Raw genomic sequence first — 67132 nt, forward strand, 5'->3', positions numbered from 1 at the left:
AATACATTTTTATTACAAGGAGAACCCTAGATAAAACTAAATGTGGCATGTTTCAAACGAAAATATAAACAAAAAAAATTGAAATTGTGAGAATAAATGAAAGGAATGATCGCAGTGATGTTGTTACCTGAGAGAGAAAAAAAGAAGAGAAGATGATTTTTGAAGAGTAAGATCGAGACTCACTTTGGATTAGGGACAAAAAACAAATATAACAATGTCATTTTATTTTAAACCTTCAAATTTGTACTAAATTCTGAGAAAGATTTTTGTCTAAATATATTTAGTTTAAAATCTGTACACTTTAGTATTAAAACTTTTTATACTATTAGTCTATATAATGATTAATAAATCAATTGTGATAATAATGTTAATAGTATAAAAAATATTTACATTGTATATATTTACTATATAATCAATAAAATTTTCACTAACACATTACAATTTAGTTATAATGATAACATACAAAAATATAAATATAGTTTTTTCTCAAATATAACATTAAATACATTTCCATACAATATTTTTTCTAAAATTGTTATTCAGAGATTTAGATATCCTAAATAGCCTAGAAAAATCAAATGTGGCTTAAATTATTTTTTTAATATTTTTGTTACTAATTTTTGGGACATTCAAGTCTATATTAAAAATTATTTTGATCCATGTTTGTAATATTTAAATATTGATTTGATTTTTATTTGATAAAATTGTTATTATAAGTTGAAATTTATATACACTACCTCTTTTTTTTTAATGAAATTGGTGAGAATTGGTAATTTGAATGGTTGTAGAATTATTACTTTTTACATTTTAATAGAGGGGAAATGCAAGCAAAGAAATTGTGAAAATGGGTTTGGAAGAGGGAAAGGGGTAATTGGTTTTGGATGGGTTAGAATATATTAAAACAAATTATAAAAGATAGATTAAAATTATCTAAATCCTAACCTATATTTTTGGATATTTTAAACTAATAAAAAATATATTAATAATATTCTCTGATATTCAAATATTCTCTACATATAATTTAATATATTCCAAAAAAATCCATATATTCTAATACAATCTATTCGAGATTGTATGGTTATATGGTTATTGTATTTTCATATACTCGGGTTATATTTCTAATTAAGTTTAATATATGTGTAGTGTTAGTATAATTTTTTTACTAATATATCATTTAATTATTCATATGTATTATTTTTAAAAGTGAATTACATTAACACCTTAGGGTTTTAGTTAATTATACAGATTTCATTTTCTACACCTACAAAAAATCATAATTTATGTATACATTACACTGATTACCTCTCTATGAAAAATAAATGTGATTTTTTAAGCAAAAAAGATAATAAAATAATTAAGTTAAATAAAATATGATATATTGTAGAGACAAGTTCATATAGTATACGAGTTAATACATTTTTATTACAAGATGCATCAATAATTCTAAGGATATATTGTTTAAATCACTCTTATATTATATTATAATGAATAAAAAATAATAAAAATATATTTACTCGTATAATATTTGGATTTGTTTTAACAATATACAATATTTTGTTTGACTTAATTACACTTATCATATTTTTTGTTTAAAAATCACAGTCATTACTCATAGAAAGATAGTCGGTGTAATATATGCATAAAAGTTGGAGGGTTTTTTGTAGGTGTAAAAAATATAAGAGTGTCAGTATAATTTACTCTATTTTTAATTAAAAGTAATGATTAACACATAAATGATGGATGATGAATTAATGTCAAGATATTTAATTCATTATGTTTTGGTTGAGGTTCATGAGTTTTTATTGTAAAAAACAAGAAATAAGAAACCCTAAAAGTTATAAATTATATTATAAATAAACAAATTTTGAGATAATATAATAGTTAATAGATGATAATTTTTGGATTCAATTTTGAGATAATAATTAGGAGATATTGTGATATTATTATATCATGGATTAGATATCAGGTATACATTTATTGGCCCATCGGTCCAGCTACACATTTTCACATGTTTATTAAAGGATAAAATTACATATTTTAAAAGAGGCAAAGAAGTGAAAGAATATTTTATCAAAAAAAACCCTAAAAAACAAATACTAGTAATTAAAAAATAAGAGTGGAAAAGAAATTTTTCATTTAAAATTAGGATTTCACTTACCATTAACCCAGAGCGGGTTCTAAAGTGTGAAATGGAGCACAACTTAACTCACGACGGTTAGCCCACACCTCAATAATATGTTTCATTCCGATGAAGGGTCGACAACCTCCATATTACGGAGAAGGGCGACCCAATGCACGAGACTCTCACCTAGTATATTTTGGGGAGGGTAGATGCAAATTTCGAAACTCGACTCGTTATTTAGCTCGATAAACTTGGTACATGAACCAAATGAGCCGAACTTGAGTTGGAAATTGAGCTTGTTAAATAAATGAGCTGAACTTGAGCTGGACACAGTTCGACTCGTTAGGTTCTTGAGCTGACTTGATATATATATATATATATATATATATATATATAAACTAATATTTATAATTCTTGTTATTATACCTTGATTCATGGATTGTTTTTTATGTTTATTATTATTAAAAATCACTCATGAGCTAACTCTATATATATATGAACTATTTTTTTTATGTTTATTGTTATTATACTATGACCCATGTATTATTTTTTATGTTTATTGTTATTAAAAATGAATTAATTATTTGTGTTGTCCAATTGAACCAACACTATGCCAGAGTTGCAGTTCAACAATGCATATTTTAGATGTATAACAACACTTTCGTGAGCTTTCACGAACTTCGAGCTGAACAAATCTTTATCAAGCGGAACCAACTAAGCTGTAATTCGACTCAGTTCGGCTCGTTTCAAGCCCCATCAAAAAATATATATCTCACAAGTATTTAATAATGCACACTAATAAAATCCTTGTATTGGAAGACAAATGATAAAATTGAATGGTTTGAACCATAATTATACATATACATGATAGAATACAGTGAAACATATATTTAAGTAATGAATAATATATGGAGATATTGAAATATGCAATGAAAGGTAAAACATTAAAAACATGAACCAACAACCAAGCCTTGTTCCCACTAGATGGATTGATTGGCCACATAGATAAAACAATGTCATAATATCTGAATAATAAATCATATTCTTTCATAAACCATGTATCTCTAAATCCTTTTTAATAGTTTCACCTAGCTAATGAAAATTTAGATAGTTAAAAGCAAATTTGAGAGTTAGGACCTAGTTCCCTCCCACCAAGTTCCTTCTATGCTTTCCTTACTCTATTCTCTTTTTTTCTTTTAATATTTTCTTGCCACCAATAGACACTTATACTACAAAGTGAGTAGCAACTTATCTGAATAAGAGTGGGTTGTCTCTAATCCTCTATATTTATGCATCAACCAATCAAACTTTTAATGATTTTATCCTTATATAATTACAAATTCTAGTGTTTAGGGTTTTTGTGTGGATGTCTTGGGCTGATGTTTGTAAGTTTAAGGATTTAGTTGGTTTGAGAATGTGTGATCTCTCTTTGTTTAATGAGGTGTTTTTAGGGAATTGGAGATGATGTAGATTTAATTAGTTGGATGCCTTTTGTGTGTTCGTTTAGAATATTTGGAGGGAAATTGAAGATGGTAATAATACCTTGTTTTGGTCGGACATTTGGGTGGGTTAACAAAGGTTTCTCCCATATTATTTTTCGTGACTAGGAATAGAGAGACTACAATGTTTGAGAGTGGAAGATGGATTGTTGATGTTTGGTCTTGGAAGATTCACTAGAAAAGACCTTTATTTGGTACAGAGGAGTCATTGACTAGAAATCTATAAGAGTTAATTCAAAATCACTTTTGCAATAAGGAGAAGAAGGACAGTTGGAGATGGGGTCTAGATGGATCAAGATCATACGTGGTTAAAACCACATACTTGGCTCAAGTAAATCAAAATCAATCTTTGCTTATTGGTGTTAGAAGAAGTGTTAGATTAAGTGCGTGCCTTCGAATATTTGCTATTTTGTTTGGAAACTAATTAGGTGAAGGTTACCAACTAAAGATAATTTTTTCAAGAGGAATATAATTTTGAGGGTTGATGACATGGTTTGCGTTTGCTGCAAGAACCAAGTTGAATCGATTGATCACTTATTCAACTCTTGTGAGTTTGCATCAAATGTTTGGAAGAGATTCTATTCTTGGTTACAAATTCCATTTCAGATTACTTCTTCAATCTTAAAATCCTTTAATTTGCATGAGTCCTACGATTATGCTAATCGAATAAAAATGTAGAGAATGTTGTGGTTTGTTGTGGTGTGGTCTATTTGGATTATGCAGAATGAAGCAATATATAGGGAGAAAAATGTTAGTTTTGTGCAAGTTATAGACCTGATCCAAACTAAATCTTTGGATTTGGTTTTGTTCTCATGTATCTACAACTCCCTTTCTTTTTGCTTATTGGTGCATTAATCCAAAAGCATTTATTAGTCTAGCTTGTTAAAATTCAGCTTAGTATTCTCTATCTTGTATTGGGTGGACAATCTTTATACCCAATTAATACAACTTTTCCTTATAGAAAAAATTTCATGTGCAACAGAATCTTCAAAACTATCATTTAAAAATAAAATTCCCACGATATTGAAATTTCAATTCAGATAAAAGTTAAGCAACTCCCCCATATTTCTCTTACTATCACATTTTTAAAATTAAGATTATAATATTTATGGATGGTCCATCCTATCTGTTAGAAAAACCTGTGGATAAAATAAATATTTTGGACGGATATTTTTGAGATAATAAATATATTTTTACCCATTTAGTACGTTAACCATCGTGTTAATTTGTTGGCCATCATTCACTATTGTTAAAGGAAGATAATAATGCTGAATGATGATAGCTTTATGTAGTCACATAGTAGAAGCTTTAAACTATATAGCCATGTTAAATTCTCTTACCTTAAAGTTAACATTGAGAAACATGTAGATGATAATTAATGATATAGGATTTAATAAGTATACACTGTCAATGGAAGTGATTTTTACACTCAGCAAATCTCCACCATTCATATGTTAGTTGGTATTGACTTTCAAATAAAAATATTAAAAAAAATCAATATAATGTTGGATGATGTGCTGATAGTGTAAAAAACTTTACACTGTTCTAACATAGATTTTAAACTCAATGATATAAAAATAAATGTAAACTTGTAAGTTGTTAGAGGATGAAGCTAAGTTATAATATAACATTACCAATTATTTTATGCAAATAAAACCAAAGTTGGGATCCTGATACTGAAAAAAACTGAACGGATTAAACCCGTCGACCGTCGTCTTCGCCGCCGTGGATCTCATTCTTTGCGGTGAAGTCTCAATCTCATTCTCATTCATTTCACTTTCCTCTTTCTTATTCCAAGTTTTGTATACTGTAATATCGAGATCTCGTGTTTTTAAACGACGTCGTAATGAGACATCAGAAGCAGTTATTATCATCTCTGAGCACTAACCGAAGACCTACGATTCTTTATTTGGTTTTTGCTGTTTCAATTTTCTCCCTTTTCCTTTTCGCAATCCAATCCTCTTTCTTCTCAGGTATTATATTCAAATTCAAATTCATATTCAAATCCAAATTCAATTTCACTGACTTTAGTAACTACTTTCCATTCTCTCATTTTCCATCGTAATTTTATTTTCAGGATCCATCAATTCACATCGCAATGCTGAAACAATTCGTATACTGTTTCAATTTCAGTCCACTCTTCAGCAATGTGTGGTAACCGCTTATTTCTCTCTCTCCATTATACTTTTCTGCCTTTTTTTAAATTCATTTTTCTATATATTCTCTTACGTGTTCATGTGAATTTGAATTTTAATCATATCGGATTTGGATCATATAGCTTCAAAAATTGCTGACTTTACTAACTTCAGCAAATCAGTGTACTTATATGGATCGGATTAGAATTGTGATTTGCTGAAGTTAGTGAATTTTTGAAGTTATATGATCCAAATCCGTGTGTACGCCTAGGGATATATGTTCATTTTCTTAAAATAAATTTAATTGTTCAAGTGTTTAGCTTGTTCACTATAAACAACAACCAATCCTTAATTCCACTAAATTGAGTCGACTATACAGATAGAATAATGACATAATGTTTTATCATAGAAATCATGTTCAGTGAGAAAACATTAATCTCTAAGTCTTTCTTAATCATTTCGCCGATGGTTTTTCTTATTCTACCTCTTCCTCTAGAAATTAGACTAACCTCGATTTGATATGCTCTACTTAGTGGGGCTTCTAACGGTTCCTCTACATATATATAACCTCGATTTGATATGCTCTACTTAGTGGGGCTTCTAACGGTTCCTCTACATATATATAACCTCGATTTGATATGCTCTACTTAGTGGGGCTTCTAACGGTTCCTCTACATATATATAACCTCGATTTGATATGCTCTACTTAGTGGGGCTTCTAACGGTTCCTCTACATATATATAACCTCGATTTGATATGCTCTACTTAGTGGGGCTTCTAACGGTTCCTCTACATATATATAACCTCGATTTGATATGCTCTACTTAGTGGGGCTTCTAACGTGTTCAGTCATCCAATGCAATATTTAGTCGCATATAACATTGCAGTTCTCACAGCTATGCAGTAAAACTTTCCTTAAGTTTCAGTGATATCTTTCTATTGCATTTGACACCTAAAGCACCCTACTTTCATTAGTTGTTTTGGTTTTGTTGTCCATTGGGTAATGGTTAAGGAATAAGGGAAGGTGAGTTTTATCTGGAAGTGATGTGTTCAATATATTAAACAATGTTGTATTTAGTTTTCCAATTAAATGTTTCTTCGTCAGTATTAATAGATTACTGATAGCAACACCAACACACTCTTTTCAAGACTCTATTACTGAGTGATTTTCATTTGAGACTCACTAAATCCTATGACTTCATTGTCTAATTAGTGGTTCTCACATGAAAATAATAAAAAGTGTGTTGCTGGCATTGTTCATTATAATAAAGTTGATTTTTATAATTATTACTTACTGAAAATAAGAGAACAAAACAAACCTAACATCACCTTAGTATTCTGAAAAGCTTCACTGATCTTTGCGCTGAAAACAGGCTAACAGGGGGCTTGGACTCACTGCACATATTGTTGACCACTGCAAATTGATCCTTAAATACCCTGAAGGCACCAACAGCACGTGGGTAAATATTTCTATTCCCTATCCCTTCTTCTTGGACTCAGTTTCAACTAATAGCCAAATGCTGGCTTTTCATTTGTTTGATGATTGCAGTATAATGCACAGTTTAAAAAGTTTGAGCCTTTGGAGTACAACTATAACATGTGTGAGACAATCCTATTGTGGGAACAGGTTGATCACCATTCTTTTTAGCCCGTCTTTGAGTTGTATTTTCAGGATGAATCTGTACTGAATACTGAAATGTTGGGTATGTTGCAGTACCGTAACATGACTACAGTGTTGACCCGAGAATATCTAGAGGCTCGTCCCGATGGCTGGGTACATTATGCACCCCTAAGGATAGCACAACTGTATGTATCTCAAATCCTTACTCTCATGTTTGTTACTGATATTATTGTGTTATTGTTTGACATGAGTGTCTTGTTATGAAAAATGTCTAATTACACTTTATCTTCTTGTAGGGGGACCAAAAAGTGTCATAATAGGACTCTTTGTGAAGAGCACCTCAATATATTATTACCAGCAAAACCCCCCTTTCGTCCACGGCAGTTTCGTACTTGTGCTGTTGTTGGAAATTCTGGAGATCTCCTGAAGACAGAATTTGGGAAAGAAATTGATAGTCACGATGCTGTATTTCGTGATAATGAGGCCCCGGTTAATGAGGTAATTACCTATTGATCATAAATTACAAAAACAGTTTCTCAATGATCAGCTTTACAATATTTTCGTACAAGAGCTTGTCTCTCCACTCATGATATCCAGTTAGTAACTTAAACCCAGCATAGACAAGACTGACCACTTGCTACTGTAATGGTGCAACCATTTTTATTTTTATTTATGTACAAGCCACAAAAGAGTGATTAAGGGCATAAATAAAGTTCATTAATTCTACTGCTTTTAATTGAGGAATTGATCTACTTAAAATATACTTTCAACCACTTACTTTTTTCTCTATGAATTTGTAGAAATATGCAAAGTATGTTGGTCTTAAGAGGGATTTCCGTCTAGTTGTAAGGGGTGCTGCTCGTAACATGGTCCCTATTCTAAATGGGTCTGGTAAGTTATTATTCATGAAAGCATTTCAACAAAATAGCAACCTTCTATTGAAAATTAGCACTTAAAATCTTTGGTTGACATTTGTTAAATGGAGAATCTATTCACAATCACTTACATTTACAAATAGCTAAACTATTAAACATAATTATTGTTTCTCCATGCCCTGAATTGTTTATACTCATTTTTTTTGCTGAAGCATTTAACCTTGCACAGTTTTCTTGCAATATCCTTGATTCCTTTTCATTTTTGTTGACGTTTTTAGCTGTCCTATGTGAATGAAATAAAAGAAGCACTATTACGCAATCTCCATCTATATTCTTTTAAACTGTGTACAGGGTACCAACAAGGTGTTGGTCTAGTGATATAAGGTCCCACTAGATCCCCAGGATCACCAAAATGTCAAGGGTTTCTATTCCTGGGAGCGACACTTGTTGTAAGGAGCAATCACGCACCTTGAAAGGGATTAGGTCCTTACTCAAAATGGCGAGGGGTGCCCTTGGTAGTACCAAAAAAAACTGTGTACAAGGTTGATATTATTGTATATCTTACTTGTTTCTATGAATGATGGAAAATAAAACCAAGTTCATCAAAATGTCAAAGTTGTCACTTAATATGAAAAGATTTAGAGATCAATGGTTGACCAATAGACATGATTTATGATAAGGTATTGTGACGTCATTCGATACATGTAGTTGACCCTAGTAGTGAGACTAAGGCTTGGCCGTTGTTATATGAATAAATTAAAATATTACCACAGTTGCTAGTATAACCGTCCAACTTATATTTATTCGGATTGACTTGTAGCCTGTAGTTAGTTGCTCAAGACCTAGGAATTGGAAATTTATAATTTCACTACACTGGGATTTTAATCCTAATTTCCCCCGTATGTAATTCAAGAAATGTATAAGTTGAGGATTAAAAGTGTTTGTTCTTTTGCAGATAATGAGGTACTCATAATCAAAAGTGTGACACATAGAGAAATCAATGCAGTTATAAAGGTAAAAATCTGTTCTTTGTTAGCCTACTTATTTGATGCATTTTGGAATATAAAGTATAAACTCATTATAGATGGCAGCAAATTGATACTTACTAGGAAATTTTTTTTTACACTCTTTTGAGCTACTTTTTTGCAGACTATTCCAAATCCAGTATATCTCTTCCAAGGTATTGTACTACGTCGAGGGGCCAAAGGAACTGGGATGAAATCTATCGAGTTAGCACTCTCCATGTGTGACATTGTTGATATGTATGGTTTCACAGTTGATCCAGGATACACTGAATGGTGAGTTTTTCTAATTTCTACTTTTGCTTCAAAAAGGACAAAATATAGGTAAAGTTCTTGGATTTGAATCCTCTAAAGGGTCGGGGAGAACTTTAGAGGATAAAGTAGACGTGTAACAATTATTTAAAACTTAACAGTTGAGATTATGATAATTACACGCACATGTATAATAGGTTATGGAGTTTTAAAATCTAACCATAGTTTCCAGGTACGAGGTTCATTTAGGTACGAGTTCATCACTTTTTATGTTATTATCACAAGACTTTATTTAAGAGGAACGAGAGTCCGGTAGCTATGATCTTAACCATCGATTTTTAGATCAATTGTTATAGTTTCTCACTTTATCCTGTAAAGTGCACACCTTACTTTAGAGGAGCTAATACAATGTTCTTTGGGTGCTTGTCATGTTGTTTTCTCCCAATAAAAATATAACGTGTTAGATGTTCTATTTGTGGGACCGTGACATATTGTAGAATTATATTACAGCTTGAAAGTGTCTTACCCTTGGATTATGTATGAATTGCCTAACAATACTAACAACATAGTCTAAATCAGATTTTTGTCTTCCTTTTCATCAGAGTTTTTTTCCTTGTAGGACAAGGTACTTCTCTGATCCTAGGAAGGGACACAACCCACTTCAAGGAAGAGCATACTATCAACTTCTTGAATGCCTTGGGGTATTTACATTGATTTTAAATTTCTACATAAAACGTACTTTGTGTCTCTTAAATGTTTCTGACATTAGGTTTTATTATCAGGTAATCAGGATTCACTCTCCCATGAGATCTGCGAGGAGGCAAGACTGGTCAGATGTGCCAAGTAGAGAAATGATAAGCGAAGCAAATGCAGCCGCTTTGCGCTTGAAGAAGAGTCAGGCTAGTGATATAGGGCAGTTTGGCAATTGTAAGGTGTGGGGCAATGTGAACCCAGAAAAAAGCGGACCTATCTCGGGAACGTCGGACATGAGTGATGTGAGGAAGTTTTCAAATTATAGTAAATGGGAAGTTATGCCTTTTAAGAGTTTGAGGAAAGAAGCACAAGATCACTATATGCAGATGCAAGAGGTCAGTTTATATAAAATGGATGGGAATAAGTTGGATGATCTAGTGTGTGTAAGGCATTCCTTAAAATCTGAGGTGTAAAGGTGTCTTTCTTGTCCTATTGTCACTCTTTCTGAATGGTATCTGTGATGAAGTTTGCTTCTAAGGGTTCCTTTGCTTCAACAAATATTGCAAGCTACCAGAGCATAGCAAAGAATCTCAACTTCATCAAAGGAAAATGAGTCTATGCACAATTTCATTGATCAAAATGATTTATACTTGAAGGTGATTCTTGGTATGGATCAAGAAATCACAAGATTAGGAATTCAGACTACAGAAATTTGCTGTGCCTCATTTGATACCAACCGTGCTTAGTCAATAATATGAAATTGCTCATTTTTGCACATTTGATACCAACCATGCTTAACCAATACCTGGGTTATTTGTTAAATATTCATCAGAGGGAAAGTCCATTTGAAGTGTTGTATTCAAGATTTTAGCAAAGCCGAATGTTATAGTTTTGAAGATATATTTTACATGTTTCGTTTCCTTAATGAGTGCCATAAGCGGTGGCAGATCATTGGGGAGCAGGTGAGTGTATATATATACACATTATTATGCTAGTATTATTCAATATGGTGAAACTAGATGTTCAAGAAGTCTCATATTAGATTTAACCAGTTTAAACATTTAAAATGTTCGATCAACTCGAACGATTTTATATATAATTAACAATTATGTTGAAGAGTTGAAGTAACATTTTTTCATCTTTTTTTAGACCAAATTAAAATAAAATATTAGAGTAGTATTGAACCATTCAATTTACTTTTTGAGTTATTGCGGTTTAACTGAGTTTAACATGCTTGTATCAAAATTTCTCTAGTTCAAAGTGGTTTAACTCCTCATTCGGTTAAGGTCGTAAACTAAAGTCGTTTTCAAGTTCAGACAACAATTAGAGATGTACTAGTACCAATGTTAATAATAACAATCAGACAATTCAGCCTAGATAAATTTGTTATCATAGTCAAATAAATGTAATTTATTATGAAATAATAATAAAGTATATAATATATAATCTTAAAATAATTTAAAAAACTAGAATATATATAAAAATTTAATTAAATTTTTTAGGTCCTATAAGATGCTTTGAATGAGTAAGATCTGGGTTGAGTAAATCCTTGATATATCTCACATATCATGAACATATTCCATAAAAGAGATTTTTCATACATAACATGATTAAAACTTATTTTAGCATGCATAATAAGCAAAGTCTTTTCGAAAACCATTAATTGATTAAGACTTTATCTAATTGATTAAGTCTTTGTAAATGAGAAACACATTTATCGATTAAGGACATGGTTAATCGATTAAGTTAGTTTTTGTTTTGGAATTTTGGACGTTTTAAAGAAATGTTAATCGATTAAGTACCTGATATAATTGATTATTGCCAACATAACAATTTCAAAATAGAATGACATTTGACCATCTTTCCTATATGCAAAGGTATCAAATTTTTAGACCACTTATTCAGATCAATTTTTTACGAAATACTTTCATTGTTTTAAAACTCAGATAAGCAAGAATTTCCAAGAGCGATAGGTTGAGAAAAAAAGAAGAGTTCTTACAATCTTTGAAGATAGCATTTTCATATCTTGAGAAGTTTTTCAAAGATTTCCTTTAATGAGTCTCATACATTCATTTTTATCTATGTATGTGAAAATTATCAAAGGGTGTGTGTAAAATTGTTATTGTATTGTTTAACACATTCAAGGTGCATTGGAAAGTTGTACACAAAAACATTACCGTCGTTATTTGTGGATTTGTCTCTTTGTGGATGTGGGTTATGATCTAGGAGAAAAGATAGAAATAAGGAGAAATCCTTGGCTATGGTCTAGGTGAAAGAGGAGTCTTGTTGGATTACTTTATTAGAAACGATGAGGTGTCATTAGAAGATAGTGTCAATGGAAATCTTGGTGAAGAAGGGCTTGTATCAAACATTCGATTTCTTCTAGTGAAGCAAATATCTCGAGATCAGAAGTGGAGATTTGAGTGTAGTTTTCACATAGACAAGCAAACAAACCTATATAAAATTCGTCTATGTTTTCTTCTCTTTACCCTACTCTTTACTTACTTGTAATTATCACTTTCTTGTATTAGTTTAGATCTTTCTTTAAGTGATCATTGCTTAAGTATGTCAAATTTGGGTTCTCCGATATCTTGTGTATTGAAAGAATCAAGAACCAAAAGATTTTTGAGAAAAATAACTTGATTAATCGATTAAATCTGCTTTGTGTTAATTGATTAACTTTCACTTTAATCGATTAAAATCAGTTCTGTTTTAAAATATCTTCTGCGTTTCGACTCAAGTTCGTTTATAATCTGTACTACCTATTCACCCCCTCTAGATGAAGATAGTGCCCTTGTTAACCAACAAGTGTATCATCTACAATTCATATTTAATTATCATTCTCTTAAATAAATGTAATGTAAATGAATGATGAACAATGTATTAACTATATATCAATTTTTACACTGACAATATATAAATGTTACACTCGTAATTAAATTATTTTTATCTATCACTTACTAAGAATTTTTATCCTATGCACTTATAAAAACATTCATTATAAATCAAAGAATTAAGAGATGTCATATACCAATATAAAAAACTTCATTACAAATTAAGTTAATAGTTTTTTGCAATGTGGTTAATACCGTACCGGTCATCAAACCGGTTATGGTACTGGTATAGTGGTATAGCGGTTCAACCGGTACTAATTAAACCGCATACCGACGAAATTAGATATAAAAAAATAATATATTGTTATTAATGTTGAAAAACCAATAAAAAATCAATATTTTTTCAATTTCATTAAAAAAAATAAAAAATGACTGGTATGACCGGTACGGTTCAATTAAAAACCGGCTAATATGACCGGTTTTGGTCGGTTTTAACCGGTATGATTACATGACCGGTATAATTACTGTACCGTACTGGTATTGAGACCGGTTCACCGGTTTATCGGTTGGACCGGCCGGCATGAACCGGTTTTTATAACACTAGTTTTTTGTGAGTGAATACTCAATTTAGTTCTTAAAAGTTTTGGCATATATCAATTTGATCTTGAAAAAATAAAAATCTAAACTATATAATAAGGTTGCCTACCACTATAAGATGGTTGTTTATACTATCTACCTTTCTTATATAGATTTTTATCTCCATTTAACTTTCATTTTGACTCCATTGTTTATATTTGGTTGGATGCATAGTTTTCAGTTCGAACTTAAACTTCATTTTAGTATAGTTTGCTGAACTCAATTCCGATTTTTGGAATGCTAAACACCTTATGGTATTACTTCACGTTCTATAACAATTCTCCATGGTTTTAATTAAAATGATGTTATGTACTTTTGCTACAATGGAAATAAAAAACAATATCAATTTCGACAATGTGTTCGAAAACAAGATTTTATGTAGTTTTTTGTACAAATACTGCTATATAGCAAATCGTACAAGTGAAACAAACATTTTCATAACAATATTTGGAACTAAAATGTGAAAATCACATCATGATATGATGAATGTTCTATGTATAATGCACCCAACTAAGGCTACAAAGCACATCACTCTTCTTTATATCTTTACTTGCTTGACTATTATATTAGCTTTTTAATAAATAAGAAATATCTTTTCTACACAAGTATAATGCACCCAACTAAGGCCATAAAATTTGGTACAACAAAAAATAGGTTGTTTAACACATTTTGATTAGTAAATGAAATTTGAAGTCTACAATCTTTATATGAATTGAAGGGATGTGATTATTACCAAAATAAGTATTCCCTTTTATTGAAACTTAGATTTAATATGGGCAAATTTGTCATTATATTTTTTTTGTTAAAAAATAAATCAACCAAAAATTGTGTCATATTATTGAAAAGGATACAACACTTTACTTATGTCTTTAGTTATATTACGTATAATTTAGTCATTACATACAAATTGGATAAAATAAAATAATTTCACTCAGAATGTAGATGATACAAATTTTTAAACCAAGTTCTCTACTGTTTCTTTTCTCCATTTGGATACAGTTTTTTGAAAAACTCTCACCCCATCTCTCTCCTAAAACTCTTCTTTCTCAATCTAAGTGATCATTCACAACCTCATCCCAAATTCACTCTTAAAACTAGAAAAAAATGGTAAGAACCAAGAAATAATAACCTTTTCCAATTTTTGGTGTCTAATTTTTAATAGAATTTCAAAATGTTTCGATTTTTATCTTTGGTTTCTTATATTTCAATTTTGTAAAATCTACTATTTTCTATAATTACATGCCATTTTATTTATTTAGTATCATTTCTCACAAAGTCGCCTATGATATTGTAAACTCTATCTGCAACGGAAGAAATGGTAAGCACTAAGCAAATAATCACTTTTGTTTTTGGTGTCCAATATTTAATAGGGATTTCAATAAGTTTCGATTTTATCTATGGTTTCTAATATTACAATTTTTAAGTACTATTATTTTCACTAATTCTATTTCATTTTATTTCTTCAGTGTTCTTCCTTAGAAAGTCTGTTATAGTATTGTAAAATCTTGTTGAAACGGGAAAATGGTAAGCATTGAGCAAATAATAACATGTTATGCTTTTTGGTGTTTAATTTTTAATAGGATTTTAAAAAGTTCTGTTTTTAAGCTATATTATTTCCTCTAGGTCTATTTCATTTTGTTTCTTCAATATCCTTCCTCACAAATCAACCTATGGTATTGTAAACTCTCGGTAACATAAAAAATGATAAGCACTAAGCAAATAATCACATTTTCTAATTTTTTGTGTCTAATTTTTAATAGGATTCCAATTTTTTATTTATTTTTTATCTTTGTTTTCTTATTTTGCAATTTTCTAAGCTCTACTAATTCCAAAAAAATTATTCCCTTTTATTTCTTCAGTGTCCTTCCTCACAAAGCCGCTCATGGTATTATAAACTCCTGAAATGGAATAAAATGGTAAAATACTTAGCAAATAATCACTTTTTCTGATTTTTTGTGTATAATTTTTAATAGGATTTCAAAAAGATTCTTTTCTTATTTTTGGTTTCATATATTGCAACTTTTATCTTTCAATTTTTATTTTTGATGAGGAAAGCCTAACATTTTGAATGGTGATTATTTATGTGTATTTTATTTTGTTAAGGTTCTTGAATCATTTACCAAAGGATAGTGATAGAGATTAGATTCGGGCTCTTACGATCAATAATTTTAGATCCCTTTTTATTTTTGTCATTTCATAAAGAGAAAAAACATGTGACGAATTTATGGGAAGCAATTACATATTATCATTAATAAAATTTTATTATTTTGATACAGTTAAATTTTTTATATCCTCACTTTTATTGTTTGTAAACATTAGTTTAATGACAAAATGTCAAATTCTGAATAACTTTTCTACCTCAGTATATGAATATTAACATTCAATTTGATTATGAATTTAAATGCTATGATTATGTTTCATTTAAACTTTGAAATAATTTTGATTATTTAAGGAGCAACAAATATATTGATTATGAACTTAAATACTATAATTATATTTCAATTAAATTTTGAAATAATTTTGATTTTTTAAGGAGCAACATGTTCTTTAGTTTTTCTGTTTCTTCAATTATTTAGCTTTTCATATCTATGATAATCATTTATACTATATTTTTATATAATAAAATATCAGCTTTGGTAATAGCACAATGTACTTCCATATAGAACCTTGAAAAATACTTACATCCATAATTTGTAGACTTATCCAACACAATTAAAATGAAATTACAAAAGTACCCACATAGCATTTTGTTCTAAACTTCACAAGCTCCCATTCACTCCTATATCTACATTGTAAGCATTTGAAGAAGCTTTACCAAATTCACCTTTATCACCATCTTCTCCATCAAAGAAATCCTCACGAACATTATCAACTAACATAAGTGTTATCAACCAAAATAGAGATGAATCAAGTGATAAAAATGCACCACCTCCAAGAAGACCAGTTTTAGCTGTAGGACATTCATAGTTGATATCACTATGCACATTATGAGACAAGTGAATTTGCTCAGTGATTGTTGGCCACAAAAGCATAGTTGTAGCTAATCCGGTAGTAAACCTAAGAAAATACATTTCAAAGAAGAACAATTCATTCATATTTTTTTTAAAGCAAGGGTGAAACTACAGCCACAGATATATTAACGATGTCGAAGTAAAGAACTATTACAAGCCCCTAAACCTATAGTTCGGGAGAAGCAACATATTTCTATGAAAATCATGCAACAAGAAGGAAGGAGGATAATTCCACCAATAATCCATTCTAGAATTCACACCAAAGTTTGCCAACTTGTCTATACAAGCATTCCCTTCCCTAAATATGTGAGACACTTGAACGAACTTGCATACCAACATAGTGTTCCGGCATTTGTTCATAGTGTTCCGGCATTTGTCGATATGAAAACTAGAACAATGTATATATTTATATATATAAGAAAATAACACCGACAATGCCATTAACTGAAAGTAGCCTTTCATATGCAGACTAATGCATTATAAGTTAGTAACAAGCGTCAACTCTGTCTAATTATGAGACATGGATGAATCATAGATGTGAAAGCAATATAAAAACTAGAAATTTTGATCTAAAACAATTCAACAAGAATCAACTCTAAGATAATCATGACAAATATTACATTTCTATGAACAATAAAAAATGGAAAAATATATTGTACAATAGCTAGAATGGTAATCATATAAGGATAAGGAAAAATGTGAGCACTTACAATGCAACATTAAAGAACACCACAAAAGTAGTGTGTTTAAAGAGAACCCCTTGTGATATTGATTTTCCTTTGTAAGGGTAGAATAGAGAGAGATAACCAACCACAGTGGATCCAATAAGAAACATTGTAGAAAGATATCCTAATGTCACACTTGGATCAGTTGGGTACTTGCATGTTACACCATTCCCATTAGGTATTGGGGTTCCAGCTACAGGCTATAACAACAATAACAACAAATATTTCATGTGTATGAGGAAAATATATATTAGCAATAAAACACGAATATAAGTAATAGAATGAACAAGCCTAAAAAATAAAACATATTAAAACTATTACACAACAATCACCAATTTATATTATGGATACAATAAAATAAATTTGTACTTGTTATGAATTCATTAGCTCATCTCATATACTATATGCACTATTGCCATCAACCGTTGAACCATAGTTTCAGCTATGATATCTATAGTCTCCATAACGATATAGACTAGATTAATTAGGTATGACAATTTTCAAATACATTGAAATTTGACCCTGGGCATAATGATTACATTGGTGTCTTGTCACACAATAATTTATAGATTTAATCTTGAAAACAAATTCTTAGTTGTTGCTTTTGGGATACGATTGTGTGTCAGTCTATACTCCCAAACCTAGAAGTCTCGTGCAATAGTCGAGGATGGGATAAATTGTAATGAATTGATAAAAATAACGATTATAAATTAAAAATAAAGTAAGAGTTGAAATCCAATATGATAGAGGATAAGTAATTAATGACCTTTTTGTTTTCAGCAAGAATACCAAGTATAAAAGAGACAAAACCAAAGAAGGAGATAATGAGAGCCATTTGTTTAATCGTAGGAGCCATAGTGAGTTAAATGATTGAAAAAGATGATAAAGAGAAAGAAGGAATGAATTGAAATGAAGATAGTTCTGAGTATTGATTGTGCTTTATATATATAGTGATATATGTGAAGAATGATTGGTTGGCTTAAGATGTTACATGATTCTAATTTAGAAAAGATACTATAAAACTCAACTACCCTTTGTTATTATGTGATTCATCGAAAAAACTGAATCTCTGTTTGGATCTTATTTTGGTTTGAGTTTCTATCTTTCTATATATCATTATTATTCATTTCTTGTCACTTTTAAAGTTGTTTACAACTGTCATAACGACTTATTTTTTATTATACAAATGTGAGAATTATTAGTTTTTATTACTAACAGAAATTTATCTTAGAAGCTTGTTAATAATATAAATTAAAAAACTACTTAAAGATTCATTACTGATTCATTAGGGTATTTGAAGTTTATGTGTTTCTTGAAGTATAAACCAAATATTGAATAACCTGATTGAAAATTACCCAAAGAGTGTAATATCTATATATTGTTAGTATAAAGATTTATACACAGTCACTATATTATTCAACATTCATTTGAATTATTTTTTTTGAAGAGTCAATGATTATTAAATACGAATGGTGTATGATGCAGTGACAATGTATAAAATCCATACATTGTCAGTACATACATTTTTTCTCATATCCAATTCCTTTATTAGTAGCCTAATTTTAATGACCATGGGTTTAGTTAAGTAGGTTCAATATAGGACATACCATAGAAAATTGCAGAAACCTCAAATATAGGATACAAGAATTGATAGATTCCAAGTGGCTAGACTTCGAACATGCAACAGAGAATGCTAAGAGAAACATTCTACCCAACCGAGAAAGATAACAAAATTGATGGTGTATTTTATTTGCAACCCCTATTGCTTTCCCCAAGGCTTTAGGTTCATAAAATAGTGGGGCACCCATGTTTATCATAAATAAAAGTTTATTTTCTCATGCACATCTTGTTAACAATTACATACTATTGCATTGATCATGCAAATTATCTACTCATACCTCATTCCACAAATCTCATTCCAACAAAAAAAAATCAAATTAATTCATGCATTAATATGAGATATTTGATTAAATAATTTTGAAATGGAGGATGATGCAAATGTAAGACTCAAAATGGTGCGAATCCTAAGGCAAATCTTTCTGATAACACAATGCATCTTTAAAAATCTCAAACACTATGAAGATATTCCTAGTCACCCCATTTGAGCCATAGGCTTTATGAAAGAAGATTTTTTTTCTAAAAACCCACAAAATATCAATAACCTTTGGCAATGTAGTTTTTCAATTGTTTTCCTTAACATTCAACTACTAAATAAACACACTCTTCCTACACCACTTTCCATATCTAACCCGAAGATTGAAGACAAAAAATAAGTCAAATAAAAATGTTCATCGGTCAAAGTGCGAAATAACATAAAAACAAAAAAAAAAATATATACAAAAGGCCCGCTGAGAATCCTCAATAAAAATCTCACACAAAAGTTAGGGCAAATAAAGTGCACTATCAATAATCGCAAAAATGAACAATTCAAATATCTCCTGGGAAGGTTATCGCCTAAATATTAGGCCTTCACCTACTATATCACAAAAATCCAGCAAAATCTTAGTACTTGAATGGCATGTCAAGAAAACTGTTGAAATAGAACAATGGAGAAAGGAGAACGTAGAAAGGGGTTTGGAAACACATTTTTGAGCCTTATCCTTTTTATTGAAAACCCTTAGCCTTTTTCTTGAAAACCCTTAGCCAGGCCACGATACAAGCTCAAAAGACCTTGTCGGAGATATGATTTGCCTAAGAAATGTACTAGGGCAAAGAAATGCTAACTCCAATAAACATCATTAAGTTTTGATAAAAATATGTCATTTTTAATGTATCAGATTAAATTCCAATCTCTCATCATCATCGTCACCACATCAACACTCAAAATAAAAAATCCAAATTTGCATGATCATTGTTTTTAGTATTTCTTTTTTAAGAGTTGTGCACGGAGAATGCACAAGACAATTGAAAATAAAAAAAAGGGTATGAATCCAAACTAGAGCATTTTATGGGGGTTGATCTCATTTCTCGAATGAAAGTACCAAGAAACCTAGACTTGGGGCAAGACTGAAGTTGCTTATCATGGATCAGCCCAAAATCTCTCAACCAAGCAGAGGCAAGATCTTGTATCCTCACCTTCAAACATCAAGGATGACTCATGTTTTCATACACTTATGACTGTCACTTGAGGGTGTTTAAAAATAGCCAAAATAAAAAAACAAGCAAAAAAAACCAAGCTAGAAAAGCAGCAAGAAATTAAACAAAAAATAGAATAAAAAGAGTGCTAGGTTGAAAACTCGCAAGAGCGACCTAAAAAGGAGAGCAATGATAAGTCGAAAACCTTCAACGACAACTTAGTATCATAATAAAAAAAGAGAATTCCTGGCAGGAACCTACACTAGGTATCTTGGGTAAAAATTAGGAAAATAAAATCAACACCCTCAAGTGAAAATTCACTATTGTTCATCCTCAACCATGCAAACTAAGGCAATTTATTAGATGATCATATTCTTCCAATAAACTCTTGACAAGACACCAATGCATTTAATTGATTCACCTACTACAAACTAGGGCACTTCCTTGACGGATCAAAGTCATATCAGAAATGAAGCAAATAATCAACAAATCTGTCAACTAAAGTCATTCATAAAAAGGCTGTGAAACTGAAAAGTTTTAAGAGTACCGAAGAGCAATTTTGAAGACAAGTAAACAAGAAAATTCCAAATCCATAACCAAAGTTCATACATTACTTCATCACGCAAACATAACCAAAGTTCACACATTACTTCAACACGCAAATATAACCAAATTTCATACATTAGTTCAACATGCTAACTTAACCAGAGTTCATACATCACTCGTGACATACATACATATCACCAAATCAAGTCAAGTCATACTCTCATACATACTAAACACGCATCATTCTTGCATAAACATACCATCATGGGTGGTCAATCAAATTACTTTCCACACCAAAACATTGTCGGACTCAGACGCTAAAATGTTATGATGTTGCTAGATCCAGACGCTAGAAAGTTCTTAAATGAAAGGGAAAAAATATTGTCGGACTCAGACGCTGAAATGTTATGACGGTGCTAGACTCATATGCTAGAACGTTCTTAAAATGAAAGAAAAAAAGCATTGTCGGACTCAGACGCCGAAATGTTATAACGTTTCTAGACCTGGACGCTAGAACGTTCTTAAAATGAAAAAAATTGTTGGACTTAGACGCCGAATTGTGATAATGTTGCTAGACTCAGACGCTAGAACGTTCTTAAATGAAAAAAACATTGTCGGACCCAAACGCAGAAATGTTATGACGTTGCTAGACCCAGACGCTAGAACGTTCTTAAAATGAAAAAAATTGTCGGACTCAGACGCCGAATTGTGATAATGTTGCTAGACTCATCGTATGGAGTGTCGGTCGAATATGGGTTGATTGGTATGGAGTGTCGGTCGATATGCTAGTATAGGTAATGTATTAATTGTGTATAAATATTTACTCATGGTACATAAATATATTATAATCATTCTAATTATAATTAGTAATATAATTTTAAATAATATTACATGCATTTATTTAATTTTGGTAAAGTTGTTTTTTATAATTTTATTTATTTTTTACTTGTCCCGTATTTTAAGTTTTAAGTTAGTGATACTTCATATTTATATGAGCATTATATATTAAATGGGGGTATAAAAGTTTAGTTCGGTTTTTGATGTAATTTAGTGACCGAACTAAACACAAAGATATGGTTCGGTTCTATTCGATTAACTGCAAATTTTATTTAGGAACTGAACTGTTCAATAATGGTTCGGTTCCACGGTTTTTCAACTTATTTAAAAAAAATCGTTTAAGAAATAGGAGAACAAAATTTGCAAAGTATAGAGTCAACTAAATAAATACTAAACACAAGTATTTAATATTAATTCAATACTTTTTTTAATAAAACAATAATAATTCAACAACTCAACACACTAAAAACTTGAAATTTTGGTCCACAAAATTTTCAACAATGTCCAACAAAATATAAGAATGAAAAAACTTGGTACTAATTCTTTAGCCCAACAGTAACACTTACTAGTCCATATCATCAATAATGTCTTCAAGTTTTTTCTTTATTTTCTTTTATTTCTTTAATTTCATCCCTGGATAATGACATAATGTACACTTGATTTTTAGCTTTCTTTCTATCTTCTCAATGAATAGCAGAGATAATAAACATTTGGATTTGTTAACTAATTTTTTTTCCTCTTATTTATAGCTTATATATATTAATAATTATAAATTCTTAATCATATTTTACCTCCTGATTTTAAATCCTAAACATCCAAATGAAAATATTATTTTTGAATATGCAGTTTGGTTCAAACGATTTGAAATTTTCCAAAACCATGAACTAAACTGAACTTAAATGGTTCCAAATAAAAAACACTGAACCTAACCACAGAACCGAACCGAACTGCATTTTGTGGTTTGGTTCCATCGGTTTAAACCGAAATCGCTTACGCCTCCAATATTAAATATATTTTTTATTATGTGGTGATAAAAAAAAATGTTTTACGCCGGCTAAGAAATAAGTTTATATTCGAACTTCATCCCAGATTTCCCCTTCATTCATACTCCTATTTCTGTCACCATGTATGCATCTATTTTATTATTTTAACCTATTTTTTAATATTTGTTTATGTTTTTTTTATAGTTTATGCACAAAAAAAAGAATAGTGTTTTTACTTTATAGAGGTTTATTGATTCATGTGAACAGTTTGTACCATTATTTTATAAAAACAAAATACTTTTTAAAAAAACCATATTACTGATAATAATAATTAATAATATTTGACTCATTTCTTACTTAGCTATATCTCCACAGTGAGAGGAATATTTTTATTGGTCCCAACTGGGACAGCATGCCATGCTCCCTTTTGCAATAAAGACTTGCATAGAAGACGAATGCATGCTTAAATAACCAATAAAATGTTGATAATATATTAAAAATAAAATTTAGCATAATAATATAGTATCAAAAGGTATAAATATATTTGTCTTTAAATATGATATATTGTATATGTCTTGATACGAATAATAATTATATATTCTAAAAAAATTATATCCTCATTTTTTCAAACTAATAACATTTCATTAAGTAATATAAAAAAATATTTTATGTTTTTCTAATTTTTATTTTAAGTAAGTGATACTCTTTAATTGAATTGTGACACTATTAAGACACACAAAAAACATGAGATTTTTATTCCTCTCTACCTAAATTTTTCTCCCTCTCGAGGTTGAAGTTAACCCTTTTATGCCTACAACCTCGTAAATTTATGAGTCAACCACATGCAACCTATCTTTCTTTATATGCAGTCAATTACATAAAATTTTATTTTTAACTTTTTTCTTCTTGTTCAATTACTTTAAATAGTATTAATAATATCAGCATTAACTTTATTAGCTTTTTATGTACTAATAAATAATATTATTTTAAATATTACTTAATTAGTAATAGTAATAATATAATAAACGTATGTTTTGTTGATGAAAAGTAATTAGTAAATGATTATCATGTTTAGGAAATATTTTTTTAATTATAACATTTTTTTAGTATAAACTTGTTACATTTCCCATTCCATTCATAACATTTGATGTTTTTTATAAGACAAATGGACAAAATTGGAATATATGAATGGTTTGTATGTTTATCACTATTATATAAATGTGTGTCCATCATTCATGTATCAATGGATAAAATTATTTAATAATGTATTTTATTTATTTTACTTTAGTTAGTATTTTTCTCATATGTTCATGCATGTCAATGGTTTTTGGATAGAGATCATATGTCTCAAATAGTGTTGCATCGCTTTACATTCCAAGCCAAATAGAGTGTTCCATTTTATTTTTTTTTGCGTTTAAAATTTTTCTTTTATCCACATATCAATATATGATTGGTTTGAGACACCGAATGAGATACCGTTAAAAACAAGTGATCCTAAACTCTAATTTTTGGGTTAAAGAAATCTTATATGTAGTGAAATATCTATGATAAATGAATGAAACATCTCCATTTAAAGACTATCTATCATAATTACATTACACTGTAATATTTATGCAATATTAGTCTAACGATTTATACATAATCAACATATTATTTATCATTTATTTGTATTACTTTTTGAATAGTCAATATTAATTAAAAATAAATATTGAATAATAAATTAATAGTGTATAAAACCTTTACATTCTCAATATATACATTTTTTCTATATACATTCAATGAATACAATTTCTTCATCTATTTCATATCTTTTTATATTTGACATTATATATAAAGTTTAAAATGTAAGCATCGTCAGTGTAAAGTTTTTATACTACTAGTACATCATTCATCATTAATTTGTATTATTTTTATTTGAGAATCAATAGTAGTTAACATATGAATGATGAATGATTTGCTGACTATGCAAAAAAAACACTTCCATTACCATTGCATACATGTTAAATCCAATGATAAATCTATAACCCAAAGGTAGGGTGTGCGTCATATGTTAAAATTAAAATAATAAATATCATCAATTATAAAAAATGAAAATATTGTTGTAAAAATTACAAAATTTAAATATATTTAATCAAATAAAATATATACTTCATAACTAATCTCTACGTGATTTCACATTTTGAAATGATTAAAAGATATTTACTTTGTTGTCAATATTGTTGAACATTTCTCACTAAATATAAGTCATTAGATAGTTACTCATTCATGCATCTTCCATTTAATTAAACAATCTATTTTTTACAATTTTCATAGTTGAAAAAACTCTTTTTTAAAATTATATTGTTAACTTCAAAAAAGATAAATTAATGGGGAAACAATGCGTCTTCCACCTCTAACCAACTTATCTTAAGATTATTTATTCATTTCAAAGAAGCAAATTTGAACGGTGTTATGCCTATCAATAATGTAAGTCTCAAGTTGATTATCAAACGTCATAAAATTAATTGAACAAAAAATCATGTTGATAAAACTTTACAAATTCAATTACTTTGTCATATCAAAACTAGATAATAAGTCAGCTAGACTCAAACAAGACATACAAAGAAACACTTGAATATTTGTCTTGGATATCCGATTATGTAGTTTCTCAAGTTGCATATCTATAATATTATAAAATATTTCAATACAATAATGATTATTTATTTTTTATGAAGCATGTCATGTTATTTACAAAAGAATAAATTTTGGGTTTGTAGAGTTATAAGTAAAAGTGTAATATATATAAAATGCTTAAATATTTATATACGGTCACTAAATAACCCACCTTTTATTTTGGATTGCTTTTATTTTAAGAATGAATAATGATTAAATTTAGATGATAGATAATACAGTAACAATGCATATAACTCATAAACTTTTAATGCACATATTTTTTCTCTATAAATAATATAGATTTTTTCAAAAAGTTTCATGGTGTGCATTTGTGCACCCTCACGACCACATAGCATCGTCACCGATTAAATCCTTATATATATATATGTGTGGGGTTTAAAGTCATGATATAAAAATTGATACAAATTTGACAAATAACATCATTTATATACATTTAACACTAAATTAAAAAAATTGAGAAATTAGAGCTAATAAGAGGAGTAATAAATAAGTATATACTAAGAATAATTTAGTATGGAAATAAAAATGAAAGTACAAAAATTGAGAAGAATTTATACTTTATTCATAAACATGTATTGAAAACAAATTTATGAGATTTTTTATCCCTGACCAAATTCCACCCCAACTCATATTTTCTTCTAATTGGACTTCTATTTAAGAGTCATGGGATTTCAACGGAGAAGCAACAAAAAATGGCTAAGATTTATGAAACAATATTACTAGTAGCATTCATACATATCATTATTCCAAGCACTTCCTTTGCAGCAGATCATACCATCCCAAATGGAGAGCAATCATCACAACCAAATCCTCTAACTTCATCTGGTCCTAAATCTTTTGGATCCTTTTATTCCAGCCCATATCATGGCTCACCATGTTATGAGATTCCATCTCCACTGCCATCATTCAAGAGTTCATCTTTCGGGTCATTTCGTTCAGGACCTTATCAAGGTCCTCCACATTATGAGATTCCACCACCACCACCATCTTCTAAGAGTTCATTTTTCGGGTCATTTCGTTCAGGACCTTATCAAGGTCCTCCGCATTACGAGATTCCACCACTGCCACCATCTTCCAAGAGTTCATCTTTCGGGTCATTTCGTTCAGGACCTTATCAAGGTCCTCCGCATTATGAGATTCCACCACCACCGCCATCTTTGAAGAGTTCATTTTTTAGGTCATTTCGTTCAGGACCTTATCAAGGTCCTCCGCATTATGAGATTCCACCACCACCGCCATCTTTGAAGAGTTCATTTTTTAGGTCATTTCGTTCAGGACCTTATCAAGGTCCTCCGCATTATGAGATTCCACCACCACCACCACCATCTTCCAAGAGTTCATTTTTCGGGTCATTTCGTTCAGGACCTTATCAAGGTCCTCCGCATTATGAGATTCCACCACCACCACCACCATCTTCCAAGAGTTCATTTTTTGGGTCATTTCGTTCAGGGCCTTATTAAGGTCCTCCACATTATGAGATTCCACCGCCGCTGCCATCTTCCAAGAGTTCATCTTTCGGGTCATTTTGTTCAGGACCTTATCAAAGTCCTCCACATTATGAGATTCCACCTCCACCACATGCTTGAGGAATCACATTGATGTGATTTGTGATCCTCAACATACTCTATGTTGTACAACTTCTATAAGTATGTAATAAAATACAACTCTATCAAAAAACAATTGTCTTTTTATTGGAGAATAAAGCTATCATGATATATTTTACACATTTTACATATATTATACACTTTACACATTTAACACATGTTGAATTGTTTTTCAACATGTGTTTATTAATTTGTTAGCTAGTTAGTTTACACTATAAATAAGGTTTTTCTTGTCTTGATCAATTCAATGAGAAAATTTCATAATATTCCGCATTATTCACAAGATCGACAACAACAAGATCAAGTGATTGAGAAAATTCAATCACGTTAGGATCGAGATTCTAATCCATTATATTGTTATGATAGACATTTATCATTCAGCTTGAGGATTGCCTCCAGTGCAAAGATACATGTGAGAAACAAAAAAAACTAGACTTGTTCAAGAAAGAATCTAAAAAATTTCAATCCCAACTACAAGCTGGTCCACATACCGATTACCATTCCTAACTATTATCCTCTTTTATTGATACCTGAGGAGCATTACAACTTATTTAACTCACTTTTTAATAAAAGTGGAAATATTATAAACAAGTAATAGGAATTTACTAGTTATTATCTATTTTAATGATTCTTTAGAAATTGAAGAAATATTCATATTAAAATATATATAATTTGTTAGAATTTAAGAAAATAATATTTGATTTCCCGTTTTACTCTTTAAACCTTATTCTCATTTCTCATAGTTATTATTCTCGTAAGGGTACTATTGAAAATGATCATTTAGTACTTTAGAAATTATAATATGACATATATTTTGAAACAAATGGAGTGAATAATAATTTAGTGATCAATTAAAATTATCACTTATGTTGGCATGGAAAATAATAATGATCACTTATGTAGAGATATTCTTAAAATTTAAAGAAAAAATTCTACAATATCTTTTGATGCAACCATTCATCTATTTAGTTTTATAATATCTTCCCTTTCACTCCAAAAACTAATATTGTGAGAATCAGATCAAGCAGTCCTACCCGTTCGATCTTTGTTAAACTTAAAGACGGCTCTAGTTTGAAATCTTAATTGAATGAAGGGTTATACCATTTTAAACTGGGAAAATTTTGGTCCAAATAAGTTATTTCAACAAAATCAAACTACTATATAATTAAATTCATTTTTGATATTTTTATTAAATCATATTAAATTATTTTCAAAAAGTAAAATTTTTAATTAATTAATTTTTTAAACTCAATTTTTATGAAAACATTTAAAGAATTAAAACTGTTTATGTGAAGGGTATTTGTTTTAAATTCTTTGTCTCTTAGGTGTTTGTTTTAAATACTTTGTCTTTTGGGTCTTTGTTTAAATACTTTGACTTTTCCACAATTAAAATGTTTTGAACTTGAAAATTAATTTTTAATTTAAATTATTATTATTTTAATGAAAAGTAATTTTTCAGTCAATTAATTAAAATTAAGATAATATTATTGTTAAAGGAAATTTTTATAAAAGGAAATTGTATACCAACAAGTTGTTAATCCATTTCAAAGTAATCAGGATCTCTTGGCATTCATTCCCGTTGTAATAACCTTAAATCCTTGAACAATTGTCCTATAGGAACACATCTGTTGTCCCATACTTTATGTCACTCTATGTATCATGTACTTATGATTGGTCAGAAAAATATTTAATAATTAAATTTTAACTTAAATATTTTTTTTGATCAATCACAAACTCATGACACATGAAGTAACGCAAAGTGTGTGATAGCAAATGTATACCCTTGTTATAGCCACCATCCCCATAGAAGGAGAGATACCTTTGTTTTTGTTTTTATTTTTACAAAGGAGAGATTAAATATCTTTGGTAAACACAACAACAAGGGAAATTATTGAAGTTGAATAATTTCCTCCCTTAATTATTTGGTTTTTTTTTGGAATCTAGCAAAAGTTACATTACTAGATTAATGTATTATTGCTTAAAGCATATTAATTGTTTTGCTGCCAAGCTACCCTTATATCAAATGTTTTGCTACCATACCCTTATATTAATTTTTTTTTGGTTTCCCACAGGTATCCTCGCACTGGAGGCAATCCTGTCCGAGCTGAGAACATCTACAGATAAGTGGGGCTAACTCTCCCAACGAGCATTTTTTCCATCCAAAAGACTCGAACCCGGGTTCTTGTTTAGGGGAATCAAGCATGTACCACTTGAACCAACGCTAGTGGGTTACCCTTATATCAATTGAATGAAAAGAAAAAATATTAATTAATTGAATAGAAAGAGAAAATGATTGAATCTTATTATTGAGGACAATTTTGAAAAGTATAAATAATTGTTTTGACAAATTTTATGACATCGTTGCATTCCTTAATTCACATGAAACTATTCAAAAAAAATCTCTATGCAAAATCTCTTACAACAACAACAATCAAACTTTAGTAGCACATGGTAAAAGAACAAGAGGTAGTAAATAAAAGAACATTTTTTAAAATTAATAAAAAAATAATGTACTTTTGATTGTTTCTAATTTACTAATGGACGATCTCCTAACCCTGAAAAAATATTTAAAAAGAATCAAAATGCCAAAATTACCTTTAACTCAAGCAAGTAATCTATGTATAGAAATTAAAAGATTCAAAGTAATATATTAAAACTCTTATCTTCATGTTACAAATCCAACCAAGGAAACCAATTGCAAAGTGAGTCTCCTTATAATTGGGTCAGTGTCCTAAAACAAAGGACTAGACATGTATTCCCAAATAAGGTTGTTTGTCTTCTAACTAGCTTTGTCCACCAAATTATCCTTTTCAGATACTTCCTCAATCTCAGGGTTAACATTTATGGGATTATTGCTTTTGATTATGCTCTCAACTACAGAAGCAGTAGCATTTTTAACTACCTCATCAATATCTGTTTTTGGGGAATTAAGAGCAGAGATGCTATGTTCACCAAATTGCTTTGGTTTGTTTAAGGCATGACAATGTGGGCAGTAGTAACTGATAAATGTGAAATCCTCCTTCCGAGCAAGACCTGAAGACAAGAAATAACTACATAAAAAAAGCACACTCATATACATGTATATATAGATGTATATATGAAAGGGTGGATTGGTGCTGGAGGTTCTCACTTAGTGGGATATGGGAACCGCGAAGAATAGAGATAGCTAGTTTTACCCTTGTTGGTGGAGAGACTGTTTCTAGGATTTGAAATTGTAACATCTTGATCACTAAGCAGCAACGTTACGATTGCGTTGAGATTCACCTCTTTTAATCTTGATCACTCAAATAAGATCTAATGATCTATCTTAACTGTTCTTATTTCTCAAAATAACAATTATTCTCACTTGAGTCACTTTATATATATATAGAAGAGTCCAATGACACTGATGAACTCTCTCTTGATGAACTTCAAAGTTCCTTACTAGTTCATGAACAAAAGATGCATAGAAGTTCAACAACAGAGGAACAAGCATTGAAGACTTCTACCAATACTCATTCTAAAAACTTTAGAGGAAGGGGTAGGGGTAGAGGTAGAGGACATGGAGGTCGAGGAAATAGAGATTCTAGCAGGAACTTTAAAGGCAATCCTCACCAGCAACAAGTAAGAGATAGAATTTATGAAAAGCCTAAGGTAGAGTGCTATAGATGCCATAAGTTTGGTCATTATGCCTCTGAGTGCTACACAAAATTGCCTAACTACAAAGGAAAAGGAGAAATGTCTAACTTTGTAGAGAATGAAGAAGAAACATTGCTGATGACATTTCATGATAAATTTCAGTTTGATGTGTGGTATGTCGATACTGGTTGTAGCAACCACATGTGTGGAAGTAAGTCATATTTCTGTTATTTAGATGAAAACTTTCAATTTAAAGTGAGTTTTGGTGATTACTCTACTTGAAAACTGATAGGGTGTAACCCTAGCAGAGGCAATTTAGGGAGTTTGTTAGAAGAAAGAGAATAGTAAATAACAGAAATTGTGAATAAACTTTAGATTTTTCATATCATTTACTAGGGAGTTCCACTCCTTAACTACTAAAATTCAGGAAAGTATTAGTGGGTCTGAAACTTCAGCCCATTTGATTACAATAGTAATATGGAAATTAAAAGAAACTGACTTAATTAACTTATTTCCTTTTCATGCATAATTATTGAGCCTTTTAGGTGGTTGAGTAATCCGTTTGGGTCTCTGGTGACCAGACATCCCATCATTGCCCCATTCATGACAAACAACCTTGTCCTCAAGGTTGCGGGCTTGGATATTCGGTCCAGGAGGGGTAGGCGGGTCGCAGAAAACTGCTTCAGCAAGGAACCTGTTTTGAGCAGTGGAGATTAATGGAGCCGACCCTAATTCCCCATGGTTTTGGAAAACCGCAGCAGCCCCTTGTATTGGAAAACCACTTGTCAGATCCGAATTAATAGCCTTAGTAAATGCCAACGGTTGGTTTGACTGGCTTGGAGAGAGTGGATGACAGTTGTCATCATCCAATCGTGCATACGAACCCTCCTGGAAGGTACGATCTGTTCTCTTGCTATCAATATAGGACTTCATACGCTGTTTGGATAGAAAAAGATTATTTTTTAGTGTTGTCAATATTGTCTTCCTCTCTCGCAGGAACTCGTCCAAACTGAATGCGGTAGCTCGACCAGGAAGATAGTCCCGGACAGTCAGTGGTGGTCGGCTGTATAAGGCCAAGAAGGGTGACATTACTGTGGCACTATGTTTATTGGTATTGTACCAATATTCAGCTAAATGTAAGATCTTGGCGGTCGGCTGTATAAGGCCAAGAAGGGTGACAACTTCCGTCCGCCCATCGAATTCTGGGTGATACGCCGAGCTGAAACACAGACGAGTGCTATGGAGTTTAAAAAACTCCTTCCAGAACTTGCTGAGAAATAGTGGATCTTGATCCGACACAATCGAACGAGGGGTGCCATGCAATCTGTAAATATCCGTAGCGAAACGTCCAGCCAACTAAGCAGCGATGAAGTGAGTGGACAGTCCCACAAAATGAGCAAATTTGGTGAGCCTGTCTACCACAACCCAAATGATAGTATGACTACATGAAATGGGCAAGTGTGTGATGAAGTCCATGGTGATATCCTCCCATACTTGTCGTGGAATTGTCAACGGTTGCAGTAACCCCTGTTTAGGTATGGTTAAGTATTTATTTTGTTGTCAGATTAGACAATGTTGAATAAATTTAATGTGCCCTTGTACATGTCAGACCAGTAAAAGGACGCAGCTACACGGACCAACGTCGGCTTCACCCTAGAATGTCCAACTGAGGGTGTGAGATGGAACTCTGCCAACAATGTAGAGCGGAGATCCGGAATCTCTGGAACAAACAAGCGGTCCAGGTAATACAGCAACGAGTTCGCAAAATTAAATATCTCTTGATGTTTGTTTGTTGTGAGTAATTTGTCAACTAGTGTCTTGCCCTCTGTCGTAGAGTAAAAATCTGTCAACTGTCTTATTAATGTAGGCACAGGCGAGGACAAACTGAAGAGCAGATTGGTGTCCTGAGTGTGGCACCGGGAAAGAGCGTCAGCCGCTCGATTCTCCGTTCTTGGCCGGTACAGTATTTCAAACTTGAACCCTTGTAATTTCGTAACCCATTGCTGTTGTTCAGTGGTTTGAAAGGTTTGTGTCAGAAAATGTTTCAAACTTTTCTGATCTGTAAAAATCCGGAATGAGTGGCCCAGTAAATATTGTCTCCATTTCTTGACTGCTTCAGTAATTGCATACATCTCTCTAACATAGGTGGAAGCCGTCTGCATGCGACCAGACATCTTTCGGCCGAAGTGAGCAATGGGGTGGCCAGCTTGGGACAAGACAGCACCAATGGCAATGGCGGATGCATCAGTCTCAACATCGAAAGATTTAGTGAAATCTGGTAGTGTTAGAACAAGAGCAGTAGTCATAATTTGTTTCATTGATGTAAAGGCCAATTGAGCCTCTGTAGACCATAGAAATTTTCCTTGTTTAAGTAAATCGGTGAGCGGAGCAGCGTGTGTGGCGTAGTGTTTAATAAATCTGCGATAGAAGCCGGTGAGACCAAGAAATCTCCGGAGTGTCGTGAGTGAACGTGGGGAGGGCCAATCCATAATGGCCTGAATTTTTGTTGGATCGGGTCGGACCCTTTACTTGGACAAAGTGTGACCCAAATAATCCACACGTGCAACCCCAAAAGTGCACTTAGATAACTTGACATAAAACTAGTGTTGCTCCAACAAAGCTAAAATCAATTGTAAATGCTGCGAATGATCTATTAATGACTTGCTAAAAATCATAATATCATCAAAGAAAACCAGAAAAAATTTGTGTAAAAATGGTCGTAATAAATCATTCATGGCTGCCTGGAATGTCGAAGGCCCATTAGTGAGGCCGAATGGCAATACCAAAAACTCATAATGAGTGTCATCCGACGCCAGCCGGATTTGATGGTAACCCGATCTCAAATCAATTTTGGAAAAAAATTTCAGCACTAGCCAACTCATCTAACAATTCATCGTTTGTTGGAATCGGAAAACGATTCTTAACTGTGAGAGCATTCAAATTACGGTAATCCACACAAAAACGCCAAGTACCATCTTTTTTACAAACAAGTAACACAGGGGAATGACAATGTCGTCAGCAAGCATTTCAGCCAATAGAGTGGCCATTGCCTCTTTTTGTGAATGAGGATACCTATAGGTTTCACATTGACAGGTGGGGAATTAGGTAATAAGGTTATATGGTGATCATGTGGTCGAGGAGGGGGCAGTCCTTTAGAGTGTGGAAAACTGTCTGGAATTTATCTAGGAACGTGGTAATAGCAGGATCGGTTTGTGGTATGTCCTCCGTGAGGGAAAAACATAAAGGCTTAATGTTTGAGGTGTGAGAGTGGGTGTAGTCAAAGAGACACAAAAAATATTAGCAATAGCATCCACCTGGGATAGACGTCTCAATTGATGGAAGGTAGCCAAGGTATGAGTGTTGGAGGTTTGGCCAGTCAGTGTGAGAGGTTTATTGTCATGGGTAAAAGTCATAGATGGAATGGCAAAGTCCAATATCACTGGACCTAAAGTACTTAACCATTCAATACCAAGGATCACATCAGCTCCTTGAGTAGGTAAAAGGTAAAATGGAATATGAAAGATCTCTTGTTGCAAACTGATAGGGGTATCCTTACATAACCCCGTGTATTAAATCTGTTCTCCATTGCTAGCCATCACCGGAAACATGAGCGATGGAGAAATGGGCAATACGTGGTTGCATCATGTTGTGAGAGTTGCCCATATCTACCAAAACCCTCACTTGTCGACCATAAATGGAACCCTTAAACTTAAGAGTTTTCGGTGATGGATTGCCTTGTAAGGCTTGATCCGACAGGTGAAAATGAATCAAGTCCTCTTGTACCGACTCAACTGTGTCCATAGGCAGATCAGGTATAGGCAAGTCATATGGAATCACACCATCACCATAATCATCAATTAATAACAACAAAAACTGCTTAGGCTTGAAACGATGACCAAAAATGTACTTCTCATCACAGTTATAACACAACCCATGTGTCTGACGCTCTTGCATCTGAGCGGCGGTCAAGCGCTTAATGGGCAGAGTCTGCTGAACCGTCTGGACTAGGGCTGTGGGGGCATTCACAGGATGAACAAAACGCTCAGGTGTGGCTTTGGCAGCAACTATCTTGCTCTCAACCAATTTCGCTAACCCAATAGCATATGTGACAGAGAAAGGTTGTTGAACAGCTAACTCACGTCCGATTTCCGGGTTTAGACCCGACAAAAAACAATTCAAAATCATTTTGGGTGTAAGCCCAACAACCTGATTTGATAGGCGCTCGAAACGAGTCTGATAATCTGTTACATGACTGGTTTGCCGCAGTTTAAACAATTCAGCTTGCGGATTTGTAAAAGAAGAAGGCCCAAAACGAATGGCAAGGGCCTTTGTAAATCCTCCCCAACTCGTAAGTTGTATTGTGGAACATCCATTTGTACCAACTCAAGGCATTTCCTTTCATGGAAAACGCGACCAACTCTAAACGCTGGAGTGGAGCAACTTGATATAAATTGAAATATTGCTCTGCTTGAAACAACCAGTCCAGCGGATTTGACCCATCAAAGGCGGGCATATTCAGTTTAGACAATTTAATGGTACCTGGAGGTGGAAACAGAGAAGTACCATAGGTAGGAGATGGTGGTGGACATGGGTGAGGCCCCGGAGGTGGCTATTGAGGCCCTGGAGACGTGTTGGTGGAGATCCGGGCCAATCTGTCCACTAATCCAGTCAAAACATTCTCCAAACGTGCGTCCATGGCAGATTGCATAAGATCTTTACGATCTGCAATCTGTTGCTGCAACAACGTTAATTTCTCCAAAACCGCCATAGGAGAAACTTCATCAACAGTAACATGAGTGGAAGAAGAAGGAAAGAGAGGTTTAGGAGGCATGATGAACAACAATGAAAACACCAAAGATAGGGTGTAACCCTAGCAGAGGCAATTTAGGAAGTTTGTTAAAAGAAAGAGAATAGCAAATAACAGAAATTGTGAATAAACTTCAAATTTTTCATATCATTTACTTGAGAGTTCCACTCCTTAACTACTAAAATTCAGAAAAGTACTAGTGGGTCTGAAACATCAGCTCATTTGATTATAATAGTAATATGGAAATTAAAAGAAACTGACTTAATTCACTTATTTCCTTTCCATGCATAATCATTGAGCCTTTTAAGTAGTTGAGTAATCCGTTTGGGCCTTGGTGACCAGACAGTCCATCAAAAATCATCTCTAATGTATTTTATGTTCTTGACTTGAAAAGCAATTTGTTGAGTGCTGGTCAATTGCAGGAAAAAGGTTATATAATAACCATACAAAAAGATGCTGTGAGATATATGATCCTATCAGATGAGTCATTGCAGTTGTTGAAATAAGTTCTAACAGGTTGTTTCCATTAAAGATTCCAAGTGCATAAACATGCTTAATGAGTGAAGTGAAGGATCCCTCCTGGCTTTGGCATTTCCGCTATGGCCACTTAAATTTCAAAGATTGAACACTCTTCAGCAAAAAAATATGGTGGTAGATCTTCCACAAATAGTCAACCTATCTTAGATTTGTGAAGAATGTGTTGTTGACAAACAACCACGTTCATCATTCCCACAAGGAAAATCATGGAGAGCAAAGCAAGTTTTGGAGTTGATTCATTCTGATATTTGTGGGCCGATTAATCCTACCTCAAATGGTGGTAAACACTACTTCATTACATTCATTGATGATTATAGTCGAAAAACTTGGGTTTATTTTCTGCAGGAAAAATCTGAGGTTCTATTTGTTTTCAAGCACTACAAAGCACTTGTTGAAAAAGGGAGTGAACATGCAATCAAGAGACAACTTACAACAGCTTACACACCACAACAGAATGGCATTGCAGAAAGGAAGAATCGAACAATCTTAAACATGGTTCGAACCATTTCGAAGATGAGTGGAGTGCCAAGAAATTTTTGGCCAAAAGCTGTAAATTGGAGCATCATTTGCTGGACAGAAGCCCCACATTTGCTGTGAAGAATATGACACCTGCAGAAGCATGGAATGGACACAAGCCAAGTGTTGAGCATTTCAGAATTTTTGGTTGCATAGCTTATGCCCATGTTCTAGACCAGAAAAGGAAAAAGCTTGATGATAAGGATGAAAAGTGTATTTTCCTTGGTGTTAGTGAAACCTCCAAAGCATATAAGTTATACAACCCTCTCACTAAAAAGATTGTGACAAGCAGAGATGTCATCTTTGATGAAGAAAGAACTTGGGAGTGGAATGGGCAGCAACCTACTTTAAATACTTCAGAATTTGGATATGAAGGAGAAGAACAAGAAAATGGGCAACAGCCTTGTACAAATAATTCACAAGTTGAATATGGAGGAGAAGAAAATATTGCAACACCAACAAGAGCTGAAACAGGTGCATATGTTGAACCTCCTAGAAGTCGCATTCAAAAAAGACCATCTTGGATGGAAGATTTTGAGGTAACTAGAATTAATCAAATTGATGATCATGTTACTCATTTTGCATTATTTTCAGATTGTGACCCCACAACATTTGAGAATGCCGCCAAGGAAGCAAAATGGCAAAAGGCAATGGATGAAGAAATTAGAGCCATAGAAAGAAATCATACATGGGAGCTTGTTGATCTTCCAGATGAGCAGAAAACTGTTGGTGTAAAATGGCTTTTCAAAACTAAAAGAAAAAAAAATGGTGAAGTTGACAAGTATAAGGAAAGATTGGTGGACAAAAGGATATAAGCAAGAATAGGGTGTGGAATATAAAGAGGTGTACGCTCCAGTTGTAAGACATGATACTATCAGATTGGTGATTGTCATGGCAGCTCAAAACTCATGGCCTACCTATCAAATGGATGTTAAATCAGCATCCCATCATAGAATCTTGGATGAACAGGTATTTGTTGATTAACCCCCTGGCTATATTAAAGTTGGAAATGAACATAAAGTGTATAGATTGAAGAAAACACTTTATGGATTAAAATAAGCTCCAAGAAAGATTTAATAAATTCCCACATGAGCACACACTCTTTGTTAAAGTTAGATCTGAAGGAAAAATATTTATTGTTTGCTTATATGTTGATGACCTTATATTTACTGGAAATGATTTCGGAATGTTTAAAAAGTTCAAAAAGTCTATGATGATGAGTTTGAAATGACTGATCTTGGTTTGATGCATTATTTTCTTGGTATAGAAGTAGTGTAATCAACTAATGGATACTTTATTTCTCAAAAGAAGTATGTCCAAGAACTCTTCAACAAGTTTCAGATGCAAGATTGTAATCCTGTAAGTACTCCATTTGAGTATGGCTTGAAGTTAAACAAAGATTCTGAAGGGAAAAAGGTGGATAACACACTATTTAAGCAAATTGTGGGTAGTTTGATGTATTTAACTGCTACTAGGCCTGACATAATGCATTTTGTCAGCCTAATTAGTAGATACATGGAAAGTCCAACTGAAATGCACATCTTAGCTGCCAAATGAATCTTTCGTTATCTTCAAGGAACAAAACAACTTGGACTATTTTTCAAGAAGGGTGAAAAATCAGAATTGATTGGATTCACTGATAGTGACTTTGCAGGGGATCAAGATGATAGGAGAAGTACTTCAGGCTATGTCTTTATGCTTGACACAGGGGCTGTCTCATGGTTATCTAAAAGCAACCTATAGTTACTTTATCAACTATTGAAGCTGAGTTTGTTGCTGCTTCAACTTGTGCTTGTCAAGCCATTTGGTTGAGGAAAATACTTGAAGAACTACATTTCAAGCACGAGGAGGTTACTACAATATATTGTGATAATACCTCAGCCATCAAACTCTCCATAAATCCTGTACTACATGGAAGAAGTAAACATATTGATGTTAAGTACTATTTTTTGAGAGACCTCAACAATGATGGAACAATTTTCTTGAAGTACTGCAGAAGTGAAGATCAATTGGTAGGCATTTTTACCAAACCTCTCAAAACACCTTTATTCCAAAATTTGAGAAATTTGTCGGGTGTTTGCAAGCTGCAGTAGCAAAGTTAGTAAACTGAAAATAGAATTTTCAGTTTAAGAGAGGGAATGTTATATATTTTATTATATTCAGTTTATGTATTGTGTTAGTGGTTGGGTGTGTAGTTTAGCAAGTTACCTCCACTTTAGGGGAGTTATTATGTTTAACTTTGAAACTGATTATAACCTATTTTCCTTTGCCTATTTTAAGGCTTACATCTAGTGCATAATGAACACATTAGTTTGCAATTTTTATCTTCCTAATAGTCACAAGTTTGAATCCTGGAAACAGTCTCTCTGCGTACGGGGTAAGGCTGCGTATCCTCCCCAGACCCCACTAAGTGGGAGCCTCATACACTAGACCGCCCTTTGTATGTATATATAAAGTACTAAAACATATGCAAGAGGACAAGATCCTAAAACATCAAACCCAATCTACTTACCATTATGCATATGGCAGTTACCACATATGAGTGCATATGACTGCGATGGATCCTCGCCAACAAGCAATGCAGCAAGTCGAGCTATCCATCCTCCACCATTTGTTGTTGTACTCTGAGACTGGCGACGGTCAACAACTACAGGTTGATTGTGCTCAGAAGTCTGAGTTTGATCAATTCCCCCAGAACCAACTAATTGTTGATCAGAATGATTTCGGGTAGTCATTCCCGGACGAGGGGATCTAGACTGCACCTGTTTGCGATTTCGAAGTTCAGCATCATTGCTCTTCCCTGTTGGAGCACCAGGCTTTGACTCGTCATCAACATACACTTTTAAACCTGAGTCAGCACCCAACTTGGATGCCAGAACAGATGCAGCAGCTGCCTTTGCTGCTGGGTCTGTGTCATATCTCTGTGTAGATCACAAGCTAAGTATTATGATACACAATAATATGAAAACAGTTGCAAACAAATAACATAAGTTTTGTTTCAATAATCCACTTCAAAGGACAGATCTATAGTAGGGAAATAAAGAAATAAAGAAACTTGCATTCTAATTCTAGAAAAGGTCATCTTACTTGATCCGTATACTCTCGGAACAAAAAAGCATAACAAATTTAATTGAATTCCGGTATGAGTCTGAATGTAAATAATGCAATGCCTTGCATCTTAGGCCTAATTAGAGTGCCTGATAGTATAAGGCTAGATTAACAGGCAAATAAGCTGTTATACAATGAGAACATATGTCAGGCAAAATAGAATTTGACAGTGTAAAAAATATTTATTCAGAAAATAAATATATGCTGAAAGATAACCTTCACTAACCCAACTGTAGAAAGAAAATAAATAAGAGGAAATTGGGCAGGACAAAAACTAAACAGAGTATAAGTCATATTCAACAGAAAATCAGAAAGAATGAAAATTGGACAAGTGAGTTGAAGAATGAGACTTGGATCGCAAGAAAAAAATATCAAAAAGGGCAATTACAGAGAAAGTGGATGGTGTTTGTTATTCTAAGTGATAATTTTTATTATTGTGAGCTTATGGATTTATCTCATTTCAATGATTTAATTTTAGATAATCATGTTTGATTACTCTTAAGGTATTAAGTAACCCTTCAGGTGTTTGTTTTCTTGAACGCTCCTGACTAATATTTTGAATCTAGTACTTGCAGTAGTGGTGCCATTTGCACATTAGTTGCAGAGCCGCAGAAGTCATGGTGGCTGCCATTGAAGGCTTCACATTGGAGCGAGGAAGGAATTCAATTTTTTTCCTTATCAGGTATTTTCTAGTGTTGGGGAAGCGATTATGATGGGATCAAATGTTTGACTGGATTTGACATACTATAGGATTACACAGATACACTAAGCATCTACAATAACCTAATAGTATTTTCTTATACCATATGATCTTCCTTAAACAAGACATATAATACAGCCTTGAGATTTTGGTACTAAGGAATATGAACAGACCAATGCAACCTCAAATATAATTTGACAGCACCAAACAACATGGATCAAAGGTTATATAGAAAGCCACATTACAAGCCTTGCTTCAAAAAATCACCTGAATGAGTTGTTGAGTAGTGTAATAATTTGTCTTCTCTTTGAGCTCATCTATTTTTGCCTTCCTTTCAGCTCTCAGTCTTTCAAGAATTTTCTGGTCCCTGCTATCACCTATAAAAGCACACATAATATTTAAACCTCAAATTTGCCCTATCAAATTCTAAACACAAGCTTCCAGCCCAAAAGCTGCATTGTTAAATTGGATTCCAATTTTTAAAAACATCAGAGTTGTGAAGCATATCTTTTATAACTTATGATTGATGGTGCCAAATTTCTTTAACTGGACTGAATCTCATATGCTGCTCCTTCAAGCATAATTTTGTCTATACAGAAGTTTCATTCATTGTATTTGTGCAAGTTTGAATGAACTTCAGAGACTTCTAATAAATGTAAAGACATTAAGATCAAGCATTTTATCAGCAGTTACTGCAAGGATACAGTTATGCTATAATTTGATGCAACAATAACCAAGCCTTATCACATTAGGTTGGGTCGGCTACGTGGGCCGAACATAGCCATAATACTCCTCTATCGTAGATCATGACCATTGACAAATCATTGATCTCTAATTTTTTCCCAATCATTTCACCGATGGTTTTTTGGTCTCCCTTGACCTCTAGAAATTGAATTTCATTTGATCTACTCTTCTTAATGGGCTTCTACCGACCTCCTCTACACATGCCAAAACCACCTAAGACAAAATTCTACCATCTTTTCTGCAATAAGATCTACACCAAATTTCTACCTAATGCATTCATTCCTAATTTTATCTTTTCCAGTGTATCCACTCATCCAACACGATATTCTCATTTCTGCTACATTGAGTTTATTCTCTTGTTGACATTTCAGGTAATTGAAGGCATTTATTTTTTCTGAGAAGTTTGGTTGAAATTATTGGCAACAAAACCCACATTTGAAGTCTCCCATGCTAATTCATTATTTATTTTTGGGGTGGGGGATCACGAATGATGCAGAAATTCTACTGAAAGGGGTGAAATCAGAACTCTTTCCAGTAGTAAATGTATCATGAACAAGAAAACTAAAACTATCAGCAACATCAAATTTAGGAACGCAAATAAAATATAAGGGTCTTGCGTTCTAGCAGCCTAGAACTGCAAATTCAGCAAAACTTAAACAAGGTCAATCAGAGTAGAACAGAGAGAACAAATACATGCAGTGATTTAAATTGTGGACCGCATCACCTCCCGATGCGGCCACAGTGACCACCGCAACCGCATCACACCATAATTACGATGTGACTCCGAATCAAAATGATGCGGCCGCATCGGTCCACTACGCAGCCGCATTTGGACCGCATCAGAACACATCAAATTCAAAATTATTTTTTTAATCACAAAATAATTCACACTGCAACGGCCTAATCTGCATCGCAACAACCACAATGATCACAATTATAGTAACTACAATCGCAACCGCAATTTAAAACACTGAATACATGATATATGTTAGCCGTAAAGCTTTTGAATTTTGAGACCTACACATCCTTTTGAAGCTGAGAAATGCTGAATAAGTAGCAGTTGATAAAGCAGGCAAAAGAAACATTGGCAAAACCCTAATTGCCTTCATTTTCCAATTCATATCCATTCTTCTACTTGACATTATAGCATAACCTACAGCAATTACCTGAAAATTTGAAACCATTTTAAGCACACAAAAAAACTCACAGTAGGATACTAAGAATTTATGAGTGAAGAATTTTAAAAGTTAATTCTTCTGAATATTCAGTGGCAAATGAACACTGAAAAGCTAAGAAGCCCATAAATTCAGAACCACAAGGATTCAAACACTTTTTTTTGAAATTGAAGATAGGATACAATTTAAATAGGTTATACAAATTTTTATAGTTTATATAGATATGCAAGAGGAAGAGCTTCAGCATAATAGTAAAATTGTTTAGCTTTGACGTAAAGGTCATGGTTCAGATCTCGAAAACAGTCTCTTCAGTACAATTTTCAAATCTCCTAACTAGTAGTCTCGTGCCCTGAGTCATCAGGATTTCAAATAACAGTTTTAGAAACTTCGAAAACCACACCGGACAATTATGTTCAACCTTAACATATCGGCATATGTAGTGATCGGAATTTTAGAATGAAGAATGTACCTGAAATAAGAGAGAAATTAGAATAAGTTGGCGAGAGGTTTTCCTTGTAGAAAGAGACCTTAGTTTGATTGTATCGATAATAAGAGCTTCTTGTTTAGAAATATAATGTAATCTCTTTTCAAAATCATCACTGTTTGGTTTAAATATTCGCTTCCAAATTCTTGAAACAATCCACATCTTCTTCTTCTTCTTCTTGTTCTGAACTACTTTGTTATTATACCAATTCTTACTCGTTCAGAGTTCAGATCTATAGAAATCACAAATGCTAGTTATTATTATTACTACATGTGAATGTGATTGTGAAAGAAGAAAGGAAGGTTACTGAAAATGAAATGAAATGAAAGTTCATAACTCACTTCCCTCTCATTAATCACTCTTAACTATCATGTAAGTGGAAAAGGATCACATGTTTCATAATTTCTCTTTCCTTATGTCCTTAATCAATCAAAGTTCATAAAATAATACTAGAATGTTAATTTCTGTTTTTATAAATAAAAAAATTAAATGAATGGAGATTTTCCATTGGCTTGATACAGCAAATGAGACATGAATAGAACATGTGATCCTCATCTATCCGAACATTACCCTCACTACACCTTTTATATCAACTAATTAATCAAGGTAATAAATATTCATAATAAATATTTATACACAATTATTAAACCATTCACAGATATTACTTTATTTCATTAGATAATTAAATATAATAATCAATAATACAATAATAATAAATATATATTCTCTTAATTAATGTACTTGAGGCATGAGAATAGTAGAAACCCTCCCAACTTAGTCCTAAAGATGAAATCTCACTATTAAGTCAACTAAATAGTCCGGTTATAATGTTCTCAATTTGTAAATGATGATGATAAAAATTTTAAATTTTGTAATAATCTTCACATAATTTGATTTCATTACATTAAAGAATGAAAAATATATATTTTTTACACTATATATTATCCACTATTCATTTTAAAACTCTTAAATAAAATTATTACAAATAAATTATAAATAATATACTAACTATATATTAATTTATTCACTGACAATGCATAGATATTAAGTTCTTAAATGATATCTTCTTACATACCCATGATGATGGTTATTTTTATTAGCCCAAAGTCATTGCTGTACGACTTTTGAGTTGGCCGACATGAATTTTATTTCTTATATTCAGCTTAAAACCAAACAACCTTACCTTTTTTAATTTCTTCCTTTCACTTTGTAATTTAAAACTCATGTTTTCACCATGTCATTTTTTATTTTTAATGTGGAATAAATATCTATTTTAATTCTTATAATTTTTTTGATGTATTATCTGATCACTAACAGTGAAAATCAAAAGTATATAAAAAGGAAATATCCTTTGTCATTGTTCCAAATATTTATAAGTTTACACTACTATGACTATTTAAACTTATTCCACCAAATTATAAATAGTAGACTAAAAGTTTGATAGGGATGAAAATGCATAAGAATATGGTCAAATTATGCACTATTAAATAGTCATATTTCACCATCCAAGGTAATCTAACAACACAAAATGTCACTATTAAAAGCACTTAAAAGGTGTAAGACCACTATATAATATTTTACTTTTTTTATTTATTAATTTTATTATATTTCACAAAAAATATAAAAGTACAAGATGTAGTAAGTTGAGAGAATTACAAGTTGGAAGATGATTAAAGAAGCACATTCAAAACAATTATAAAAGACATTTTGTAAATTTTGCAACCCAATTAAAATAGGTTATTATAATTTGGTTCTTATTTAAATTGATCCAAAACCATGAACTTCTATTTATATCTTTTTTGGTGATGGCTAATGAGAATGGTATTTTATGAGAACACTGTTATTTGTATCTCTACATTTAATAACTTGAAGTATAAGTTACCTTACTACATTGGATTATAAAAATCAAAGTTGTGAAGCATAGAAATTCATCAAACATTTTCCTTTCTTCACTTTGATTAGAATCTGGTAAGTGGGAAAACTTTATAAACTTGTCACCATGAAGATTCAGAGGAAGAAGAGTCAACATTAATAACCAAGTCTCACAAATATAAGGTTCAAGTATTCAATTAATAAGCATTATTATGATATTCCTCAACAATTAAGGAATTCGATGATTACGATCTAAATGAGCATTATAATATCCTCAAGATTTAAGGAATTCAACTAAGAGAAAAAGATATATACATTAATAGTGTAATATTTTTGGTAATGTTTAAGATGTGTAAATGTCTCTTTCAATAAATGTTGTTTCTAATAATCGAATCATTGACATTTTGATAATGTTTATATTTTTTATAAATTGCAAGAAATAACAAAACAAAGTTTTTCTCCTTCAGGTATGGAAATCAAATGACATCTTCAGTTTCTATCATAAACCAATATTCAAAAAGTCATTTATGTTGTTATTTATAAATATAGTTTGAATGTAATAGGTATACATTGTCATTATAAAGATTTATATACCATTAACATATTATCCATCATTCATTTGTATTAATTATATTTAAAAGTCAATGATGATTAATTTTAACCGTAAAAGATATAACAACAGGGTAAAAAACTCTTACACTAATGTAAGCATGTTTTCCAATTTTATCTATAACGTTTTCTACATATCTTTCTATAGCCTTATATAATTAAACAACCTAAAGTAATAATATATCATTTTTACCATACAGTTAGTCTCATATTGTAAGATTGGACAACATTTATTGAGAGTAATATTAATACACTCCGAAAGGAATTAATTCTTTACTTATAGAATATCGGGATATCATTAGTACTATCAAAAAACAAATATCATTTTCCAGAAATACTTGCAGGTAAAGTTGAACTTTACGTCATATGCATTAAACTCTCCGCATATGAGAAATGTATTTTTCAAAATATTCCAAATATATAAAAAAAAGTGTTTAAAACTTTGAATATTTCCATATCCTTTCATCACTATCAAAGAAATGAGATAATGAAAGGAGTTTAAAATCTGCACTGACACTGTCAGCACATCATCCACCATTGATTTGTATTAGTTTTATTTGAAAGTCAATGATGATTAATAATGTTGGATGATTGATTGACGGTGTAAAAAACATTTACACTGTGAACATATTAAATCCTAATCAAATATCACTTATTGCAACCAAAATAAGTTTGTTTCCATAGAAAAAAGTCAGACATGACAAGTGAATTTACACTATATTGCATATTTTAACAACCAAGTAACTCTGCATCATTCCACAGATTTTTACTGAATGGAAATTTGATTGAATTTCAATTTCATTTTCTTTGAAACACAAATAGGGAACCTCTAGAACCCAATCCTAACCTGATTTTTTCATCTACATAAGTGATTTTGAGTTTAACTTCACTCTGACCTCCATATTGAACCTCCCAAGTTCCTAGCTTCAATTCAGGTGCTTCAAATATAACTTCAATCCATTCACTATCTAGAGCCTTCAATTTTCCTGTTTCATGATTGTACAAATCAAATCACCACAGTTTAATAGTTAATCAAATTGAATCACATACTAAACACCACACAACAAACCACCCAGGTGTTGGTCTAATGGTGTAAGGTTTCATTACATTTTCGGAATGATCAAAAGGTCAAGAGTTTGATTCCTGAGAGCGACACTTGTTGGGAAGGGCAGTCACCACACAACAAATTTAGGGGCTCGTTTGTTTAGGAATCTCAAAAAGCTTATTCTCCAAAAAAATGTTTGATAGGAACATTTTTGTTTCAACTTATCCGGAAAAGATGGATTTCAGTTTTTTTCCTAAAGCCTAACCAAACAAATATATACTAAAAGAGAATAAAATATCTCCTAATATAAGGAGATAAATTATCTCCTTCAGCCACTAAAACCATGACATATGTCCTATTTAATCATTTTCTACAAAAATATTTCCAAAACTAAACAAAATAGTACTCATGTCATACTTTTACTGACTGAAGGAGATAAGTTATCTTCTGATATGAGGAAATACTTTATTGAGTTTATTCTCATATTAAAATGACTAGACCTATCTTAACTCAAAAGCTAGCTCAAATGTGAGGATTGTCGAAGACTTATAAACAATGACTTGATCATATGTAGGAGACGACATTTGCAGGTGGGGCATCAGAAGGGTTAGGCTCAGATGCATATTAAAAAATGGCTAAACCTAACTCAACTCTAAAGGCTAGCTTAAGGGTGAAGTTGTCTAAGCCTTATAAGCAATGACTCAGTCACATTCCCAGACAATACAATATGAGATTTATCTGAATTAAATTACATACCCTTGAGAGACACTTCTCCATCCAAAAAACCAAAAGCAGTGAATGCAACCTTGTTTCTCACAATATCAGGAGCTTCAACAACCTGAATCATTTGCTTTGTTTTAAAGAAAAGGCGGCCGATTGCACTCCTATAGCCACCTCCAGGTGATGTTGGCTGTGAACAGTACACCACATCCCACTCTGGAAACCATTTTTGTCAGGGCAATGAACAGGTTAGAATATGTAAAGCAAGAACTAAATGACTCTCATATCACATAAGAGGGAAGCCTGCGGAGAAAACGTTTCTCGCCTTCGAACTCGTGATCTCATGATCACGAAGTAGCAACCTTACGGTTGCGCTGAAACCCACCATCTCATATACATATTAAATATAATTACAAAAATGTGTATATATGGTGAATAGGGGTTAAAAGTGGACTCTATTTTTCCTAATGCACTTAAATTAGATATGGATAAATGATTTTAGTGGGCTTTTAACACATAATATAAAGGTTAAGCAGAACAATATGATTCACCTCCAAATATTAGAGGGCATTTCACAGGCTCATCCACGCAATACTTTTGCAATTCCTGAGCCACTTCAGCCACCTCTTTATGTTCTTCCTTTTTCAGTAAAACTCCTCCATCTGTTTGCAACACCTGATTAAAAATTCAGTATTCAATTTTTTTAGTGCACAAATAATAAGTAAACATCATGTGAATTGAACACCAAGAGAAACAGTTATACCAAAACAGTAATAAAATCACAACTCATAAGCCTTAATCTAAAATCTAATATACAAAAATTATTAACTTTACAGTTACTTCTTATGGTCTTACTGAAATAATGTCGATCGATGCACAAGAAACTTAAATTATCAACTCATAAGCAGTAATGTCTTTCTTTATCATGAGCAAATTAATTATCGATCGATGCACAAGAAACTTGATTTCCAGAGATCAATAGCATGTCTATAACCATATTTCCATTTACCGGAGATACATTTACAAGAGATATTGTGTCAGGACACACTTCCAAGTTTCAACATGAGTCTTCTATTTGAACCAAACCATGTCACACTACAGCATATGTAACAGTACAAGGACCAAATTTCGACTCTTAGAACAACTAGTATCTTTTAGCAAAGAAACACCACTAAAAAGCCACTAAAGGGAAAGAAAAAAAGATGAGAAAACTCTATCTCATATGAAGTCTGGGGTTGGAAAAGAGTCATTGAATATTCTACAGTTCCTTGTCATGCAAATACAACAAAGAACAGTATGAACATAGCATTGCCACATAATTTTTGCTTCTCTGGGACAGTCAAAACCTCTAAATTTCAGTAGGGAGAAATTGGTGCAAATAGATAAGGCAAATCCAAGACTCTGCAAAGATCCTAAGCAACCTTATCCAAAGAAAAGCAATGCCAAAAATGATGAGATCCAAATTCCAAATGTGAGCCACACATTATACACATAGTACGAGACAAAGCATAAGCGTTGATCTTGTTAAGCATAAGAGTTCAAACAAAAGTTTTAACCTTAAGGACTTACAAATGAGATATACATAGCTTTATTTTAAAAAATAGGATATGATAACCATCAAGTTAAAAAATCAAAGCTTTTACAGTTTCAGCAAAAGCATGTGGAGTCAAATCCAAGCATTATTGGGAGTAAGCACCTACTCGACCAAAGAAGCCAATACCATAAGGCCTCATGTTTGAACTTTGAAGCAAAGACTGAGATTATTGAGAGACTCAAGCATATGATAACCATCAAGTTAGAGTCAAACTGCACATACCCTGCAGTATTTTTCTCATTTAAATTCTCTGAGATGCAATGTAATAACTTGATGCATATTGATCCGAAGTATTTGAAGTCACATTAAACTCTGATTAATCCAAGTCGAGTCGGGAAGATCCATTTAAAGAGTGATGCTAGTTTTTTGGATTTGGATACTCATGTTTTCTCTCATGTTACCTATAGAAATAATAATGCCTCAACTATAGTATCTATCTTGATAAGTTTCTATTTTTATAACATTGGAGAAAAAACATGATTGCTCATATATTCTAGACTGGAACACGAGATATTTATAAGCACGATTGGGTGGTGGAAACACTTCAAGAGAGTGTTTATAAGCATTTATCGCACTCTTGTGATGTGCCGCAAGAGGTACAAGGTTTTGTGGTGGGCAAAGACACACAACCAAAACCCCTCCACATGCGTGCGCACAACCTCGGCTGCCATTTTAGATGAGAACGTTTTGTGGACCAACAGATCATAGTGGCTGTTAAATAAAGGCATTCCCCCATTCAGAAAAAAACACGTAAGTTGAGACACATTTCCTCAACTTTTCTTTTCTCCCTCTGCCGAAGTATTTCCGGCTACCTTCTTCATCTCTCTTTCCTTGGTACAGGAATCGACACTGATAGCTATATTGTGGGAAATTCAAAACATCTTGAAATTTCAAGAGCAACCTGATTGTGATCCATTAAATAATCTCCATAATTAATTGTTGCAAGTCTTCCAACAAAACCATGCCTGAGAAAATGAGTAATAACTTCCGAACAATAAAACATTGGACATGATTGCTCATATACTATTGTTGTTGAAATTTCAAACTATTACTAATTGGATCAACAAGTATTAGTTAATAACTTAGTACCTTAGAAAGAATGGATAATACAAGAGCATCTGGAGCGGTTCGCGAGGTTGGATTAGAGACAGAAAGAGAAGCAGAAGCGGAAATAGTGAAGTTCTTGTGACTTGGATTTGAGAATGAGATGAATTTCGAATGATTACGATTATGAAAGGAAGAAGAAGAAGAAGGTTTTAAGAAGAGGAGAGAAGTTGAAGTTACTGCTGAAGCCATGGCGATGAATGAAGATGATCATAGACCACTCACACACTTAACCTTATCTTTCATCACTAATCCATATTTTCTTTATCAATACATCACATTTCCATTTGATTATTTTGATATTACTCTAATATCGATGCAAATTAACCACGGAAACAAACGGACCATGGTTAAAGTAGTACATACTTGATTTCCCTGTATCGGAGTTTGAGTCTTGCGGATGGAAAAAATGTTCGCTGGGAGAGTTAGTCTCACGTTCCCAGCTCGGACAAAATTGCCTCCGGTGTGCTAGGAAACCAAAAAAATTAGTTACTCCATCATCGGATAAGGAATTGATATCCATTTCGGATGTGTGTTGTCTCTACTTATAAATATGGTTTACATCAATCAATCGAATATTCGCATTTTAGATTATTTAAAGGTATAATAGAATCTTACACTATTGTATCAATATCGTGTTAATAGAGATTACATTATCTAATATTTCATGCGTATAATTTTTAATATAAGAGTAAGTCATCATTAGATATGGATTATAAATACATTTTTTTCCATTTAATATTTCTTAATATATGTTTTTATTATATTGTTCATTTAATTTATAATATTTTTATTAAAGAATTAAGGTTTAGTAATCCATGAATGTGGATGATACTAAGAATATATATATCTAAAGATTCATTCTTATTAAAATAAGAATATTTATATGGGAGATTCATATTTATTAAAATACTTTTTCCACTAGGAATAGTAATGGGGTAGATTAGGGTCATGTTTTTCACTTGAACCCAATGAGAAACTACCTAAAACATGTATTTATATATATATATGTCAAATTTTTATATATAGGTTTTATATAGGCTTATATGTAAATTTTACCTATATTAAACAGATTTAGAACTGTTATGGGTAGGGTATCAAGAGTACCAAACCCAAATCCGAAAGTTGAACTCGGTAGAACACGAACCTGAACCCAATTACATTAGGTTTTCCTCATTAAATTCGGATTAAATTCGAACGGGTACCCACAAGTTTGATTTTTATCGACATCCCTACTTTCCGCAACAATATTTTTATGAGATAGGTTGTAAGACATAAATAAAAATAAAAGTGATATTTATCATTATGAATTTCTAAAAAGTATTACCACTGCACAAATTATTTCCTAAAAAATATTATCACTGTAAAATTTAAATATTCAATATAAAAAAAATGAGCATTGCATGAGTCAAAATGTTCTTTTCAAACACATTAGTACGTATAAAATTATTTCAACAACTTAAATTTGGCAACCTTCGTTATAAGATATTAACAATCAAGTCACTTTTGGTAGAAGAATCATTTATATGGATCTAATCATACCATGTTTTATTATAGATCGCATTCATCAATAAATATCCATATTAAAATTTTCATAATGTTTTCGCATATGCTTTGTCATGACTTATTTCTCCTTTATAAATTAGATTAACATACCATCATTTGGTCTGATATATTAATATACTCTTCTTATTAAGGTCTCATTCATACATGTCCAATTCATAGTAACATCTTCAAATTTTTGCCCAATATATTCATTTTTTTATATATTTCTTTAGCTTTTTAATATTTACACAAATCTCGAAAAATAGTTATTTAAAATTTAAAGCAGAAAGCGAAGCTAAAATGAGGAGTATTTTAACATTGGGTGTGAGACATGAGAACATGGGCAAAAGCGACAAGGTATGTATGTATAGTTTTGGGTAGATGTAGAGGAGAATACACTGTAACTGTATTGTGTCGTGAGTGACGTGGCAACAAAACCAAGATCTACGGTCACCCTGACCAATCACCTCTTTTATTTAAAGAAGATTCTCTTCAAAGAAACACTATAGATAACAAATGTTGATTCAGGTTGTACATACTTAATTCCCCTCTTAAGTAAAATTTCGGAAGCAACTAACAAGATATTAGTCTTGTAATGTAAGACACAATAAATCATTAAAAAACTAAAAAATTAATGATTCAATTCATATGAATCAAACTATTGGGAGAAACAATTATGTATTTCGAAAAAAAATTAATTAATTAATCATATAGTTCTTAATAAAAAAAGAAAGAAAGAAACATTATATTAAATTATTAACATTAATGTTTCTATGTTCATTTTGGCATTATATTATTCTAACTCTCTCACTCTATTGAATTTGAATCATATACACTCTTTCTTTCTTTCTTTTTCAGTCGTCATTGCATTTTCATTTTCCGATTATTTCGGGGTTTTATTAGATTAGATCCTCTTACTGAACTGAATCACAGGTATTCAATTCAATTCATACTATTATGAATTATTATTATTTGATTTACACTTTTCCCTTTTTCATTCATAAATTAGGACCCCACATTATTTTATGCAACTCTTCATTATCAACATTTCATAGATCCAAATCACTAATTTTTAATAACTTGTTCTCTTAATGGATCTTGCCTTTTCAAATTTTGAAGTTAGGTTAGGTTAGGATAAGAGGTAGAGGATTGAATCTGAATCATGTTATTAAGGGTTTGTTTGTTTTGGATTTTCAAAAAATTGTGTTTTTTTGTTCTGAGAAGCTGAATTTGATTTCTCGTAATACCTGAAAAAATTCAGCTTCTGGTAAAAGTTGAAGTTTGTATTTTCTTGTTCAGATAAAGGTTTTTAGAGGGTGTTTTGGTTCAGATTATTTTTTTAGGAAAAAACAACTTTTGCTGCTTCAAAACAATAATCTGCAGAGGCTTGATAGTGTTTGCCGAAAATGTAAAAAAAAAAGCACTGAATTTTTTAAGATGGATTTTTGGACAGTAAGATTAACTTAACAAAAGAAGCATATAATTGTCACAAGTGATTTTTTAAATGAAAAAACCCTAAACAAATGAGCACTAAATATACCAATGAGGCACTGGTTAGTCTAGTGGTGTAAAACTCCACTGGATCCCCAAATATTGTACTAGGCCAAAGGTCAAAAGTTCGATTCCCAGAAGCGACACTTGTTGGTAAGGGTAGTCATTTACCCTGAAAGGGATTAGTTCCTTACCCATTGGCTGAAGAGATACCCTTCATTATACCCAAAAAAAATGGGCACTAAATATGTTTTTGTCCTGAAGCTTTTATTTATGCTTGTGTTTTCATCTTGTTTTTGTTTTGAATTTACTTATTTTGGCTTTGTTTATTTTCCATGTACAATGACAGTGAAACATTATTTGAATATAATTGATGATAGATGATAGATGCATGGGGAAGTTTCTGATGTATCTTGAACTTAAATGAAGAAAGAACTTGCATGGCCACAATTCATTCGAAATCTTCTGATCATGGTGGTTGGGTCAAGAAACCGATCAAAGTTAAGGAGGCCAACTTGGATTATTGTCTTACTTTTTATAGTGTGCATTTTCCTGATTGCTGCCTACATGTATCCGCCAGAAAGCACTTCAACATGTTCTCGCTTTTCCCCTCACGGTTGCGGTACTAGTACTAGTACAAAATATGATCTGCCTACACCTGAGTTTTCCCGGGCATTAAATGAAGACGAGATTCAATCTCGGATTGTTATCAATGAAATTCTGAAGTTCCATCCTGTTCAGACCAAGATCCCTAAAATTGCTTTTTTGTTTTTGACTCCGGGTTCATTGCCTTTTGAGAAGCTCTGGCACATGTTCTTTCAGGTATGGCATTCTCATAGAATAAGAGTATTGTCTAAGTAGTAATCAATTACCTTGCCTCCTTAAACGTTGTTTTTGTATCTTCTTTCATAAGTATGTATTCTATCTTTTGTTTTTCTTTTTTTATAATTTTTTTTTTCTACAACTTGTTTGCTTGGGTTCTCACTTTGGCCTTCTTCAGATATGGCTAAAACATTTTTCTCGCATACACTAGTTTGAGTCATTTCATCCTGTTTCAGTCTTAGACTTATAGTTATTAGTTTGTTACTTTCGGAATGGGATGACTTATGATCTATGAGACTGCAGAATATATTATAGATCTGCTTCATTCTTTCTATAGTTATCTACAAAGCTATGAATATATATATATGTATATATATATATGTATATATATATGTGTATATATATATATGTATATATATATGAAGACAAGAACCTTCAGCATATTAGATGATGTGTTAGTGGGCAAGACTGATTTCCCTGATGTAAACTAGAAGCTTTGAGATCCCTATTACGTGACTGGTAACTTGAGCAGATAATCTCCTGCCAATTTGTATCCAAGTTTTGGAAATTGCTGATAGATTGAATCTGATTTTACTTCCAATCATCCATGGATGGATATTCATTTGGATTCTAATTGATAAGACAATGTCAGGGAATGAACAATTTCTATGATGAATAAGTGGTGAAAGTTGGGAGACAACTATCAAACCATTTATGTATTAGCATTTGGAAAAGTATGCAACATTTCATAATTAGGGAACTAAAAATTTGTGACTTTTTATTGTACTCCTATCTACGACTGTGTGGATCAATGGTTTCTCATTTTAGCCATGCTCGTAATGCTTTGTGAAATTTTCAGTTTTAGATTGGACTATGACATAATGTGGCCTAAGCAAATCTTGTTTTATTTTATCAATTTTAGATTTTAGAGCATATTTTTAAAGCCACTGCTTATATTGGGTACTGAGTTATTCATCAAGGAAGGTTGGTGAGTCAAGTTTACACTATTCTCACTAGAGTTACTGCCTTGCAGTGTTTATCCTCCTGAACCATTGTGCTGTATTTGGTTTTAAGAGTGCCAGAAGTGTAAAGATATATGGAATGATATGTCATGTTGCAATTATATTTGATGAAAATAGAAGTGGTGATATGACAATTGTGATGAATATACTGGTTTAGTTGAACTTTAATAGAAAGTGAAGATTCATCTCTAATTTCAGTCTCTTTTAATTTCGTGAAATATAGAAGTCTAAATTTTGAACAGAGATAAAATAGCGTATATTATTGCTCTTCATTTTTATTATAATCATGGTAGCATGAACTAAAGTTTATTTTTTAAGATATGCGTCTGAGAACTTAGTTCCGACCTCTGAAAAACTAGCTAATGGAATATAACTCAGTTTTGCCGACCCTACGTAGTGGGATAAAGACTTGATTGTTGTTGTTTTTTGTAGCAAATGTGTAGGTATTTTTGCCTAAAAGGAAGTATAAACATGAACATTTTTGAAGGACATCATCTGAATTTGAGTACACCAAAAATTTTATTTTCAAAACTTTTGTTTTGGACCACTCTCTCTCTAATTTCATCATATCAGCCTTGTACATTCAGAGATGGCAAAAAATACCAAGCAAGTTAATATGTACACATCAAAAGATCAAACAATGAAATTTGTGTAGAAATACTATTTTATAAGTAAGTGGATTTCATTTAAGCAATGTATTTGTGGAACTTATGTTTACATTCACTACTTGTTATGATGTATTTATTGAGTAGATGTTAATATATGTGACACAATATCTGGTTTTTATTAAATTGTCAATCAGTATTTGACACGGGGCATATAATTCTGTTAGTTGCAATTCCTTTTTCTTTGAATGTGATAGCGATATGATTACTTCCTACTTATTTGTACTCTATTTATAACAAAATGCAGGGCCATGAGGGGAAATTCTCTGTTTATGTACATGCATCGAAGGAAAAACCGGTACATGTCAGCCACTATTTTGCTGGCCGAGACATTCACAGTGAACCGGTATGTGGTATACAGCACATGATTTGAATATATTTAAGTTCTTTTTATGGCAGTTTTAAGTTCCAACATAATGTTTTAAAAAAATATGGTCACTATAACATGAATCAATGTTTAATTTGAATGTTGAATTTGACCATTGGTTGAAATTTGAGGATATTATTATGTAAATGTCTCATTATTTTATCTTGTGATTTTATATGATCAAACTTACTGTCAAAGCACTCTCAAGGGTTAACAGGTAGCTCTTAATTTTTGAGGTTGTATAGGGGCTCATGTTTTGTGAAAGTATTGCTATTGAAGTAACTTTAAGGAGGATAACATGTGCACATTTTACTTAAGTCTGAGGGTAAAATATTTTTTTGGTATGCTATAAAGTTCCCTGTTTTAAAAAGATTGGGATTTACTAATAGCATAGTGTTGTAACTTATAAGGTTCATATTACAAATATTAATGTTGTAGGATTGCACATTTCTTAGAAAAAAATATATTTTATCTTGATTTTTAGCTCTTCTTTAGAGAAGATAATATGTAAAACCTTTCCACAAATCATACTCTCATGTTTGTCAATCTTCTTAAGTTGGTATCAGAGTGGGCTCGTACCTGCTTTTGTGATGTCCCTCGGGGAGTTTCTTGCTCTCTGCCATCAGGTTCCTTCACCTGGCTTTCCTGAACAGCCATGTGCAGCCTTCTGTTTTTTTAGTAATAACTATGTTTCAATTTCTTTCAGGTAGAATGGGGGAGAATTTCTATGGTTGAGGCAGAAAGGAGACTTATGGCAAGTGCACTTTTAGACCCTGATAATGAGCATTTCGTCTTGCTGTCTGAAAGGTATTTTTATTGCCCCCTTCTTGTTTTTTTGTTAAGTCTAGCTTGGTTTATGGGATTTAATCTAGTAAATTATATCTTCAATTCTGTTTCAGTTGTATACCTGTTCGCCGCTTCGATTTTGTGTACAACTACTTGTTATTAACAAATGTCAGCTTTATTGACAGGTAAGAAATTACAAAATAACCTTCTAGAAATTAATTGATAAAATTCTAGATACATTTTCCTTCTGAAGATCCTTTGCTGCAGATTTTTTGTATGGAACTTTGGACTAATCTGTCTCTAACTTTTCATCTCACCTTAATTTTTTTTTTATAAAAAACAGCTATGTGGACCCTGGTCCTCATGGAAATGGCAGGTATATAGAGCATATGTTGCCTGAAGTAGAAAAGAAGGATTTCCGAAAGGGTTCACAGGTATAAATTCTAGGGATGCTGATATCTACCTATACCATAAAATTTGAGCATCCACTCAATTGCGTGTTTCACCATCTTAACTACTCTTGATTTTTCGAATTTCTTTCACTTAGAGTTGCTTGGCAAATTTGGTTTTTAAAGAAACTGTTCGGACTGGCTACTTCAATGACGTCTTTCTCCTTGCAGTGCTCATTACATATCCTGCTTTGTATTCTAGCTGCTTTGAAAACATCATCAATTTCATTTATAAAGAGGGTCTTTTTGTCTTTATATCATCAAAAAATGTCCCTAAGAAATCTAATTACATCCCAATCATCCAATTATTTTCTCATTTCTATTATGAGGCAATGCAGCGCATAAAACTTTATTTGTGATACTTTCAGCTGGCGGATTTTTTCATTTCATGGCTGACTTTCAGAGTGTTCCTTTTTATGTGCATTCATCTCCCTTCTAGAATGCACAACCATCATTTTACAGTCAAGATTTGGATTAGATATGGCTTTTATACAGTACACGCAGCTGATATGAATCTTGTTTGTAATGCAGTGGTTCACATTGAAGCGACAGCATGCTGTTATAATCTTGGCAGACAGTCTATATTTTAGAAAATTCAAGTATTATTGCAGGGTACTCTCAACTTCTGTTTTCTATTTTCTAACTGGATAGATTGTTTGATCCATTCCGGAAGTTTCCTACCATGCCATCTATGTTTGGAATGTTAGCGTCCTTATGGACTACACTAATCCATTATTTTAATTTGTTTTTGTCACCTTTTCCTTTAGAAACTATATTTCTAATTATTAAATAACTCTTCATTTAACATGTTAGAGCATGATATAACAAGTTTGTAAACAGCCTACGCAAATAAGTTTACTAAAAGATTATAAAGATGAATTTTGACAGTTTTCCTATCCTCAATTCTCCATAGCTTGCACTATCTCATATTTAGCAATAGCATATAGAATCCAGGCCATTTATTTTTCTGATTTTATTTTCCTTATCTTTGATTGTTAATTCTCATATCTGTAGTTCCCTTCTTTGGCTATGAAGAAATGAATATGTTAAAATATTATAGATAGTAATTATTTTTTTATTCTGGTTCAGTAACAGTGATGTACTTGCTTCAGCTTGTATGAGCTCAATAAATTTCTAATGGTAAATGAGCATTTCGGGTTTGTTTGATTCAGATTCAGAAATAAACTAATCACCAGATTATAAGATAATCTTAATGTCCAAAAGTTCTGCTTACAAAATTCAGTGTTTTTTCACTCAAAAACGGCTGTAGTAAAAAACTTATGTTGTTGCCAAACACCTTCCTCGTCTGGTGATTATCATTTTGCAATAGCAGAAATTACTTTTCCTAAAAAATATTCTGAACCAAACACCCTAGTTCCTGATAATTGATTTTATTTTTATTCTCCTGACCAAGTCATAAAAGCATTACTTGATAATTGTTTCCTTCTTTCATTCGTTCCAAATTTGGTATATGTACTGTCCGCTATTTTTATTTGTTGAGAAGAATGGAATATGTAAAGATAGCTTCACTGACAACATTCTACTGGTCATGCTTTAAACTTCCCAGCCAAATATGGAGGGCAATCGGAACTGCTATGCCGATGAGCATTACTTGCCAACCATTTTTACTGTCAGTACACCAATCTGATCTACTTTAAATTGCAATGACAGCCATGCTCTTGCTTTCTCGTTTATTAACTCAGTTGATATTTGTTTAGATGCTCGATCCACGTGGAATCGCAAACTGGTCAGTAACGTATGTTGACTGGTCTGAGAGAAAATGGCATCCGAAGTCATTCAGGGCTCGTGATATTACTTACAAACTCATGAAAAACATAGCAGTAAGTGGCAAATTTTATTCTTTCCCTTAAGTTCTGTGTTGTTTATGTTGAATTATCAAAGGATTTTTTTCCTTATTGCCCTCGAAGGGCATGGTGTTCATTGAATTGAACTCTCTACCTAAAGCCATTAGAACTTGCTCCTTATGAAGTTTTAAGTTCTTTTGGCATACCAAGCCATTTAAACTAGTGATTGCTGATTATCAAGAAGCACTATTCTTGGTCACTTTTTTTGCCTCTTGGTTTTCTATATACTTTTATATTTAGCATTATCAATTTATATTAATGTTTACTGAAGAATCATTTACCCAGGAACCTTAATAACTTTGAATAGTTGATAATAGAAAGTTTACTTAAGAAATGAGGATTTACAAAAGCACTTGTATAATATATCATACATGTATGATAATGTGCATGTATGTGAAAATGATTATAGAGGGTACAATGCAGATGTTGTTTGACTTTACCTTGTTACTTAGCAAGGTTCTGAAACAGCATTTATCTTCAATTTTACTTATAAATGACATGCTTTCATTCACTGCAGTACATTGATGAGAGCCCACATTTTATCAGTGATGCAAAGGTATAAAACCTCATCCATCTAATTTAGCTTCAAAGTTACTCCATATTGTGTGACATTGAAAGAATCCATTTTCACATGACTTGCAGAGATCGGTGGTGATTACGCCTTGCGTGTTGAATGGTTTTAAACGATCTTGTTATCTATTTGCCCGGAAGTTTTACCCAGACACCCAGGATAAGTTGATGAAACTTTTCTCTAATTCAACAATATTCTGAAGTATTTTGTTCCATTATCATCATTCTTTGGTGAATCAACAACACCATTTGATCCCCAATCTCTCTGTCTTGCACTTACTGTTTTGTTTAGAGAAGTGCCCTAAGGAAACTAGACACAATTCCTAGGAAGACAAAGAAGCTGAAACAATCAAAAACTATATTGTTGGCCAGGGGTTTCACCAAACTGCTGAGCTTGTCTGGTTGGATAATTTGATGTTCCTACTTTACTTCTTTGTCTTATTTTTTGTTTTAATATTTGAAGATCATAGATTGTCCTGAAAGATGAATAGTGAATGTATCCTTGATAGAGAGTAGAGACTAGAGAAGGAGGGATAAGGTTTGGCTTTGATTTTGACTCTGAAAGTTAACCTGTTGCTTATGACTGGCATTGCATTGAAATTGTCATGCATTAAATTAATCTGGTGAATGGTTCTGTAGTTATGCAATGAATTTTGTAAGAAGTATGTTTCAATTTTATGTTAAACATGGGTATCCCCTTACCTTAAGATAAGAAACTAATATGTATTTGACATGTGGTTATCTTTTTTAGCAAGTGTTCCTCTCAAAAATCAAACCTTTAGTCGAAAATTCAAAGTTTTGACATTTCATTTGATTTTTCTTATAATGTATTTTGAGCCTATGATAAATGTAAAGCAGTTTGCATGAGAGTCTTATTTAAGGGTTAGAATAAGTCAGATCGTTTATTTGGGATTTACCTAGCCTATAACAAGTCAGATTAGACCTTTTTTTAGTAAACAGGCTAGGCAGCTTGGACTTCTCGAAGCCTATTTAACTTAAATATGCTAGGTTCATGCATTTTAAAAAGCATATTGAGTTTATCAAACTAACCCATGTAATTTTATTATATTTATATTATATATTTTTTATAATATGTATAAAAAAATTAAATAGTAAAAAAATTATGTAAATCTACTAACACTTGGAGGTTTGAGATTTGGGCTTAAGTACATAATTCTTAGCCATGTAAGTACATAATGTTTAAGCGACTAAGTGTATAACCTGAATTGTAAGTGAGTGATTAACCCTAAAAAGCAAGAATAATCATAATCTATGTTGCTTTCTCTCCCACTGGCCTCTCACATTTTAGAGATATCTTGCTGGCATATGTTTGTGAATTGTTGTCATCTTCTAATTGACAATTACTAGGATGTAAATATTCACTTTGATTTTTGGTATAATTCATTGATCGAGTTGAATACAAAAACATGGTTTGGTTAATTTCAATTAACTGTAAATTTTATTGTAAGAACCAAATAAGACTGAACTATTCATTGTACCCTTAAGCTAGATGTGATTATTAGAAGAAATAAAATTATATGTTTGCCATTAACTATAACTTTCGATCTTTCATATCTTGCATTGATCTTCATGATTTTGCTATGATTAAGTGAAGTTTAATGTGATTTCTAGGATTAATTGGAGTTTAATGTGATTTCTAGACCATAGAACTACAACTTTGTAGATGTGTATGTTACTTTCTTAGAAACATCATGAGAAATAAATTAATACCCTTGTCATAATGTCATGATCTTTAACTTTAATTAGCATGGTGATTAATTTTTGATCAAATAAGTATTGCTTGGACCCTCTCTCAAAATGAAGGGAGGGATTGTTGGATTTGTTTCACTAGTGTGACTTACCCTAATAACAATTGATAGGGTCTATTAATTATTAAAATAATAATAATAATAGTTTATGAGGCATGGCTTCAAAAAATGGTGCAAAATTTAACGTTCAATATATCACTTATAGCATTTGACTTCTCAATTTGTCATTAATTAAGCATAAATATATCACCCAAATCCTATCACACACACAAATGAAAACATATAATGTCAATAAAAAATTTAATTTTTTTTCCTATTCTGGTTAACTATCGGATTGTTAGTTACATAAGGAAGTTTTGTGATTTAGGTAGGTGAAGAAAGATAAAGAGTATAAAGTAATTGAAGGACTAGTCACAATTATAAAAAATGAGATAGTAATTAAAAGTGTAATGAAGTCTTAAAAATTTCTATTCAATGCCAAAATTACCAAAAAATCATTTTTGTATGATGCAAAGTTTTAGAGTTGAATATGATCTTCCAAGGCTAAAATTGCACCATTTTTATTATTAGATTAGAGCATAATTCGCATCACCACAATAGTATACGATGGTGATGAATTGTGTGGCACAAAAGAGTAACGTAAGTATAGCAAAACTCCATAGACACAAACCACAAATCACCACTATCTTTATTTTCTTAAGCAAAAAAACATGCTTAACCATTCATAATTTCTTTCAAAAACTACCCCAATTAAGAAATTCCACCATGCAAGTAATATATATAAACCCCCTCAATCATTCCATTTTCTTCAGGCTTGATTCGGTCATAAAATCCAAAAGCTAAAAACAATAAATAAATCGTAGAGAAGAGAAGAAGAAAAACAAAACAAAACTTGTGAAAAAAATGAGTTTAAAAAGTTCTTCTCTTCTCTACTTGTCACTTTTTCTTACACTTTCTTGTGCCATTCATGCCTTAGACATTACAAAACTTCTAAACAAATACCCAGAATTTTCCACATTCAACAATTATCTCACACAAACAAACCTTGCTGACCAAATCAACAAACGTAACACCATCACCATCCTCGCCGTTGACAACGGCGCCGCCTCTTCCATCTCCGGGAAATCACAAGCAACCATCAAGGCCATCATTAGTACACATGTTGTCCTAGATTACTTTGATGAGAAGAAGCTCACTGAAGCTATAGGTAGTGGTGATGAGTTAACCACTCTCTACCAATCTTCAGGCCTTGCTATTAACCGGCAAGGGTTTATCAAGGTTGCACTCGTCGGCGAGGGTAACATCGGCTTCGGCTCTGCCGTGAAAGGTGCACAGATTGATGCTGAGCTTGAGCGGACAATCACAACACAACCCTACAATATTTCCATTATTAAAATCTCTAAGTTAATTGTTTTTCCCGGGGCTGATAACGCACAGACTGCGAAGGCAACTGCTCCAGTTTCTTCGCAGTCTGTAGAGGCACCAGCTCCTTCCAGGAAGGTAAAAGCGCCTTCACCTGCACGTGATGAGAGTGTGGCAGACTCCCCAGAAGGAGCTGGTGTCCCAGATGCAGAGGCCTCGGGACAAATCTCCGAGGCTCCGGGTCCTTCAGGTGCTGATGATGCTGCAGATGCTGCTAGTAGCTCATCCTCAAACATTCAGATTGGTTTGGTTGGGATAGTGATGAGCTTTGCTTCTCTCTTGGTTGTTTTGTAAAATGACCAAGAAAGCAAAAAAATAATAATTGAATATCTAAGATATGCATGTACATTTTAGTACACTTGTAGAAGATGGATCGTTTGAAGAAAGGAAACAATATAGGAAGAGATTTTGAATTAGGGTTTGTTGTTATTAGAAATATTTGCAAATGACATCAAACTCTTGTGTTTGATTGTTTGTGGAATATAAATATAAATATAAAAAAAGTACTTTGATATTTTCATATTCTGATTGAGGTGTGAGGCTTTAATCATTTTCTTTTCATTTATTATGTTTTACACATTTTTCCAACCAATTATGCAATATGAATTTACACAACAAATTTCAACCTTCTTGTCTATATATTTTTTCCTTATGCCCATCATTTATATTTTGTTACATTCAGAATAAAAACTCCTTTGAGCTGCTCAAAAATGTGTTTTCTATGCAAATCTGACGTAGAGTGAACTTGACATATCCCTTCAAGTAATAAGTAGTATATTTTTATAAGTAAATAAGTACAACTACAATGAAAAATATGAAACAAACACATGTTAAAAATTGTGATAACTTATTTAATAGATGTTATAATGAGGTGATTGTTTCTGATTAGTGAGAAAGAAAATGATCAATATAAAAGATTTTTATTCATCTAAAAATACCAAGAATTAAAAATAATATTTACCTACATCCATTATATATAAAGTGATTATACCTCTTCACTAGAGATTGAGAAAATGGAACAAGTGCTCCAAATCTAAATCTACCTTCAAATCATGGTTCAGACCGTCTAAACAAAAGACAAGTTATGAACTAATGCACATAGAAGTAGACATAATCAACCACCACACCTTGCCCTATGAAGTTGCATTTAGTGGGTATTCTATCTAGAACCATATGCCATGAAAAATGCTAGAATCTTTGTATATGCTGAGTTTTTTGTTTTTTGTTTTTTTTAATGATGATGAGTGCAAATCTCAAGTTTGAATACAGACTCATTCTTAAGGTATTGCGATTCTATCAATGGAACTAACTCTTGGAGACTTTCAACACAAACTCATAAGTGCCGACATGTATCCACAAACAATTGTTGTCTATAATATTTGTCTCGGTCTAACCTTGAGTTTTGATCAACAAATGGTTCAAGTGAAAGAATATGGATCAACTGTATTTATGTTTCATTCTTTCTCAGTCTAATGGAAAGTTGACACCTACTTAAAAATAAAAATAAGAAAAACACAAAATAATATTTGTATGTTATTTGGTGAGATATAATTGGTTAGAGACATGACGATAGAAAATTTTAGGGACAAACCTCATTCCAAGTGAAGAACCATATAAGAGCATATCGAGCAACAAACAAAATTCACATTCTTATTTGGATTTTACACATTATTATATAATTTATTACAACTCCCTATAAAATAAGAATAACATCTATTTTTCTCTATGATAACAAACATACATCATTCTTATTTTTTGGGTCCGATAACTTACCCCATACTTTTATATTTTACAATAAATATAACAAAATATTAAGAATAATTAATTATTTATTTATTAATAAATTAAAAATTGCTGTAATTATTATAAATAATTTATAACTAAAAATATAACTTTTTATTATAAATTATAAAAATAAATTATATGGATACGAATAAATAAAACAAAAATAGTGCATTAATTAAAATACATTAAAGATAATTTCAAAATATAACAGAAATTACAACATAATAAATTAAAAGATATATAAAATAGATAAAGTACACCAATACACGTAAAGATCATTTCTCCTCACCAAGAAACTGTTCTTATTTACCAAGAATTATTCTTATTTAAGAATAAAACTCAAGAAATAAGAATGTCATAGTGGAGAATATAGTAGGAATATTTTTATTGTGTTATGAAAAACCTTAAGAATAACCATTGTGGATGCTCTAAGTGTGCTTTGACCCAAAAAATATAAGGCATCTATGAGTTTTGTCGTTTATCAACTTATCTATTCATTTCCAATGTAGATTTCTGTTGGACCAGACTGCGACCAGGGAGCCTCCAACCACTAGGGAAGAGTGAAGAGCTACAAGTGAGACACTATGTATTGAACCAAAACCTTAAGACATTAGTTCCATGAGCATTTTCTATTTAGAAACATTTTCACTCCTCCCTTCACATCCAATGTGGGACTTCAACTTGAATAAACCCAACAATCTCCCCCTCAAGTGTGGATACCACATACTTTCCGGTCTGCTCCCCCTTTATGATGACAACCTCTAGGTGAATTGCCTTAATTGAATGATAGTTTATTGTGAAAGTTCCACTTTTATTGATAATTGATTGCAAGTTACTTTCCTTTGTATTTGATTGAACAATTTGTATTGTTTTGGCTTAGAGTGTCTTGATTAGGATTATGTAATTTGGGGTTTTTAGGATTGATCACGATTTGATGAAGAAGAAGTAGTAAGGCCACAGTTGCTTGGACAGGTTGAACGAAGTTACTATGTAAGTTGTTAAGAAGATGGTTGGGGGATATGAGGTGGAATGACGCCACAAAGAAAGAGACATGTTTGATAAGCCTTGTGAAGTTCGCCACAAGAGAAAAGAACTCTTGATAATAACAGATATCTTGGCTCAGCCAAGAAGTTAGGAGAAAACTCACTAACAAGGAAATAATTCCAAAATAAAATTCAACGTACTTTATTCATGAAATGTGCACGGTCATATAAAGAGTGTTAACTTAGGCTAATCAACCATAAAAAAAGATGAAAAGATAAAATCTAATCTTATCTAATTTCTATTCTAATATTTGACTTGGTCAATTCGATTGTGATAAGGTTATTGGCCGAACTTGATTTTATTCCTTGCTGACCGAAATCTTCTAAGCAAATTTGATGGTCAGCTTGGTCTTGGATTGATGCATTTGAATTTGAAGATAAGATGGAAATGATCTTCACAGCCAGATTGAGATCTTTGTATCATGATGGTCCATTGTGAATTGTTGCACTTAAATCTTCATATTATCTCTAAGTTTTCCAAGCTTTGGCTGTGTGTTTCTCCTTGCTCTCTTTTTATCTTGTCCTAGATTATAGTCGTGTGGCTTTGTTAAGGTATTGAGCTCTTTATCCTCTTCTCCTTGTTTCTAGTCGTGTGTATTTTGGTAGGTTTATTGACCTCCTTGATCTGTGCCAACTCCTTGCTTCACGCCCTTGATCTATCTATTCCTCCCTTTGATGTGTAATTGTGCTTCCTTCATTTAAAACATAAAAAATAGTTAAATAAATGTATCTAATGAAATAAAATAAAACAAGGTAAACGAGATGATTAAAATTCCTAAACTAATGTGGGTTAAGACAACTTCTCACTTATTTAGGGTCCTAACTACTTGTGGGTTTAAGACAACTTCCCACTTATTTAGTTGCAATACCTAATTAGGTCAAGGTGGTTCCTCCACCAAGCCATGGGCTCCCTCAAGATCTTCAACTTGGCTTATGCAATTTAAAGCCTTCTCATCTTGTTTGGTCCAATGTGCATTTGTCTCCGTGATGCTAATTATGAGTTGCCGAAGTGCTTCTTGGGTCTTATTGGCCTTGGCTCTAATCATGGGTCCTCCCAAGCCATGTAAAGAGTCCTCCCAAGCCATGTAAAGCCTTCGACAGAATTCGACATCGAATGAGCATTTTTATCACCTATATTAAAAAAAGTCAAGTCAGCTACATTGAAAGTAGCAATAATATTACCATACTCACTAGGCAGATCCATCTTGTAGGCATTGTTGTTGATCTTCTCCAATACTTGGAATGGGTCGTTTCCTCTAGGTTAGAGCTTTTATTTCCTTTGAGATGAAAACCTTTCTTTCCCCATGTGAATCTAGACCCAGTCTCCTGGTTCAAATATGATTTCCTTTCTGGCCTTGTTGGTTGATCTTGTATAACTTTTGGTCCTCTTTTTAATTTGCTCTTTCACTTTCTCATGTAGTTTCTTCGTATACTCTGCTTTGGCCTTGCCATCCTTATGTTTCAGCAATGATGTACCTGGAAAAGGCAAATAAATCAAGTGGGGTTAGTGGATTGAAACCATAAACAATTTCAAAAGGTGAATACTTTGTGGCACTATGAGTTGCCCTGTTATAGACAAACTCCATATAGGTATAACACCCCATTTTTGCAACTTAGAAATTAGGACTCATTATAAAAATATGATGAAAATTTAAATAAAATTAAAGGCAACCTATTAGAAAATCAGAGTGAATTCAAAATTTCTTTTCATTAACATGTTCAAGATGCGGAAATATTCAATATTATCATTACCCA

At 32.1% G+C, this 67132-nt stretch overlaps 7 protein-coding genes across 11 annotated transcripts in view; 4 read left to right on the plus strand and 3 right to left on the minus strand.

Moving 5' to 3' along the window:
• LOC109358170 (ubiquitin carboxyl-terminal hydrolase 26-like) overlaps positions 1–193 on the minus strand; it is a 12550-nt gene extending 12357 nt beyond the window's left edge. The window contains exon 1 of the mRNA XM_019602246.1: positions 128–193. The gene's annotated coding sequence lies outside the window, so the exon portion shown is untranslated. The remainder of the gene's footprint in view (positions 1–127) is intronic.
• LOC109357689 (sialyltransferase-like protein 1) lies at positions 5275–11144 on the plus strand. Its single transcript, XM_019601697.1, has 11 exons — positions 5275–5594; positions 5699–5775; positions 7130–7216; positions 7306–7383; positions 7471–7562; positions 7674–7875; positions 8178–8268; positions 9208–9266; positions 9402–9550; positions 10146–10227; positions 10309–11144. Exons 1-11 carry the CDS (start codon positions 5468–5470, stop codon positions 10690–10692), a joined length of 1428 nt encoding a protein of 475 aa, XP_019457242.1. The 5' UTR covers positions 5275–5467; the 3' UTR covers positions 10693–11144.
• LOC109357887 (formin-like protein 20) lies at positions 26229–27223 on the plus strand. The gene is made up of 2 exons (XM_019601943.1): positions 26229–26394; positions 26479–27223. The coding sequence occupies exons 1-2, from the start codon at positions 26232–26234 to the stop codon at positions 26997–26999; spliced, it is 684 nt and encodes a 227-aa protein (XP_019457488.1). The 5' UTR covers positions 26229–26231; the 3' UTR covers positions 27000–27223.
• LOC109357771 (uncharacterized protein At2g24330-like) lies at positions 29768–43156 on the minus strand. Its single transcript, XM_019601813.1, has 5 exons — positions 42818–43156; positions 42195–42339; positions 40697–40806; positions 39134–39542; positions 29768–30176 (listed from the first exon to the last, which is right to left on the minus strand). The coding sequence occupies exons 1-5, from the start codon at positions 42992–42994 to the stop codon at positions 29923–29925; spliced, it is 1095 nt and encodes a 364-aa protein (XP_019457358.1). The 5' UTR covers positions 42995–43156; the 3' UTR covers positions 29768–29922.
• LOC109357644 (probable plastid-lipid-associated protein 8, chloroplastic) lies at positions 46083–50032 on the minus strand. The gene is made up of 4 exons (XM_019601620.1): positions 49762–50032; positions 47630–47753; positions 47115–47294; positions 46083–46299 (listed from the first exon to the last, which is right to left on the minus strand). The coding sequence occupies exons 1-4, from the start codon at positions 49966–49968 to the stop codon at positions 46112–46114; spliced, it is 699 nt and encodes a 232-aa protein (XP_019457165.1). The 5' UTR covers positions 49969–50032; the 3' UTR covers positions 46083–46111.
• LOC109358758 lies at positions 52119–60031 on the plus strand. Of its 5 annotated transcripts, none has more exons than XM_019603187.1 (12): positions 52119–52254; positions 53162–53634; positions 55569–55667; positions 56395–56495; positions 56588–56659; positions 56818–56908; positions 57455–57535; positions 58491–58553; positions 58642–58764; positions 59306–59344; positions 59431–59607; positions 59679–60031. In XM_019603187.1, exons 2-11 carry the CDS (start codon positions 53236–53238, stop codon positions 59557–59559), a joined length of 1197 nt encoding a protein of 398 aa, XP_019458732.1. In that variant the 5' UTR covers positions 52119–52254; positions 53162–53235; the 3' UTR covers positions 59560–59607; positions 59679–60031. The 5 variants fall into 5 exon arrangements, with proteins under 5 accessions (XP_019458732.1, XP_019458733.1, XP_019458727.1 ...); XM_019603188.1 differs by having other exon boundaries at positions 59431–59606; positions 59656–60031; XM_019603182.1 differs by having other exon boundaries at positions 59431–60031.
• On the plus strand, positions 61956–63073 carry LOC109357824 (fasciclin-like arabinogalactan protein 3). Its single transcript, XM_019601880.1, has one exon. It carries the CDS (start codon positions 62031–62033, stop codon positions 62841–62843), a length of 813 nt encoding a protein of 270 aa, XP_019457425.1. The 5' UTR covers positions 61956–62030; the 3' UTR covers positions 62844–63073.

Source organism: Lupinus angustifolius, chromosome LG10 (assembly GCF_001865875.1).
Source record: "Lupinus angustifolius cultivar Tanjil chromosome LG10, LupAngTanjil_v1.0, whole genome shotgun sequence".
Classification (NCBI taxonomy): Eukaryota; Viridiplantae; Streptophyta; class Magnoliopsida; order Fabales; family Fabaceae; genus Lupinus; species Lupinus angustifolius.

What these genes read in the sequence shown, in the direction of transcription:
- LOC109357689 (XM_019601697.1), top strand. Translation starts at nt 5,468, where the DNA reads ATGAGACATCAGAAGCAGTTATTATCATCTCTGAGCACTAACCGAAGA. An exon ending in CCCCTAAGGATAGCACAACT is followed by an intron (nt 7,563 to 7,673) that starts GTATGTATCTCA and finishes ATCTTCTTGTAG; the next exon opens with GGGGACCAAAAAGTGTCATA. An exon ending in CCCTATTCTAAATGGGTCTG is followed by an intron (nt 8,269 to 9,207) that starts GTAAGTTATTAT and finishes GTTCTTTTGCAG; the next exon opens with ATAATGAGGTACTCATAATC.
- LOC109357887 (XM_019601943.1), top strand. Translation starts at nt 26,232, where the DNA reads ATGGCTAAGATTTATGAAACAATATTACTAGTAGCATTCATACATATC. An exon ending in TTTTGGATCCTTTTATTCCA is followed by an intron (nt 26,395 to 26,478) that starts GCCCATATCATG and finishes CATTTCGTTCAG; the next exon opens with GACCTTATCAAGGTCCTCCA.
- LOC109357771 (XM_019601813.1), bottom strand. Translation starts at nt 42,994, where the DNA reads ATGTGGATTGTTTCAAGAATTTGGAAGCGAATATTTAAACCAAACAGT. An exon ending in TCTCAGCTTCAAAAGGATGT is followed by an intron (nt 40,807 to 42,194) that starts GTAGGTCTCAAA and finishes GTGCTTTTATAG; the next exon opens with GTGATAGCAGGGACCAGAAA. An exon ending in CTACTCAACAACTCATTCAG is followed by an intron (nt 39,543 to 40,696) that starts GTGATTTTTTGA and finishes TGATCTACACAG; the next exon opens with AGATATGACACAGACCCAGC.
- LOC109357644 (XM_019601620.1), bottom strand. Translation starts at nt 49,968, where the DNA reads ATGGCTTCAGCAGTAACTTCAACTTCTCTCCTCTTCTTAAAACCTTCT. An exon ending in TATTATCCATTCTTTCTAAG is followed by an intron (nt 47,754 to 49,761) that starts GTACTAAGTTAT and finishes ATTTTTAATCAG; the next exon opens with GTGTTGCAAACAGATGGAGG. An exon ending in TGGAGAAGTGTCTCTCAAGG is followed by an intron (nt 46,300 to 47,114) that starts GTATGTAATTTA and finishes ATCATGAAACAG; the next exon opens with GAAAATTGAAGGCTCTAGAT.
- LOC109358758 (XM_019603182.1), top strand. Translation starts at nt 53,236, where the DNA reads ATGAAGAAAGAACTTGCATGGCCACAATTCATTCGAAATCTTCTGATC. An exon ending in AATGTCAGCTTTATTGACAG is followed by an intron (nt 56,660 to 56,817) that starts GTAAGAAATTAC and finishes TATAAAAAACAG; the next exon opens with CTATGTGGACCCTGGTCCTC. An exon ending in ATTTCCGAAAGGGTTCACAG is followed by an intron (nt 56,909 to 57,454) that starts GTATAAATTCTA and finishes TTTGTAATGCAG; the next exon opens with TGGTTCACATTGAAGCGACA.
- LOC109357824 (XM_019601880.1), top strand. Translation starts at nt 62,031, where the DNA reads ATGAGTTTAAAAAGTTCTTCTCTTCTCTACTTGTCACTTTTTCTTACA.